This window comes from Canis lupus, chromosome 30 (assembly GCF_011100685.1).
Source record: "Canis lupus familiaris isolate Mischka breed German Shepherd chromosome 30, alternate assembly UU_Cfam_GSD_1.0, whole genome shotgun sequence".
Taxonomy (NCBI): domain Eukaryota; kingdom Metazoa; phylum Chordata; class Mammalia; order Carnivora; family Canidae; genus Canis; species Canis lupus.
The window spans coordinates 37,450,099-37,519,619 of record NC_049251.1 but is presented as its reverse complement, the minus strand read 5'-3'; the positions used below and the strand labels follow the sequence as shown (position 1 = coordinate 37,519,619).

General features: G+C 57.0%; 1 protein-coding gene and 1 long non-coding RNA gene across 3 annotated transcripts; one reads left to right on the top strand and one right to left on the bottom strand.

Moving 5' to 3' along the window:
• Positions 1–40,943: 40,943 nt before the first annotated feature.
• On the bottom strand, positions 40,944–55,270 carry LOC111093330. 2 transcript variants are annotated; one of them, XR_005381863.1, is made up of 2 exons: positions 55,046–55,270; positions 40,944–42,032 (listed from the first exon to the last, which is right to left on the bottom strand). It is a non-coding gene; the product is annotated as an uncharacterized LOC111093330 (long non-coding RNA). The 2 variants fall into 2 exon arrangements; XR_005381862.1 differs by having other exon boundaries at positions 40,944–42,027.
• A 1,053-nt stretch (positions 55,271–56,323) lies between these two features.
• Positions 56,324–67,871, top strand: INSYN1 (inhibitory synaptic factor 1). The gene is made up of 3 exons (XM_038580929.1): positions 56,324–56,675; positions 57,061–57,794; positions 67,051–67,871. Exons 2-3 carry the CDS (start codon positions 57,639–57,641, stop codon positions 67,756–67,758), a joined length of 864 nt encoding a protein of 287 aa, XP_038436857.1. The 5' UTR covers positions 56,324–56,675; positions 57,061–57,638; the 3' UTR covers positions 67,759–67,871.
• The last annotated feature ends 1,650 nt before the right edge of the window (positions 67,872–69,521 follow it).

Here is a 69,521-nt window from a genome sequence, read left to right as displayed (position 1 = left end):
GGGAATGAGGGGTTCTAAAAGGCCCGTAGCCCAGGGGGCTCTCCCCAAACCCCCACAGGACCCCCAGCAGCTTCCCCAGGTGGGGGTAAGATGACTCTTGGCTCTCAGGGCAGCGCTTGCCCCTCTTTCCCATTCTAGATACCCCTTCTCCCACTGGCAGCCTGGCTTCCACCTCCAGGACCGGCAGGGACCCATAGGTCCAGCTCAAAGATGCGTCCTTTCCAGGGCGCCTGGCTGGCTCTGTCAGTGGAGGCCATGTGACTCTTGATCTTGGGGCCATGAGTTCAAGTCCATGTTGGGTATAGAGTTTACTTTAAAAAAAAAAAAAGACATGTCTTTCCCATTTAACAGAGAATTAAAACAAGACTAAAAGGAAAGGGTGTGGGAAAGGAGAGTTTAAGATGCCCTCCGCTAGGAAGGGCCGCCATCCTTCAATGCTGGGTGTTGGGAGTCTGGGCACGCACACGGGGCCTCCTGAGCGCTGCTCCCGGAGGAGAGGGTCTCGGGCCCGGGTGCGAGCTACCCCCAGAGAGCCCTGCTGAGGACCCTCACGCAGGCCAGCTTCCCCTTCCCTGTCCTCCCAGGCCCACAGCCCTGGGCTCCCCATTTTGGCCTCTGCTCTCATTACCCGGCTCCTTACTCTGCAGCCCAGGGCCGTGGAAGGATCCGTTTGCTGAGGTCAGGAGACCAGCCCTGTACGTCTCCGGAGAGGCTGAAGGCAGACCGCTCCGTCTTGAGCTCAGGCATCCTTCCCGGCGGAGGTGGGCATGTGAACGTGCCGGCCACGAGGAGCCTGGGGTTATTAATGGGGCCCTGTTTTCTCTCCTTGTCTGCTCTGTGTGCATCTGGACACACTTCATGTGCCTGCCTGCTCTGAACTTCTGAGGGAGGCACCCCCCCACCCCCAGCCCCTGAGCGGAGGCCACCTCTTAGATCCCTCTTTACTGGGCACAGCCTCACGACCCTCAGGGTACATCTCCGCTCGAGAAGTGATAAATCCTAGGTTGGAGAAGTGAAATCACGTGCCAGAGCAAACTCAGCTGGCAAATGACAGAGCCAGGGTGTGAGCCCCGATGTGTCCCACACAGACTCCCCACCTCCCACTGAGGTCACTCCTACGGGCCACGGCGAGGCTGCAGGCAGGGATGCGTGGGCAAAGTGGGGAGCAAAGTGATCTGTTGCGGTAGGCTCCTAATTGGGACCGACAGGCCCAGGGGTTCTACCGGCTTATCTGGAATGTTCAAGAAGTGGCCATCTTCCCATGGTGGGAGTGGGCAGTGGGCATAAGCTGGGTCTGCCCCCGTTCCTGGGCCACCAAAGAGCACAGAGGCACAGAGTTCCAGGTGGTCAGAAGGCCTGGGACCATGGCCTCTCTGGCCAATCCGCCCGCCTGGCCCATGCCACACGCAACAAGGAGCCAGTGGCATCTGGGGCCCTGTAATGGGGGTCCTCGATAAGTCAAAGACCTTCATAGACGGTATTGCACCCACAGGGGCACCTCGGGACTCCGTGCCTGGGATCGAGTTGTCTAGTGGAGAGGCGTCGCCCTCCTTGCTCGTGCTTTGCTCTGGTTGAAATGAAATTACCCGTGTTTCTTTCAGCACACGGCAGTTAGAACTGCAGGGATAGGCCCGGTGGGACCCTTGCAGGTCCTTTTGTCCGCTATTTCTCAACCCTGTTATTTTTATTTATTTTTATTTTTTAAAGATTTTATTGGACATACAGAGAGAGGCAGAGACACAGGCAGAGGGAGCAGCAGGCTCCATGCAGGGAGCCCGATGTGGGACTGGATCCCAGGACCCCCAGGTGCCAACCTGAGCTGAAGGCAGACGCTCAACCACTGAGCCTCCCAGCCGTCCCTCTCAACCCTGTAAACTCCTGCCTCCCTTTGATAAATATAAGGACCTCACACTCGCCTTTAGTGATGGTGACATTTCTAAATGGAATCAGTGCAGTGCAGTGGCCCCCAAATAATCCCCAGGACCGGCCAGTGTTATCTTATTTGGGGAAAGGGTCTTTGTGGATGTGATTAAGTTAGGTTAGAGGAGAGATACCCGGGATTATCTGGGTGGCCCCTAAATGTCATCACGTGTAAGGATCCAGGAGGAAGATGTTCCACGCCCAGAGGGAAGGCCCTGTGGCTGGGGAAGCAGAGGTAAGAGTGCTGTGGCCACAAGCCACGGAGTGCTAGTCCCCGCGACACTTCGACACTTCGGCAGAGGCAAGGAGTGGATTGTCTCCTAGAGCCTCCGGAGGGAGCGCGCCTCTGCCGAAATCCTCGGTCTCAGCCCGGGACTACTGACCCCCGGCTCCTGGCCTTCAGAACTATGAGGAACTGTGAGGGAATAAATTTCTGTTGTTTTGAGCCTCACAGCCCGCGCTAATCTGTTATGGCAGGAAACTCAGACAATGATTTAAAACGAGTCAGAGCCACAGGGAAATAAGCTCTTTGTAAACCGCAAGAGCCACCCTTGGAGGTTCTCACTATCCCTCAGGCTGAGCGTTTGATGTCATCCAATGCGCCCAGTTTACAGAGAAGAAGACTGAGGTCCAGAGAAGGTCCCGAGGACCTTCAGCAAGACAGCGAGGGAGGACTCTCAGTCCTCCCAGGGCCCCAGGCTGCCTTCTTCTACCCTTGATTCTCCTATCTGTGGAGGGAGAAGGGTCTAGAAAGGTCTGGTGAATCAGGAAAGTGAGCTTTGGGGCCAGGCTGGGAAAAGCCTGGAGCAGCACCCCCCAATGTTAGAAGCTCATCTAAGAGATAAGGCGCAGATGTTCTAATATTTTTCTTACTAAAGAGCATCTTCCAGAGACGGCGAGAGGCATCAAATCTGGTTTATGAGGCCTTAGGGACAAGACTGCGTTTGTAAATGGTATTTGTTATGACCTGTGGGGGAAATCACAGCTCAGCGCTGGTCGATCCAGAGAGATGTCTGGTGGAGAAACAGTGCGGGAGGGCAGGGCAGTGGGGTGGGCCGGGGAGGGGGCGTGCAGAGCCGAGGCCAGGGCCCGCGAACGGAGCGGGGGGCCGGCCTCAGAATCCTCAAACTCTTCAGCTTTGCTGAAGACCAGCCCTTGCCACGAGCAGGTGTGGGTAAATGCAGCCAAACTGCAGCCCGTACACACGCTGTGTGCACACGTGTGCTCAGAAGTACCCACTGGCCTCAGGCGTGCACGCACACAACATATGCACACGTGCACGTGCACACACAGCCTCGAGGGCTGGAGCCGAGCCTGGGCAGCCAGGGAGAGCTTTTCATAATTCGCCAGTTGCCCTTTGGGTTACGCTTTAAGTCCAAAAGCCAAATGGAGCGTGTTGCCACGATTTGTTCTCCTGGCATAACAGCCCTTGGACGAGCCCGGGTCCCCAGCGAGAGATGCCGTGTGGCCCGACTTCTACGGTTTCTTCTCTTATGTCTGCTGCTGCACCTACCAAGGCCACCCCCCCCCCCCGACCCTGACTCCCACTCCCCTCCCTTACTTCATTCTGCTGGAGCCCCAGCACCAGAAGCAGCAGGCTCAAATCCCCACGGACAGTCATAGGCTCAGTTGCTCCAGGATTTAGGAAACATTTTTTTTCTAACTATTTTGAAGGGGAGAGAGACATTTCCAGTAAGAGGGGGAAGAGAGGGCCTGGCGTAGCAGCTGACCGGGGAAGCGGAGCTGCCCAGGCCCAGGCCTCCTGTCATGTCCCTTCAGCATCCGTCTCAGAAAGCCCACCGTCTGGGGAGCAGGAGACATAAATCCAAGGACACCAGCCAGACAACCGGCACCAGAATGGCACATACAGAAGGTGAAGACAAACCCGGACACCCGGCCGCCGAGGCAGCGTAGCCATCTGGGATGCAGGGACCAGCGGGCAGCTTATTGGACAGATGAGAAACCCTAGGAGCCTTCTGGGACTCTGGGAGGAAGGACCAGCACCAGGGAGAGGAGTGATGGTCACAGTGACTCTGTGTTGAGGTTTAGTTGTGCTCTTGCTACTTTTCAAGAACCTAAGTGGTCTGGAGGCAGGCGCTGCTGCTGGGCTGGTGGCCAGGGCTGGTGGTCAAGACCAAGGGAAGAGCAGGACGCAGTGTCTGCTGGCACAGTAGGCACAGACGCGGGGCCAGCAGGCCAGGCCAGGCCAGGGGATGCCGGGCCTCTGCGACTCGTCTTACCCTCCTTCCTTAGCTCGGAGGTCAGAGCACAGGGCTTGGTTCTGGCTCCCATTTTGGGGGTGACACCTCTGCACAGTCCAGTCTCCATTCTGCTGTGTCCAGATCTGGACAGAGAACATGCCCAGTGAGCCCCCATCTTGGGAGATGGGAGGGGGTGCCCAACAGGGCCCCCAGAGTCCTATGTGGAGACTTCCCTAGAAGCTCCCCATGGTCCCTTCTCTTCCAGAGTCTATGAGGTACCACCCTTTGAGGCTGTGTTGCTGACAAACAATGGAAACTCAATTTAGCCAATTAGGCGCAAAGGGGATATTACTGAGTCACGTAACCAAATGTTGGGGGTGGGGGGCCGGGGAGCAGCAAGCCCCAAGGAGGCTAGGCGTGAGACCCCTACGCCACAGGCCTCCCTCGCAGCCTCTCCTCCCTGCTGGCCGAGGCCAGAACCTTGTACCCAGGCTCCAGGGTTCCCTCTGCCAAGAGCTCTCTGCAGAGAAGAAGGGGCCCTCTTTCTTGGGTTCTAAATGTTCAGATCCCAAGGAAAGAGGCTGATCGGCCAGACTTGGGTCATGGACCTGTCCCTTCGGGTGGGGATGAGAGTGGGGGTGAGCAGGTCCCGGGAGGCAGGGACAGGGGCGGGGCAGCAAAGCAGTGGGGGATCTCAGATAATCTAGAGCATCTCCTCGTCGTCATGGGAGCTGGCAGGGGCAGGGCAAGGGGGTAGTTCACGTAGGGGAGGGGTCCCGGGGACATAGAGGGGCTGTCACTCCTCCTACTGTCCTGTCACAAACAGGCTGTCAGCTTGGTGCCTTTTGACTTTAAATCCCTTTACAGCTCCTCCCCCACATCCTTATGGCTCCAACTCCTGCCCCAAACGCTCCTTTCACACAGGCAACTTCACGCAAAGAAGAGCAGAGCGGCTACAGGTGTGGGCTCTGGCGCTGGATTGCCTTGGTTCAGCCTTGCTACCTCCTAGCTGTGTGACCTTGGGCGAGTTACTTGACATCTCTGTGCCTCCACCATTATAAGGGTGAACTAAGCTTAGCCACACAGATCACCTGGACCTATGCGTGGCACACATAGAGGTCAGTGTTATCCTGGCTTCTGAGACTTGATTGACACCGACCTCCACCTAGGATGCCCCTACTGTTGTCCAAACCACACCATCCTACAGCTCCCCTGACCACTGTGCCACGATGGACAAGCCTCCTTTCAGAATCCCTGTGGCATGCAGGGTCGGGCATCTTGGGGAGTGACTCATCCTCCTACGTGGTCCAGGCTCCCTTCTCTTGGTGCCTTCCGTCCCCAGAGCACTGTGGCAGGTCTAGGCACACAGGGGTATCAGGAAATGCTTGGGCACCCCCGGCAGCCCTTCCAGGACAGGCAAGCGCTGGGAGAAGGAGCTGATCATCACCCTGGAGCCCAGCACTGACGGGGCTGCGAGGACTGAGTAAGCGTGGCCCCTTCTCCCAGGAGCAGGAAGGCCCTGTACCTGTGACATCACACCTTCACCCACAAAAATAACCAGCACATCTCAGCAGCCCGAGTGCAGCCTGCTTCGTGAGGTGACAGGGCATGGGTGCGAGTCGGCCCCTGCTGGACGAGTGACACCCCTTGCTTCTGACCCTGGAGCAGGGGAGAGGTGCACCCACTGGCAGAGATCTCTGAGACAAGGAGAGACACGGAGAGACAGCCATATGCAGAGTCCAGATTTTCCAGAATTTAATTCTGGGAACTGGAGCCCGTCTGGGTTCGTGTGTCTGATGTGGAGTCTTGCTCTGGCTCTGGCGGTGGGTCTCTGCCCCTTTTCCCGCCTTCATTCCTCCCTCTCCCAAGTCTGGGCTAGGGGAGTGCCCAGGGCTGTCGGTGGCGTGACAGGGGCTTGAGGAAGATAAACACAGATTAGTCAAGGGCTGTCAGACCCGATTACATCTCCACGGAGCCTGCCAGCCACATTATTTGTCTTTGGGCCCCTCCAAACCAGACACACCGGGCTCCACTGTCTACCATTGGGCCTCCCCTGGGTTCTGGTCATGGAAGGTACCTGGCCGTCCCACCCAGCTCTCTGAGTGAGCCTAGGATCAGAGTGGGTCCCACCAACCCCTCTGGGCTCAGAGAATTGCCCGGGATGGGTGGGGACATGTGCATGCCCTCCCAACCTGGGGCGATGTGCAGTGACCACTAGCAGGCCGGGGTCACTCTCGGATCCAAGGTCCCCCAATCTTCCCATTCCCCGGCAGTAGCGGCCTGCAGGAGCACCCAAAGCAGGCCCACGTGTGTACGTGTGTGCAAAAGCAATGCTATGTGGCCTTCGTTTGGGAATCTGCCTTTGCTCGGAGGTGTGTGTGTGGCGGAGCCTGGCGCGAGTGCTCAGAGATGAATGCACAATAGCGGGCGACAGTACTTACTAGGAGGGCGTCTGGGTGACCACGAAAGCTGGGGAGGCTTCCTGGGGGCAGCTCCCCGTACACTTACCTGGGCCAATCCCCTTCATCTTCCTACCCTCCTATCCTCCTGTCCTTCTGTCATTCCTGGCAAAGAGCGGGACTGGAGAATTCCAAACACCGAGTCTATTTAACTTGGGGCCTCATTACCGAATTATTTTTTCCATCAGAAAATTTGCTGAAGCAAAATGGTGTTTGGCTTCAGCAAATATTAAGCCAGTTTGCTTTCCCAGAGCTCACGCAGAGGGAGGGCGGTGAGGAGGCCCGGGAGGGGGTGGAAGCCGGCTGAAGACCCTTAATGGGTAGGGAGAACCCTCTGGAGGCTGCCCAGGGAGCAGCCTCGGGTCCAGGAGCTCTCTCTGCCTTGCCTGCACCTGAGAGTGCTCCCCTCCTCCTCCCCTTGCCCCCCTGCCCAGCTGCAGGGTTAGTGCCCCTGCTGAGTCCTTCCCCTCGACACACACCCACACACACAGATCTTGCACTGACTTGTCCTGATTCCTGATCTGGGGAGTCTGTATTCCCCCACCAAGCTGGGGTCTCTTTGTAACAAAGGGTTTCTGTTTGTTCTCTGAGCCCAAGGTCTCAGGCACAGGAGGGGATTTAAAAGCGGGGGCATGCTGGCCACCTACTGTGTGCCGAGAGGCCTCTGGCCCTCCCAACAGCCTACTCGGCTCCCCTCCAGCATTCTCCTGTTATGGAGGCTTTGACACTCATCCCGACCAGGAAAGGAGGCAGGCACCCAAGCGTGGCTTTGTGGCATTGGGGCCCAAGGTCCTCCCTGCCCTGTTATCCCACCTCCCGGGGAGACGGCAGCTGTGGACTCCAGGCCCCAGGCCCGAGGTCTTGCTGGCCGGGCCACCTAGCTCTTCCCGCCCAGGCCTTGACGTCTCCCGCCATGAAATGCAAAGGCGGGTGCTCCCAGCTTTAAAGGTCTATGCCAACAGCAGGAGAGGCGGTAACTGTGCCTTTGAGTCGACACCTTGTTTTTGAGGTTCTTGTCTCTGTTGGTTTCCTTACGGCCTCCTGGGGCCTCTGGAAGGCTGGTGAAGCAGGGGGGTGGGGCACACTGCCTCCTGGCCTTTGGAGTAGGGTCTCAGACATCGGGTTAGTGGCCACTCCGCCGGGGGCCGTCCTGCGTGGCCGGCACTACCCACCCCTGGCCTGGTGTCGGAGGCCAACAGGAGCCAGCGGAGCCGGATCGGAGGTGCAGGGGGCCTCCGGGACTGCAGACAGCCCTCCCCCGCTCCCCCCATTCAGAGGGGCCTGTCATTCTGAGTGTCCCTAAACTGCACAGACGCTCCCCAGCCCCTCCAGGGGAGCCAGAAACCCAAGTGCCCAGCTGGGCAGCAGGACTGTGGGAGGGTAGTGCCCAGGGCACTGGCCGCCTGAGCGCCCAGCTGTGCCCACCACCCCTGGGCACTGCCAGACCAGCCTGCCCACACCCCCGGGGCCCTGGACAAAGGAGCCCTGGAAGAAAGGAAATCAATGGGCCATCTGAATGCTTCCCACTGGGGGCGCCTCCCTCTCCCCCCCCACCCTCCCTCTCCAGGCTCCTGTTGGGTCCCCTTGCTCCCTCTCCCCTCCCCTCCTCTCCCTTACTTCCTCTTTTCCTTTCCTGTCTCCCGGGGCTGCCTCTAAGAACTCCAGACGATACTTCAAGGCCACAGGGTCACAAGATGCTGTTTGTTCTCCATTAGAGAAAATTCCCACTGGAGACAATCAGCCCTACTCAGGGTATCTGAACCTCGGCCTGCAGGGACCGTGACTGCTCACTGGCCTTTAATCTCCGATTAAAGTCTCAAACGTAGCTGGGAGTGTGTCGAGTTGTTAAGTCACTCAGTACACACACACGCACACATGTGAGCTCACATACACGTGCACACACACACGCACGCACCACACCCTGCCTGATTAGACCAGAGACCCAAGAGATGGACGGCCGGATGTTCCAGAGATGGAAAGGTAGGTGCTACCATGGGCGGGCTAACGAGGAAAATGGAGCGATGCTGGATGGCAGGCTGGGGGTGAATGGGGAACAGTTGGCGAACACAAAGATAACAAGTGTCTGCGTCGTTAGCACATCGAGGCGCTGGTGCACCTGCTGGGGGCTGTGTGGGTAACATTCCCGCAGCGTGATGGCGTGCCAGTGTGCGTGCAGACTGAGAAATCACCTGAGAATTTGTTACCAGTCCACTTGGGCAGCTTCCACGGTCCAGATGATCTCTGAACACCCTCATCAACGGAGCTGGAGGGTGACAAGTAATTCGGTGAAGAGATAAAGGGCACAGGAGAAAGAGGACTGGCCAAAAACAGAAGTCCCCCAACTTTTCTGTAAAGGGCCGGATAGTAGGTGGGCTTTGCAGGTGCATGGTCTCTGCTCAACCTCTCAGCTCTGTGCTAATGAGGCAGAGGCTGCCCCAGATAACAGGAAGTGAACGGATGGGCTCTGTGCCATTACGACGTTAGTCGGGTGCTGAAATTTGAATTTCATACAATTTTCACATGTCACAGAATATTATTCTCCTTTTGCTTCTGTCTCAATCATTTAGAAATGTAAAAACCATTCTTAGCTTGCAGGCTGTACAAACACTGTCCGTGGGCTGGTTTAGGCTCGCGGGCCAAAGTCTGCTGCTCCCCGGGGGTAGAGGGTGCCTGGCACAGATCAGATCCCAGGGTGGGGCATGTGCATCAGGCCAGTCTCCCCCACCTGCCCCAGCTCTAATTCAGATTCACCAAGGGGTCTTCCTCTTCTTTTTTTTTTTTTAAGATTTTATTTTATTTATTCATGAGAGACAGAGAGAGAGAGAGAGAGAGAGAGAGAGACACAGGCAGAGGGAGAAGCAGGCTCCATGCAGGGAGCCTGAGGCAGGACTCAATCCCGGGACCCCAGGATCACGCCCCGGGCTGAAGGCAGGTGCTAAACCACTGGGCCACCCGGGGTTGCCCACTGAGGGGTCTTCTGATGACAATCTTCTCGTGTCACTTGCTCTTAGCAAGAGAAGACAGATGGGGAGTATGCAAGTACCCAGACCCCTCAGAAGCTCTGTGTCTCATTGTGAATTACTAACCCAGCACTTTTTATAATAATTGGACTTCCCGTGTAGCTCGCCTACTGGGAGAGATTCCGCTCTGCCAAGGCAAACATCCGCTCCACTTGAGTAGCATTTCTTATTATAAATTAATAAATTGGCATCAGGGTGTGTATATAAATATCAGTCCCTGTGAGCTTGGTAAATGTGAGTCTACAGATCGATAAATCTCCTTGAACCCAGCTTACCGAAGCAGATTCCTGCCTCGGCCCCAAGACTGGTCGCCGGATCCTTCGTACCTTCACAAGGTAATGCCACCAGGCTGCCAGACAGGTTGCTGGCGAGGAGCCCCTGTGCTGTGCCCCGCCGGCTGCCTTTCTGCTGGCTGAGTGCGGGGTTGGGTGCGGGAGGAGGGTGGACGGATGGTGGTTAAGAGTGTGGGTAGATGGATGTGTGGTTGAGCGAAGAGGTGAGTGATGGATGGGACACTGGGGGGCGGGAGGATGGGTGGCTGGGAGGATGCCATCAAGCACGAGTGGCCCTGGTGGGCACAGGGCACAGGAGGTAGCCAAGAACTAAACTGTGTGGGGGGCACCTCCTACCAGCAGCACTGAGCATAGGGCTGGCTCCCCCTCCCCTTGGCCCCTGTCTCTTCTCCCTGCCTGCTTGACCTTGACCTCTGTGGGCCTTACTCAGGCCCTTCCTGCTTCCATTACTAATTAAGAGACAATTCCCTTCTGTTACAGGGGCTTTCTGCAGCAGCGGTCTCCTCCTGCACCCTCTCATCAGCTCCAGCCCTGGTTTATTTGCAGTAAAGACAAACAAACGTTTGTCTCTCAAACTTTACTTGCTGGCGCAGAGTCCATCTCAAGCAAGATTATGCAAAAATTTAGGCTTCCAAAACAGGTCCCCGGCCCACTCACCGACCCTCTCTTCTATTCGTAGCAGCTCTGCCTCCGTTTCTACCTTTGGCCTATTATGGGTCAGAGTCAGACTACGGCCTCCCATTCTGAGATCCAAACGGACTTTCTTCCAGGAAGCCCTCCCTGATTGCTCCCAAGTGAGTCCAATCTCCTACAGGGCGTTGCAGCTCTGCACCTAAACGTCATTTCACACAGAGTGATGTCGCAGGCTGTGGTTTCCGTGTGTGTGAGTGTGTATGTGTGTGAGTGTGTGTGTTGGGAGGCAAGCCCTCAGGCTTCCCCACCTCCTCTCCCCTTGGAGCGGAGCTGGGATGAGCCCCCATAGGTGCTGAGCAGCCACCAGCACCGGCTAATTGCTCCAACTTAAATAAGGAGCCATTTAATTTTCCCAGCACAGCCTCCCTCGGTGGACGCGCTAAGGGAGCGCGGTGGGCCCACGGAGGAGGGAACGGCCAGAAAATAAACACTGAGCCTGGCTATTATTACTTTTTGTTGCTGTTAATTTGTCCCCTGCTTGGCTTCTGATAGGCTCCGAGATGACTAAATCAACCCAGGAATTGACTCCCCGCTCCCCAAAACTGGATCCTCAGCAACGGAGAGAGCTCAGGCTGTGGCATAAATTAGCAGAAGCTCGAGTGTAAAAATATGATTCTGTGAACAAACAAAAGCATCCAGTCATGAGACCAGCAGCGGCTGAGCTGTTCCCGCTGCTGTCAGCTCTGTTTCCAAGCAATTAAAAAGCAGAGAAGAGACAGCACACCCCAAGTGGGGGGCCCTGCGGGGAGGCTGACAGCAGGTACAGCCCCCCACGGCCCGTCCACAGCACCCAAGACCCATCCCCCCCCCCCGCCCGAGCTGGTGCCTGGCTGACCCGGCCAGTCCCAGGCTGCCAGGGGACCTCATGGGGTGCTTTTTGTCTCTTGGCTTCAGTTACTTCATCTTTAAAACGAGCATCAGAGCTCCTGGTAGCTTCTCCCAACTCTGCAGCGAGGGTCACGCAAATACAAGGCGAGAAAGGGTGTAAGGAAAGGTAGAGGTACCCCCAAGGGGCTGCCAGGAGGACGTGGCTTCCGAGTCACAATCGCCACCCATGCCCATTCTACAGACGTCATACGTAAGGCCCAACAGGGTTGGGTCTGGCCGACGGCCACTTTCCAGAAATCAAGCTATGTCTGCCGGGTGCGGAAGCCAGTAGCCCCCCTGGTCCACTTCATAGGCAGAGCATTGTTTGGCCAGCTGGAACCAGGCAGCTCAGTGGAGCCCCCAGTGAGTTGCAGGGTGAGCTGGTGTGCGAGTGTGCGGGCGACCAGGGCCTGGTCCCCCAGGACCGATCTCCTGAGGAGACGGGCTGGGGAGCTCACAGCACAGCACCTGCCAGGACGGTTTCCATTGAGAACCACCCTCGTGAGAGACTAAGGCATCAATTCTCTGGCCTCCTGCAGTAGGATTGTGGCCACCTCAGATCCCAAGGAGGCCCGTTATGAACCAGGGCACTGGGGACCCTGGGATGGCAAGACATGGTCTCTGTCCTCAGAGGGCTCCCAGACTCAAGGGCAGCCTTCATGGTAGGATGTGACACAGTGGTGAGTGCTATGGAGAAAAATAAAGCAGGATAGTTGGGGGGCGGGGTATGGTTTTAAATCATGTGGTCTCAAAATCAATCATCAATCAATCAGTCAATCAGGTGGTCTCATTTAATCCTTATAATACACCTCATTTGACAGTTGAAGAAACTGAGACTCTGAAAGGCTAAGTAACCTGCCCAAGGTCAGACAGCGAGGAAAGGAGGAGCTAGGATCTGAACCAGAATGTTCTGATGGGGGAGTTCTGATCCAAACTACCGGGCCACCATGACTGCAAATGATCCCACAGCAGACGCAGACAGAAAGCCATCTGGGCAGAGGTTCCAGCAGGGAAACTAAGCGATCGAAGGGTTCTGTTTATCCTGCGCAATCAGGAAGGCTTCATGTAGGAGGTGACAGCAGCTTCCGTGTCTGGCTGACAGGGGAGAGGTCCCTGCTGCCCCCAATAGCAGTTGCACTGGGTCCGGTGGAGGCTGCCTCTGTTTCCCTGCGGGCCAACCTTCCCTCTGCCTGGAGGACTGCCCTATGGTGTCAGCCAACCCCTGCCTTCTGGAGCCGACTTGGCTTGAGAGGCGAGGGCCCTTCCTGTGCCAGTCTATGCCAGGCCCACCGCCAGCTTCAGGCTGTGGCTCCTCCTGGTTGCCTGCACACCGCAGAGGAACCTCCAGCCCTGAGCTCTGGGCATCGTCTATCGGCCCAGCCAAAAGGCTGCCGGGGGGAAGTTTGGCGGAAAAAAATGAAGAGGGAGAGAATTGTTTTTGTTTTTGTTTTTGTTTCCAGCTACAGATTCAGAAGCATAAACTAGAAGATACGTCTCTTCCTCCATGGGAGACCATCAAAACCACAGTACAAGTTTAGGGGGGGAATGTGTCTTTCTGACACGGGATAGTTTCCCCCAACCCCTCGGCAGGTGAAACCACTTCATTCCAAAGATAAATGGAAGAGGGGGGTGGGGGAGGGAGGGAGAAGCCCGAGTCAGGAAGGGGAGGCTCTCCCTTCATTTCTTGCTCCCCTGAAGACCCAGTGCCATCTGGGATGAGCCCGGGGACCCACAGTCCACCCCTGGCGTCCAAGAGCGTAGGCTGGGGCGCCAGCACTCACGAACGTTGCGGGGCAGCTTCCCTAGGCAGCAGCTCGGTGCCGGGCCCGTGTGGACGCCCAGGACGGGCGGGCTGGGAGCGCTGCTGGGCCCTGAGCAGCCAGTCGGCAGGACCAGGACGCGAGGACCTTCAGGCGCCTCACGCTGACCATAGCGAAGTGAATTGGGAGCACGCAGGTGTCCTTTCTTCCCTCCTGCTCTCTCCAGGCACGCAGGGCACCCGGCTAGGCACCTGCCCAGAGCTGCTCAACAAGGCTGGCCCCCTGGGTTGTCGAGCCAGGGCCTGGTGTGGCAGCAGCGGTGCCCAGAATCTGGTTGCTCAGAACCCAGTGCCCACATTCCCCTGTAGCCCAAGCCAGGTCTGGCTCAGGCCCGCTGAGGGGCGGATAGTTCTCTGCAAACTCAGCATCCACCTCAAGCACCTGCTGCCAGGCTCCACCCCCCCCCCCCTTTTCTTCTGATGCTCCTGGTACCCATGGGGCTTGTGATCCGGGAGGGCAGGGGGGTGAACACCCTGCCAGGTCAGCCCCCGACCAATGGGGGATGGGAGCCAGTGGATAACCGGTCCAGCCTTGCACCTCACAGACAAGTGGTTCCAGAGGACCTGGGAAAATAAGAGCCCGCCTGCCCACGGCCCCCCATCTTGGCTTCTCTGCTAATGCTCCTTTACACTCCTCTCGCACCCACCCTACTCCCTCCTGCTTCTAGACTCATCCTAAATCCACTACCATCACTCAAGCCCTGGTCTCACTATGCTTTCAAGGGAACCCAGACTAAGAAAGCCTCCCCACCTCCTGCTTCCATACTCCCCAACATACTCAGTCTCTGGCCCCCCGAGCACCTGGAGCATTGCTCATGACTACACACCCTCAAGGCCAAGGAGCAGAGCCCAGGGCCAGCGGTGGGCAGAGGACATGGCCCTGCCTCCTCGAAAACTTGGTTACACATAGCGAGGTTTGGGGTCCAGTGGCCTTGGGGTGGGCTCAGCCCCCCCCACCATGTGACCTTGGACAAACCACATGACCTCTGAGATCCTCATGTTTCTGGATGCAGAGTGAGAACACCGCCTCGCTGAAGCAGTGCGAGAGCTAAATGAGGGCGTGTGTGGAAGCAGAAGCACGATCCAGGCTGAAAACGTGAACCACTGTTTATATGAATCTCGTCTCCCTAAACAGACTGCCGATTCCTTGAAGGCGAGGGCCTTCTTTATTTTTTCCTGTCTCCCCACAGCACCAGCGTGGAGCTCCCACTGAACATTTCCTGGGCGGGGGGACCTGGGCCCTGGGCCCCGGGCTCCTCTCAGGCCAGTGACGCTGAGGGGCCGGATGATGGGCGCGGACTCAGCCTGCCCTGGGCGGCCCCTGCCCGGTGCCAGCAGGACAAGTGGCCTTTGCACGCTAGGAAGGGAGGGTGGGCCAGACCCCCGGAGAAGTGAGGGTGCAGCCAACCCCGTCCTCCTGAGAAATCCAGGATGACTCTGTTGGGGGCTTTCATCAGCCCCGAGCTCTCTTTGAGTAAAGGGAAAAAAATTGGCTTCCACTCTGAGCCCAACTGCATCCGACATCTGGCAGCGCAAAGTGAAGTGACTCATGCAATCCTTAGATACAAGGAAGTGGGGGGAGAGGGAGAAGGAGGAGAAGAAACTCCACACAGAGGGAGGGAGGGCGGGCGGGCGAAGCGGCCCCAGACGGAAGGGCCAGAGCAAGTGCTGTCCCCGGCCCAGGCGGCTTACCACGGGTTGCGCAGCCTCTGTGCGGCTCACCCAGCTTCAGGCCTGGCGTCAGGACCTCGGCAACTAGGCGCTGCTGGCTAAAAAAAAGAGACACAAATTCGGACCAGGCCAGGCAGGCTATAAAGTGATGCTGCAGAGAGTAAGCAGCCTGTGAGTGCGTCAGACGCCCTGGCCTAGTCACTGCAGAGGCTCGTCTGACCCTGAGAGGTGACCCTGAGATGGTCCCGTAAGGGCTTGGGAGGGGGCTGCCCTTGGGGGTGGGGGTGGGGGTGGGGAATGAAGTCATGGAGGTGAAGAGGCACCTAATCTCATACCTAAAGCCTGGTCATCTGACTCCAAGGGCAGAAGTCATCTCTCTGTCCATACAGGTGACAAGGACAGGCAGGATGGGGGTGGGGGCCCTGCTGTGGCTTCCCCTGTAGACTAGGGCTTGGTGGCCTCCTCTTCTCCAGCCCGATTGCTCTGGGACAAGGCTCAGCCCCCTGGGGGACACGGAGCATGGCAGGCGAGGAGCAGTGGGCCTATGGAAGCTTGGAGGGCGAAACCCCGCTTTCCTACGATCCCATTAAGTTCATCAGGACCCACAGGCCAAGAGCCATTTCAAGAAATGAGAGGTCAGCAGGTGCAGCTGACTTCGAGAGAATTCTTGGAAGAAGTCGAGCCTGGAGCTGCTTCCTCCTAGATGCTGGAAACATTCGACAAGTTTTCTTGCCTGCCACTCCCCTGGGAGGGAGGTGGGGAGACCAGGAGCTGCCCTCCCCTCCCCGGACCTCCCATCTCCTACCTGTCCAGGGCAGATTGGACCACCTGATCTGTGAAGGCCCTTCTAGCCCAATTCTCAGACTCACAGGCGAAAGTCAGGCCAACGCAGAGGTCGCCTTGCGGCCAATTTAGCAGCTTAAAGAGCCAGCCTCTCCCCTCTGCCTCAGCCAGACCAGTTTGATGAGACACCGGGGTGGCGGGGGTGGGGGGGTCCTCTCAGGGAAGGGCCTGCCCGTAGCCCTCACCTCGGGCCTACACTCATGCGGTCCTCCCCTGAGCGTACCCTTGCTCTAAATTTCCGAGCAAACCACAAGGTCCTTCCCACACTATGCCTTCACTCCATCTCCCGCAGGAGCAGAGGCCTTGGGGAGCTCATTGCCCTGCTCTGCCCTACGTGCCTCTCAGAAGGGCACAGTGTGGGCCTTGGGAGCGCAGGCTCAGGGGTGAGACCCGGGTTTATGTGCCAGCTTCCTGCCCACAGCCGGATGATCAGGGGCAGGTTAAGGGACCTCCCCACACTCCGTGTCCCCATCTGTAAAATGGGAACACGATGGTATCTGCTCCCTAGCATTCTTATGAGCAGTAAATGAGTAAGTGCTATGTGCCCCAGACATCATAGGGGTTCAATGGTACTCAGGTTTAATGTTCAAATGGCCCTCTGGTGGGGTCACAGGCCCTTCTCTCTCCTTGCCCCCAGGCTCGTCAAGGGCAGGGCTTTGGAGGCGCCAAAGGTACAGAATGTGTATGGAGGATCATGTCATGAATGTACATTTGCTTGTTCCATGCATGAATCTCCGGAGCCCATGGACTCCCAAGGGCAGCCTGGAGGGAAGGGAGCCAGACAGGTAAGTTTTGATGAAATGGCATGTGGAGCTTGAGGTATCCCAGAGAGGTTCCTGGGTACTTGGGTGCCTGGTAAGCCCGGGGGTAGGGGCTCCTGCAGACAGAGGAGCTGCTCTGGCCATATCAGGACTCGATCAGGACCAAGGAGATTGAGGGAATGACTTCAAGGCGTAAGCAGGCCCTGTCTTTCTCCTCAGGCTCCAAAGCCCCTAGGTTCCCTGGGCTGGGTCAGGCCCCCAGGCTGCTCCACCTGCCCTGCTGCGGATCTGGGCTGGAGAAGAAGTTGGGGGTGCTTCTGGGGAGGGGGCCTGGCCAAGGGGGTCTGGGAACCATGCTACAGGGGGGACTTTTGTTTGGAGCGCCTTGGGTCTGAGATCCCATTCCTGACCCCCACCCCCCCCACCCCCTGTGACCAGAATGGGGACTGTAGGTGGTGGCTGTTCAGGAGGCCTCTGTTGAATGAATGAGTGAGTGAGCGAGCGAGCGAATGGGAGCCAGATGTGGGTCACCAAGCAGAACTTGCCCGAGGGACCCTCCCCGAACTTCCCAGAAAAACCTGTATTCTGAGAATCCTCCAGCCCTTCACGTCCCTGCCCCGCTGCCGCCAGTCTCGGCCCCCACCCGGCTCCCACCCCTGTGGGCAGCCCCGAGCATCCCTCAGCAGGCTTGCATGCAAGCCCAGAGAGGGAAGCCTACTGGCCAACTTGTGGCTCTCTGCTGTCATTAGCTGTCAGGTGTCAGGTGATGGCTCCCGTGGAGAACCAGCTGCCTTCCCTGAAGAGCTTGCAAATGCAGCCTGGGAGGCGCAGTGGACCTCTGCTTGCGAGGCTACCCCCATAACAGGTGGGTGAGCCTCTCCCACCTTCTGAGGCCTCCTGCAGGACAGGCTGCCAGAGGCCCTGTCCATTCTGGCCCCTCTAGCCGCACCCCGACCTGGCCCAGGCTGCTCCTAGGCAGGGAGGAAGGCAGATGGGGAAACTGAGGCTTGGGCCAGGCATATGCCTTATGCCAGAACAGATATCCAGCGGCCTTATGTCTGTCTCACCTACCATGTGGGTAAAGTTTAGTTGGCCGGGGGGGATGCACCAGTGTGTCTAGCAAAGGATAGAGTGGCACCAACAGACCCTGTAGGTCACAGTGATGGCCCCTAAAAGTCAAGGGCTGGAGGTGGCAGGAGATGAGACAGCCCCTCACTCCTGTAGTTAGGAGGCCCCACCACCCAGGAGGAGCCTGAGGGTGGCCATTCATTCTCCCAAGTTAGTTGTGTCAAAGTGGCTAATTGCTTCCAACCAGGGTGACCACCCCACCCCCTCCATTTGCCAGAGACTGTCCTGGTTTTAGCACCCACAATCCCACACACCAGGAAACTCATCGGTCTCAGACAGACTGGGACAGCTGGTCCTCCCACTCCCAACTTGCCCTGCCTCCAACCCCTCAAGTGACTACAGCCTGGGCTCCAACCTCCAGGGCTTCTGTGCAGGGTGGGGGGCCTCCCTGGGAAGGGCCCTGGTGTCCTTTGAGAAACCCCGGAGGCCTGCCGCCACAGGAAGCTCCCTCCACTGCCAGGCCCTGCTCCAGGGGAGGCTTCTAACAGCCGCGCTATCCTGCCGGACCGTCTGTGACCATAATGAGACACTGACAAATCTCAGGCCGCCCTCCCCAAGGCCAGGCCCCAGTGCCAGTCCGCTGCCGTCGCCCAGGGGGCAGGCCCAAGACCTGTGGTGCGATCGATCGCCTTGTCCTGGCTTGGGGTGATTGGTCAGAGTGCCCCCTCCTGTGCTGGCTTGGTGCCCGGTCCGGCAGGGGCCAGCGTCTCTAACTGGGTCACCCCCACCTCCACCCATCATCACCCTTCTACCCGTAATAGCGTTCCAGCTGCAATTAAGAATTTCAGGTTGCAATTAAAAATTAATTGGAAACCATGGGTTGTTTATGTCTCTCTGACCTCTGTCATCCAGGGGCTGGAGGGGTGGGGTGTGGAGGAGGGAAGGCAGGTGAGGGGAGGAGGACTTTCCAGAGCAGTTAGCCATGGGAGGAGGGGCCCTGTGAGCTGGCCTAGGCTGCCCTGGGGCAGACTTCTCCTGGAGGCCCAAAGGAATGAGTCAACAAGCTGGCCTTGAATGCCACTCCCAGGATGCTTGGGGAGCTCCGGGGCAGCGGGGTCTGTGAGTGGAAGATACGTGTGTAAGGGTACCGGGGGCAGAGCCAGGCCCGGAGGTAAAGGTCAGGGTGGCCGGGCTCATGGTTGCTTCTTCGGGGCTCCAGCTGCCCCTCCCCAGAGGACTTGGTGATGGTGGGTCCTGGGTTCTCTTCTATTTGATGATGCTGAAATTTTGACCTCATACCACTAGAAGCAAAAAGGCTGTCAATAATGCAGATTCTAGATGCCAAACGTACCCCCAAGGCCCCAGAAACACTGAACCGCAGTAAAATCTGAGGTGGTAAACCAAGGAGATGTTTGAACTCCTTACTTAGAGAACATCGGTGATCGCTTCTTTCCCACAGAAACTGTGTGCAAAATCATACGGAATGTCCGTGCCTGCTTGCAGGCGTATGGGCCTATGGAACCGGGTACCATCTTTTGTCACATTCTCAAAGGGGTCAGTGCATGAGTTAGAATTTACACTCAGCTGCTGGGAAACAACGGCTTAAACAAATTAGACACTTATTCTCTCTCAATGGAGAAGATTGGATTTAAGCAGATCAAGTTGGTGTAGCAGCTTCATGGTTATCAGGAATCTGGGCTCCCATATTTTGGCCCACCACCCTCAGCATACAGCATTAATCCTCAGGGGCCCCAAATGGCTGCTGGCACTCCAACCATCATGCCCATATTCTAGGCAAGAGGCAGAAACTAGGGAAATCGGGTAAAAAGGAGTATTCTTGAAAGTCCATGCTACAATTTCTGTTTTTATATCACTGGTGACCTCTAGCTGCAAGGGAGGCCAGGAAGTCTTTTAGCTGGGCATCTTGCTACCCCAATAAAACTGAAGTTCTATTATTAAGAAAAAAGGGGAGAAAGGCTGCAGCAAGCCAAATAAGCCCCCAAACCCCGCTTCGGCTGGTCTGGGTCAAGATGCTATCTCTTCCAGGAAGGACAGGGGCTCCACACAGTCCGAGGCCCACCCTTGAGCCAAGACCTCTCTGCCCACAGATGCTGGAGGCCAAAGGTCACATGAGCAGCGCCTGCGGAGCTGCCTCTTAGCAGGAGTTTACAGCTACGCTGGGAGTTGGTGGGAGGAGGAGCGGCCAGGTGAGGCCGGCGCCCAAGATGGGGAGACAGATGAGGGACTTCATTATTTCATCCTTCCGTTGCTGTCTCATCCTGTGTCTAAATTACCAGCCTCTAAATAACTCATTTAGGAGGTGGTGGTCACTGTGACCAGCCCCCTTCCCCAGCTCTTTTCTAATGAAACACCTTTGCCTGCCTCTAGCTCCCACCAGGAGAGGAACAGGATGCTACCCAGAGCCTACAATCCACCCTGCTGTTTTAATTAGGAAAGAGGCATCTTCAGAGGATGTCCACAGCGAGGCTGGTAATTAGGAGCAAACTAACTGCCTGCTCCTTCAAAACTGATTTGGATACCTTGGAAGGGGTTGCCTCGGCCAGTGCTGTTTGGAGCCTCATTAACAAACTTGTTCTGAGCACTTGGGATGTAGCAGGCGGGGGCTGGGTGATGGGGAAGACAGACGCCCCCCACCGGGCACACACAAGTCATTTGCAATGTGATCAGAGTTGCAAAGAGGAGGCCAGACGGACCGGAGGGAGCCGGCTGTTAACTTGATGACTTGACCAGTGGGAGAGATGGAGGAGGAGCCCTTAGCCCCTCTCCTGGGGGTCTAGGCCACAGAGAGACAGGGCTCAGCCTCACAGGACAGTGAGGGAGACACATTCATTCAGCGAATGTTTCCTGGGCACCTGCCATGTGTTGGGCTCAGCTCTAGGCCTGCAGATTCCTTGGTGAACAAAGCAAAATCCCACTCTCGTGGAGCTTATGATGTAGCTGGCAGAGATGGATGGTTAACGAGAGAGCAATTGGGTACCAGTGGTATGGAAAAAAAAAATTAAAAAAATAAAGCAGGCTAAGCAAATAGGGAGTGAAGGGGCTTAGGGAGGGGGCTATTTTCTCCTGGCTGGAGAAGAAAGGTACCATTCGAGATGAGAGTGAAAAGCAGTCATAGAGCATTGTCCCGGCCCAAGGGCTGTAACAAGCAGAAGGAGCAGCAAGGCCAAAGGTGCAGAGGTGAGGGTGTGCCCAGCATTCGCCGAGAAGCGGCAAGGAGGCAGGTGTGACTGGAACAGAATGAGGGAAGGGGAGAGGGACGAGAGGGGAGGCCAGGTTGGTGAGGGAAGAGAGGTCTTCGAGGGCCCATTCAGCTAAGCGTCTGCCCTAGGCTCAGGTCATGACGCCGGGGTCCTGGGATCGAGCCCCGCTTTGGGCTCCCTGCTCAGCCGGGAGTCTGCCTCTCCCTCTCCCTCTCCCTCTGGACCTTCCTCCCTGCCCCTGCTCATGTCCTCTCTCTCTCTCTCTCTCTCTCTCTAATAAATAAATAAAATCTTTAAAAATAAATAAAACAACCCCCCCCCCCGAAACTTAGAAAGGCATGGAAAAGGAATTTACTGGCTCATATAAAGGGATGTTTCAGGTAGAGCTGAAGTCAGGGTTCACCTGAGGTCACCAGGAATGCGTATGCTTTCCTCTGTACCGCCTCCCTTGAGGTGGCAAGCCGACCTCCGACCTCCGCAGCTCGCAGCTCCCAGTTTACATTCCATCAGCTGAGCTATAGAAGGGGAGGGCTCCTCTTTAGGAACAGCTCCAGAGAACGTCCCAGAGCAGGATCCCATTGGCCCGGGACAGGCCACGTGACCACCCCTGTGACTCTGATTGGCTAGGCCTGGCTGGTGTGTCCCTTCTGAGAACCGGGGTGGGGGTGGGGGTGGAGGGCGAGGCCCACCCGCCCAGATCGCATATCCTGAAAGAAGGGAAGTTTCAGAAAAGGAAAAAAGATGATGTGGTTTCCAGAAGAAAGGGGAGCTGATGCCGGGAGAACAAAACCGAGTATGATTTGCCTGGCAAACCCAGAAGGGAACCAGGCTGGGCGCACAGCCGTTATCCGAGGACAGAAACAGAGGGAGGAAGAGAGGGAAGGAGGGAGGAAGAGTCGAACGCGAGCACTTGGGGACAGGTGCCCTTGGGCGGGGAAGGGGCACCGGAGCCATCGCCCTGTGCATTAGCTGCAGCAAGAAGACAGTGAGGAGCGAGGGCGAGACTGCACGCGCCTCCCCATGCCCTTGCAGTGTGTCCCGCGACGGCCTCCCTGGCCACCTTTCTATTTGTGAAACAGTCATCGAGTCCCGTGTTAGACACGGCTGCTGTTCCAAATGGATTATTGCAAATGATTTAATCACCCCCATTAGCACTCCCTGGCTCCCACGCGGGGCCCGGAGCTTCTCCTCTCATGTGGGCTTGGCACAAGCTTTGCTGAAGGGGCTGCTGCCCGAACGGCTACAATTTCTGCACCAAGTGGTCTCCCAGCTACCGTGCCCGGCCCCGGGTGGGAGCACGATCGAAGCCATCGGCCTGTTGGCAAGAAAGTATCAGAGCTCCCATTTACATTCGGTTTTCTGACGCATCCTCTTAAAATGTTTTATAACGTAGAGTCTATCAGCACAGAGACAGACGCATATAATCTACAAATGAATTAATGTCGCTGTGTATAGAGGGGTCCCTAAATTTTTTCCTGATAGGAGTGAGCTGTCAAAAGTGTCCGGAGTCTACTATGTGCATAGGAATAGCTGACGATGATGCAGAACTTGCCATGGTCTAGGTCCCGGTGCTCATTTATTCCTCACAACAGCCCACTTTAGAGAAAAGGAAACTAGAGCACAGGGAGGTTGAGTCACTTGCCGAAGGCCACTCAGCCTGCAAGGTACAGGGGGCCAGGGAGGGCTGCTCCCTTGTGGGCTGGATTGGAATCCATGATGCTTCCCTGATAAGACTGGGGTCTTGGGGGCCCGGGCAGCTCATCGGTTATGCCTCTGCCTTCGGCTCAGGTCATGATCCCAGGGCCCTGAGATCAAGTCCCACATCAGGCTCCCTGCTAAGTGGGGAGCCTGCTTATCCCTCCGCTCTTTCCCCACCTCTCTCTCTCTCTCAAAAATAAATAAAGAAAATCTTTAAGAAAATAAAGACTGGGGTCCCAGGACAGGAAGTGGAGGGATCCGAGGTTACTGAGTTTGTCCTTCGTTTCTGGCAGGATGGCTCCTTTCCAGCCAGAGATAAGTGGCCAGGGTCCCAAAGGACCACCCTGCCTGTCCCTGGCCAACCCATCTTTCTCCTCCTTATCTCCTCATTGCCATTCAGCCCACTTTTCTCCTTTTTCTGCTCTTGGAAAAATGGAGAACAGTTGATTGGCGTTGTTGGATGGGGCAGAGAAGGCTGCCTGGTGATTGGAATTTTGTCCTCTTAGAAGACATCCGAATGGAGGAGAGGGGAGGAAAGAGGAAGCCAAGGGGAATGAAAGGATCCCGGGGCGTTATGATGGAGAGTCTGAGGAGTGCTGCAGAGCTGAGCTGACCCCAGAGGACACAGGCAGCAGCCACGCAGAGTGCCAGAGACCTCTGAGAAAAGTCACAGGTTACCAAAGGGATGAGACTCCTGTTCCCAAACCTTTTCAACCCAAAGCCCTCCTGCCTCCAGCTAAGTTCTCCAGGACCCAATGGCTCTCTTGGCCATGAAGGAGCAGAGAGGCTGGTCCCTTTGGCTCTCTGAGCCTCCTCTGAATCAGGGGGGAGTGTTGGGGCCAGCTGCAAAGCCGTGAGCCCCAGAGCCTGCAGAACCCCGATGACAGGCCTGGGCAGAGGCTCATGTTTCCTGACACTCAGTGTGTGTCAGCCCCAGAGCTCCGTCTCATTCAGCCTTCCCAACCCACTAGGCACAGGGCCCCAACTCCCTGACAGAGCCACAGAATGTTTCGGGGCTAAGGACGTTCCCCAAGGTGAGAACTGGCCAGAGGTGAGCCAGGACCTGCACCCAGCCTGGGACTGAGCTGCACCCCGGATCTGGACGCTGCAGCCCCTTCTCTTAAGGATGACCTTCCACTGCTCCCAGCGGGCTGTCCCTGTGCCCCTGGAACCTTGCTTCAAGGAAAAGTCAGTTCCTGGGAACGTTCATGCCTGACAGCAGCCCCAGGCTGAACTCTGAACATGGTCACACAACGAGCCCTGACGCTGGTTACAGATGCCCCCCGCTCCCCAGACCTGGTCGCACACTAGGGCCCTGATGGAAGTCTCCATTCAAAACACTGACCGGCACGGCCATTTGTTGAGGAGATCGCCGACGCTGGACTCCTGGGAGCTACTCAGACCACAGTCTCCTCAGTAAGGATTTGGCACATTTAGGTCATGTGAGATGCTGACAAGGGGATGGAGGCTTGGCTGGAGGCTTGGGATCCAGAAGGGGCTCTTCCAGGGGCAAGCTCCAGATCTTGGGAGACAGGCCTTGGCAGGCACACCACGCAGGCATCCAGTCGGTAGGACGGCCAGGTTGGGGCCAAGCTGCCCAAGGCAGGCTTCTGTGACGGCAGTGGCTGGCCTTCCATGGGCATGGTGGGGAGGGCCACGTCTGTCTGACTAATTCACCAGCCCTGCCAACTGGGGGCCTGGCCCACTTGACTTCTGGTCCCAAGAGCTCCTCTCCAGGAGCCCGGGCAGGTCTAGCAGAGAGAGGCACCCTCCTGCGCCCCCCCCAGACGGTGACTTCTTCCTCTCTGGCTTCCTGCTAGCCTGATCCCTTCCCAGAGAGGATCTTAATCGCCTTTCCGCCCACCATCAGACATTCCCACCCTACAGCTCCAGCTCCCGGGTCCTCACTGCTAGAAGGAGGGGGCAGAGGGTTACCACTAACCGTTTTCCAGAGGGTCCGGAGAGGGAAAGTAGCCCATCACGATCCCTCCTTACTTCCTCCAGGAAGCCTGCCTCATGCCTCTGATCCCCTTGGAGGTCTCTAGCCTCTGCCCACGGGCATCAGGCCAAGGGCTTCTCCAACATGACTTCTCATCCCTCACCACGGGTCTGGCCTCCATTCTCTTGCCCTTCGCTGTAGAAATCAGGCGTCCCCCCCAGCTGGAGTGGATGGGGTTGTGTGACCTTGGGCAAGTTACTTGCCTCTCCGTGCAGTTGTCTCGTGGGAAATTAGAATAGCAATAGCGTTCACCTCCCGGGCTTGCTGCAGGAGTTACATCTGGTGGTGCATGTAAAGCAGCTTATGAGTGAGTGAGCTCCAGCGAGGCACCTGGTACGATGCCTGGCCTCAGTGGAAGGTCAAGTCAGCACAGGTCCAGTCCCTACCCTCCCTCTACTACCTCCTTTACACTCCAGTTGGTAAGAGGTGCGATGGGGTGTCCTTGCCTGGCCAAGGAGTCCCTAAACCCCAACCCCCTCTGCCCCCTGAATCCTCAGACCCGCCCCCTCCCCCGCCAGCTCATTCCAGCCATTTTCCCACTCTACCTCCTCCCACCCCCTGCCTTTGCTCCTGTAGTTGTTGGTTTAATGTGCACAATACAATTAAGGCAAAATGGCTTTCCCATCAAACCCCAGCAACTTCCCACCCCACCCCAGCATCGCTGGGCCCCATCCGCTCTTTCCCTCAGGGACCGTGGAGTTTAATTTCGGGAAATAATCCCTGAATAACTCTCCTCTACGGAGCCTCGCACACACCCCAGAGATCCCTTAGAAGCTAAGATGGGGTTTTGTTGGACAGGCAGCCCCAGGAATCAGGGTCAGAGCCAGCAAGAGAAGGAGTCTTCAGTCAAGAAGTTTCTTCTGTGTAGCTCACCGTCTTGATAAAGGTTTTCTCCAAAATTGGAACCGAAGACCAGGACTTGAGAGCAGAAAGCTTGATGGTACAGGACAGCAGGCAGGGAAAGGGGATCAGCCCACATATGGGGCGTCCTCGAGGTTCCTGTGCCTTGACCTCTGAGAGGCGCACGGATCATCTCCAGAACTGTCCACCTGAAGGCCAGAGGCTGGAGCAGCTGCCTGCAGGCTCCCTTCCCCCCCTGGCTGGGGGTTGTTATGGGGTGTTGGCTCCCCTGTGCTTTAAGCCTGCATTTGCTGATGGGCCACGCAGGCTTCCCTGGCCCTGGGCAAGGCCTTGAGCCAGAGAGTAAACTGTCTCAGGGGTGCGCTCGAGGAGGGACCCTTCCAAGACAAGGAGAAGCCAAGCTCACCCGGAACTGTGCACCGAGGCTCTGGTGGAAACCAGCAACCAGCAGGCACGAGGTCGTGCTGGGCGCATGGAGATCTCCCGCACTCGCTGCCGCCTGCCTGCCTAGGTTTCAAGCATGCAGGTGACAGGCTTTCTCAGTCGGACCACCCTGCACAATCACTCATTCATTCCGTAAACACCTCTGAAGGCGCACGAGTGCCAGGCCCCGTGCTGTGCACCGGAGTCACGGAGGTGAATCAGGCACGGATCCTTCTGCAGGAGCTTTGCAGGCTGGGGGAGGAGGGAGGCCTAAGGAGGGAGGCTTGGGAAGGGGGAGCATGGGGGAGGGAGTCAGCTTGGAGGAGTCGGGGAGGGCCTCACAGTGGGGGGGTATTTTAATTGGGCCTTGAAGGATGAGTAGGAGTTCGGCAAGCTGAAAAGTAGGCAGAGGTTTCTAGGTCTGGGGCCTGCCCACCGCGTCCCCCGTGAGCAGTCAGCTGACCACTTTACTAAAATCCCTGTCAGCTCCTTTAAGAATTCCCATCCAACTCTGGTTGCTCCCCCACCCCAGTGTGGCCTGGGCTGGGAACTCAGATTCAGCACTGAAGGACGCTGCCTCTTGGACCTGAGCCACCATCCCTGGGTCCTTTTCAGGCACCTGGGTCCTGGCTATGCCTACATCAAACGCCACCCTCCCTCAGCTACCAGGCTTCCCGGCTGCTACCTTGTGTCCCATGAATCTCTAATGCCACCAGCTCCATGAACCCAGGACGGAGCCAAAAGGCCTAGGAGCTGGAGTCCTGGGGTGCACACACCTGGATTTGGATCCTGGCATCACAGCGCCAAGGTCTGGGGCAAAGTGCCACCCCGATGAGCCTCATTTCCATGGTGAGGGTTCTGGGAGGAGCAAACCCAGGTACGTGAAGCACCTTCGTCGTGGGAGGGGTGAGGTAAGGCAGGTGTTGTTGTCAAGTGGATTCTTGTTTGCATGGGGAGAGGAGGAAGGCAGTTGTCCAGCTCTATGGGCAATTGGAACTGTGCGACCTACCCAGCCTGCCCGGGGACTTACCAGGACTGCTGGGTGTGGGGCTGGAACCAGTGCTGGGTCCTGGGAGGCCAGTCTGGAACGGACTCCGGGGACCCGTCCCTGTCCCCAGGGCCCGTTCTTGGGGGCCCTACGGAGGCACATTCTTCTCCCATAATCTCTCCATTGGCATGAGAATGGGACTTCTGCTGGCATCAGAAGGCATTACTGTGGAGCTGGGAGGCTGGGCTGGAACCCAGAGGCCCCTGAGGGGAAGGGGAAAGAGGTGCTTACTAGAAGGGAGCTGCCCCAGGCTCGGGGCCCCCTGCCACCTCGGCTCCCAGGCCCCTGCCAGGCCCGCCTCTCTCTGGTTGGCCTGAGAGCCGCACAAAACCCAGCCCAAACTATTCTTACCCCCAGCTCCCCACAGTGAGCCTCAGTTGTGTGTGTGTGTGTGTGCGCGGGGGGGGGGGGGGGGGGTGCTCCTATTTGAAAAAGCATATTCCATCTAATAAGCACTCTGATTTGGTTTTGGCCTCAAACTTTTATTTCTTTGACATTTTAATCCTGTACCATTAAAGGGAGGAGTTTGAGGCCTGTATGTCTATCACAAGGGAGCCTGGAGTTCTTTAAAGTCGAGAAACACCACCCAAGGGGATTAATAATAATAACCGTAATAAGAACTGACAGTTGGGAGTGTTTGCCCCACGCCAGGCGTTATGCTAAGCGCCTTACGTATGTTTTTTTTTTTTTTTAAACCTCGTAACAAGCCTACCCTGTTACAGTCCCCGCCTCACAGAGGAGACCGCTAAAGGTTTAGACGAGGGAAGGGACTTGCTGAGGAGCATAGAACTAGTCCGTGGCAGGAGGGACCCCAGCTCCCGGGCCACGCCCCCACCCCTCAGGCTGCCTCTCTGGAAAGGAGTCGCGCTAAGTGGGAGCCGGGGGCTCAGGCACCAGAGTGGGGGTGCGCACGATGCCGGAGAGGCATCCAGCGGTCTGGCGTCGGCCCAATGGGTGTGCTCCGAGCCTTGTGTGCAGAACTAGGGTTCCAGCCCTTAGGGTGGGTCTCCACGCCGGGCTGAGCTTGATGACACTTCGGGGGGAAGGGCAAAGGAGTGCCCCCCACTAAAAGTGCAGTGTCCAGTGTCACCCACAAGGAAGAGTCCTGGGTGTGGCTCCGCCCTGTGAGGATATTCTCTGTCTGTCTGCCCGGCTTCCAATCTCTCTCTCCCCTCTCTCTTGACGCCTCCTCCCCCTCCTCCTGATGCCCTCCTCTCCCTCCTCCTCCCGATGCCCTCCTCTCCCTCCTCCTCCCCCTCCTCCTCCCCCTCCTCCTCCCCCTCCTCCTCCCCCTCCTCCTCCCCCTCCTCCTCCCCCCCTCCCCCTCCTCCCGATGCCCTCCTCCCTGCCCACTGAGGGCCCAGGGCACACGAGCACTGGCTCCTGCCCACGGGCAAAAGAAGGCACAGGCCCCTGCCAGACTCTCCGGGAGGCAGGGCCATGACCCCGCAGCTGACTGTCCTCTGGGAAGCCGTGCTCTGCCTCCTTCCATCGGGGATCCGTCACACACACCAGAAGCCCTATGTCTGGCCTCATCTCTTCCTCATCGGAGGGGTCCCAGGATCCCCGTGTGGTCTAGGGGATCCTGGCCCCTCCTTCCATATCGGATAGAAGCACTTGGGGTGACCCCAGCGGGAAGTGCCAATAGGGGGTTTCAGGCACGGGGTCGTCCCTGTGGTCTGTGCATCCCACGAGGGCCATGGCTGCCTGGGTCCCACGGTGGACCGGGGTGCAAAGCCTGAGGTGGGGGTGGGGGCAGTCGGGTGCTGGCAGGGAGGGGGCCCCGGGCAGGAGCGGCTTTGTCAGGCTTTTCCTCGGCTCTTCATGATCCTCTCCCTCTGCCGGAGAAGGTAATTAAGTCTTCCTCCCCTCAAAGGCTAAGGGCTGGCTCCACCCTAAGGCCTAGCTCACAGGGAAGGGTGATAATGAGGGCCCTCCAAAGCCCATGGAGGGGGGGGGGCTCCCAGTCCAGGCTGTGCCCCCACCCCCATCACACATAGTCAGGAGGCCAGTGGGAAGGTCCCCTGTTAGTGCTCAGCTGGAGGGGAAAGCTCAGCTCTCGGGGGGTATCCTGATGGCCAAAAGTGGGAGCTGACTTGTCCTGGGCCCCGAAGAGGGTAGACATAGGGGAGGTGACAGCAGGTTCTGAAGGTGATGGGGAGCCACTGAATACTGAGGGGCAGACAATGGCGGGAACGGTGTCGAGGGGTGGCAGGGGGCAGTGCATAGCAATGCCGGGAGCCTGGCCTGGGCCCGGACCCCCGAAGCCCACATTCCTGGTTCTGATCCAACAGGGGAGGTGGTTCCTGGAGCCCAGCTTGAGGGCGCCTGGCCAGGGATGAGGCCCGTGTGCCCCACCTCCGCCTATGCCACCTTCTAGGCCACCTGCCCTCCGGCAGCAAGCTGCCCCAGGACACGGTACAGCGGGAATCGGCCCCATCTCTCTGAGCCTTGGCCTCCTCGTCTGTGAAGTGGAATAGAGATGATGCGCACCTCGTGGGCTGGGGAGGAGTAAGGGACACCGTGTGTGTCGGGACAGACCTGCTCAAGGGTGAGCCCCTTCCATCGGCCCTGGGGAAAGCCTGGAGGGGCTGCCTGCCTTTTGAGGGACTCTCAAATCCCGGGGAGAGCAGACTGAATGTGAGGGTGTCAGGCCAACCTCTAACTTCCAAGTAGTAAGCGCCTTGCCCAGAGCAGTCACTCGATTACCCTTAATCTTCTTGATGCTATGGAGCTGGGCCAGACATTGCAGAGCCCCAAACCAAGTCCCCGAAACCCTGTCTCCTGGCTACCCAGCCCCGGGCCCCCTTCCTGTACTCCCCAGGTGGCCGGGCGGGGCCATGGCTAGCTCAGGCCAGCTTCTCCCTCCGGCCCAGACCTGCCTCCTTGCGCCCGTGGGTCGGCCTGGCAGGCTGGAAGAGAAAATGTTTTGGGCCACGGAGACCTGGTTTGAAATTCCACCATTAGCGCTTGGCTCTGGGCCTGGAAGGCCCTTCTCAACCTGTCAGTCCCCTCTGGGCACCCTGATTAGTCAGGAGCAGCTGCCTCTCGGAGCCGTTTTATTAGATCCCTTCTAACCAGCACATCTCCGGGTAGGAACAGGTCGGGATGCTGGGGATCAGAGCAGAGGGGCTCGGCTTCATGGGTCAGGAAGGGAAGCCGAGAACATGGACCACCGACAACCATCCTGCCATTGCAGGGGCTCCAGGAGGAAGTTCCCGGGGTGCATGGCAACGCACCCACACTCACACACATGCGCACACCAAGCAGGGAACCCTTCCTGGCTACTTCTGGGTGAAACCCTGCACCTATCGGAGAAGGGACAGAGAATGGGAGGCTGAGGCTGGCAACCCAGGTAGTAACCTCGCTCGGCTGTGGACTCACTTGCTCTTTCTGGAAAATGGGGAGATTTGTCTGCCTTCCTGTGATCGGCACATGGCCCTCCCATCCTGCTCCCAAGTGCCACGCAGGACAGAGCGCTGACACCTGCCACTCCAGACTAGAGGACTGAGGTGGGACTGCTGCCCTGTGGAGGCCAGCTCGCTTAGTGTGGCTAAGTCATGTGACGACAGATGGGGGACTGGGAAGGGCCGGATCAGAGGTTCTGGAAGCCTGCCCTTCTGCTCTGAGGGGAGACAGGCCTGGGGGTGGCAAAAGGGACACAGGGGCAGGAGGTTTTTCTCTTTTTCACCCAAGTACTGTGGTTTCAAGCAGATGCTGCCACAAGGTGTCACTAAAGGCCCAGAGAGGTTGACTGACTCGCCCAAGGTCACACAGGCCTTCTGATGCCCAGCCCTGGGCATTGCTCACCAGACCCAGAATGGATCTGGGTTGGGATGGGGCCACCAAGAGGATCTGAAGGACCTTTCTCTGCTACAATATCACAAGTTGCTTCCTGGGCTCGGGGCTATGAAGGGTCAGGAGTTGTCAGATAACCTCAAGGGGAGAGGAGATCCTGGTGGGGGTGATGGGCCCTCTGACGTGGTGGGAGGCTGACACGGCTGGACGAGCAGTGACCCCCTCCTGTCACTCCCAACTCGTGGAATAACTCTGCTACCCCCACTTGTCTGCGTGCTTTCTCCAACCTCCAAGGGAAACTACTTCGTAAGTGGCCAAAGAGGCCAGATTCTCTCTACTGGGATTTTGACACTAACCTCCTATAAACTTTTATTCAAAGGCAAGAAAGGTTTTTTACGGGCAGCCCGGGTGGCTCAGCATTTTAGCGCCGCCTTCGGCCCAGGGCGTGATCCTGGAGACCCCGGATCAAGTCCCGCGTCGGGCTCCCTGCATGGAGCCTGCTTCTCCCTCTGCCTGTGTCTCTGCCTCTCTCTCTCTCTGTCTCTCATGAATAAATAAAATCTTTAAAAACAAAACCTTCCAATACACCGTGAGTCCAGGATCCTCTCCAAGCAGGATATGCCCTGGAAATAAGGCTGAATATTGAACATCAGTAACTTCACTAATAGCCCTGAGATCAGAACTCTCACTTCCCTGTGCCAAGCGTGTTTCTTCTTCCCTGCTGTCTCTCTCAGCAATACCAGCCTCCCAGCCGACTCTTATTTATCCTTCGAGACTCAGCCCCTGCCACCTCTGTCAAGAAATCATTGCTGCCGTCTTCCCTGCAATCCTCCAGTATGGATTAGACATTCCTCCTCTGTGCCCCTACAGCACCCTGGACCACTTTTAGCACTGTGTTTAGCACCCAAAGGTATGTTGTTGCATGTGTGTGTCAGCCTCTCACCAGACAACGCATTTTACCTTAATGTGCTGCTACGTGCAATACACATTCAGTCGTTCAGCGAGCCATCGTTCATTTGCTCCTTCCTTTGTTCCAAGGATATTGAGCTCTCTGAAAGATCCCAATGCTATGTGGAGCAGCTCTGCTGTGTCAAGCTGCCGCATGGCCTAGAACATCCTTGCATAAGGGATCCCAGGGAGCAGTCCCCAAAGGCTGAACTCAGGGACAAGTATTTCCAGCACAGGCCTAGCTCCTTCTAGCTTCACAGAACAGGGAAGAGATACAAGCATGGAACCAAAACAGCAAAGTACATTCTCATTCTTGTCATTGTGCCCCCACCCCCATTCAGCCCTGCTATTCAATGGGGAAGGAGAGTTAAAGCTAAAGTGTAGAGGCGAGTATGATACAGACCCCACATTGCCCAGCCTCTGGAGCTGGAGGACTGGTTGTGGGGGTACCTTGCAGTGCCTGTGATTATAATCACCCCTCCAGGACTCAGATCTGGAAGCTGGGGATCCTAGAGGAGATAGGGGTAGGGAACATCACCTCTGGTTGCACCCATCTAGCCCCTGCCCCCATTCCCTTGTTCCCATTCTCTCCCTCCATAAGCGTTACCCAAGTACCAGTTGGGCACTCAACATTTCAAAACCAGGGCTTCTGGGTAGTTTTGTGTGGAGGTCCTGAGTGCCTTGCTTCCACTGACCCTCTAGGTTGTCTCGGCCTTGGATGGCCCCTCTGGTATCGTGTGCCAACCTTTTAGGGCCTTCCTGCCCTGACCCAAGTCTTTCTAGCATGAGAAAAACTCAGGCCCCAAATCCAATGGGGGAGGCATGGCTCCTATCCTGGCCCATCTGCTTTGATGGAGAGCAGGGGGCACATTAGGATGCCGAAATCCTATGCAATGTCAGGAGGCCCAGTGTGCTCCAGGCTTAGAGTGGGTTTGCTGCTCTAACACATAAGTAAGTAAGCTCTGTCACTCTGCCGAATAACCCTGCCTGGCAGGAATTCCATTATCCTTTTATGTTTACAGCTGCAAAGTTACCAAAACTGACACAAGAAGAAATAGAGAGTACAGATGCTTCTGAAACTTTCAACAAACTTGAATTTGGGTTTTTAAAAGATTATTTATTTGAGAGAGAGAGAGAGAGCAAGAGCAGAAGGAGGGGCAGAGGGAGAGAGAGAATCTCAGGCAGGCTCCTCACTGAGTGAGGAGCTGGACTCAGGGTCCATCCCATGACCCTGAAATCATGACTTAAGCCAAAACCAAGAGTCAGATGCTTAACTTTTTTTTTTTTTAATTTATTTATTTATGATAGTCACCACAGAGAGAGAGGCAGAGACACAGGCAGAGGGAGAAGCAGGCTCCATGCACCGGGAGCCCGACGTGGGATTCGATCCTGAGTCTCCAGGATCACGCCCTGGGCCAAAGGCAGGCGCTAAACCGCTGCGCCACCCAGGGATCCCTCAGATGCTTAACTGACTGAGACACCCAGGTGTCCCTCAAAGAATTTGAATTTGTAATCAAACTTCTCATGAAACTCCAGGCCCAGAGGATTTTCCTGGCGAATTCTACCTAATAGTTAAGAAAAATAAATATACCTTATTACACAAAGTCTTCCTAATGATGGAAAATGGTGATTGTCCTAAGTTATTTCTACCAGGTCAGAATAACCTTGACATGTCAATTCCCACTTCTGTCAAGTGAGGATAATAACAGGTAGCCCCTATCTCGGACATGGGAGCAGAATTAGGATTAAGTGAGTTGTACAGATAGCTCTTGGCATAATCACTGGTACCTAGAATGTGCTCAATGTGTGGTAAGGCCTTCTCTAAGGCCATGCCAAGACTGAAGACATAGCCTCTGTCTTACTTGCACAGTCTGAGTCCAGAACAGCATCCCTTAGATGAAGAAAGGGGAAGAGCACTGGGCAACTACCATGAAGAGGGCCATTGTCAAACCTGATCTCATTCAACCCTCACAAAAATGCTTCAAGGTAGATGTATCGATGCCATTTTACAGGCAGGAAAGCTGAGGCTCAGAAAATCTATGGCATTGTGTAAAGTCAAAGCCAGGCCCATGTGAAGATAAAGCTCATGATTCTCTGAGCCTTGCTAATTAAGCAGGTGTACTCATCAACCAAACATTAGGGCTCTCTGACCTTGGGCTAAGCTGTCTATGGATTTAAGGGTCCCCATCTAGAAAAATGGGTGGACGAGCTGCTCTCTTGGTTGTTAAAAGATAGATGAAGCTCATAGATTTTCCTGGCAAACTCCTGCCATGTCTGACTAAAAAGTTCCTGTGAATCAGGCCACCTGGGTCATTAAACTCACCCTCTCCAACCAGCACCATTCCCCGCTCCAAGTCACTGCCTGCCCTACTCATGACAGGGGGAGATGGGTCATCGCTCATGACATGGGGGAGTTGGTCATCCTTCCCGGTACAATGGTTTTATCACACAAGTAAGACATGAATACTTTCTCCTTGTGACAAAGTTAACCAATTCAGAAATACGTCGAATCATAAGGGAAGATGCCCTCCACCCCACCTCCACTCTACTCTTCTACTCAGAGATGAACAAACAATGTTCTCAGACATTGTCTGAACTCAGAGATGTTCAAACAATGGGGAAGAGCCCCTTCCAGATTTACTTTCAGACTGCGCTTACGCTCCTCTGCATTCTACATATACAGACATATCAACTCCAGGTTGTTTTTTACATGACTGCAATCATCCTGTATATGTTGTTCAGCAACTTGGTTTTTTCACTTCACAATCCCACATGCTATTTATAACTCCTCTACTTCCCAAAGGATTTGAGGAGGTTTACCAGAGCTCCAGAGGGTGGGGTGCAGAGCGGTGGAGAGACTGTGGGCGGTAGGGTGATGCTGACCTGGATTGATACCTCGGCTCCGCCACCTGCATCTGGGTGACCTCAGGCCAGTCCTTAAATTCTCTAATTATACTAGTTACCTCGAAGGGTCAGCGTGACTTTGCTAGGAGCCAACAAAGAGGGTGTTCAATCATTTCTGCTCCCCAGCCTCCCTGGAGCTTTGAGAACAAGGATCTGGAGGCCAGAGGTGGCCTGAATGGTCCTTAGAGCTCATATTCCAGGACTGGACATCCTCCCTGCCTCTCCAGCCATAGCAGACGTTCTGAGGGTGAGGCCAGGTCTCCTGCTCCTCTGTATCCCAAGCAGGAGGAGAAGCGAGCTGAGCTTAATAAATGACTGCTCATGTTCTTTGAATAATTCCATGATCTATTCCTTCACTTCTGAAGCCTCCTGGAACTTTCCTCTTCCCATTTGGAAAATGGGGAAACTGAGGACAGGGAGAGTCAGGGTGTTTGGCCCTCTAGATATTATCTGGCCCAGCTTCCTCATTTGACATAGGGCAACAGGCCCCGAAAGGAAGAAAATAACTGCCATGTAGATGGTTGTGGCATATAGTTAGCACAATAAAAGTCTGCTACAGTTAGGGCCAGATACTTGCGTTAATTCTCACCGGGCCCCATGAGGGACGTACTGTGGTTTCCTATTTCATAGGGCAGAAAGCTTAGTTCACTTTCTCATGGGAATACCACTAATAGGAGCGAGAGTTAGAGTTCTGTGTGAGTCTCACCAGCTCCCCAGGGCTACCATGCTGCCTCCTAGCATCTTCTGTACCCTGCCTCATCCTCTGGCATGTTCTATGACCTGTAGCTCCCCGAGGAAGCTGCTCTGCCCACCCTGCTGTGGCCCACTGCTCAATCCTGACCTGATGTTGAGTCTGTTTGCTCCTCTTAGACCATAGTCCTCAAGGAGGAGGGTCTGATTCCAATTCTTCCCTGCACTCCCATTCCCAACACAGGGCCTGGCACGGAGTCAGCAGATGCAAGTGTTTACAGAAGGCAAGGAGGGAGCGAGGACTTCCAGAGCTCATGCTCTTTCATCCAACTCACAGGTTCTTTTGACAGAGTCAAGGTCAGGAGACAGGGTTTTGTACCAAACATAATCTCCCTCTCCCTCTCATAGCCGCTGCCCTGTTGTCTACTCTGTCTCCCAATGGCTGGTGTCCCCCACAGCCAAGGGCATCCGGCCCTCCCTGCCTCCCTTGCCATATGACCCACAGCTCTCAGGAACTGCCCTGCCAACCTCACCCCCATGAGAGCCCTCAGGAAGGGCTCCCTCATTGGGCCACTTCTCTTGAACAGGTGGCAAAGCCTTGACCACAGATCAGTGTGGGGGGAGGAGGAGGGGTTGGAGACTGGACATTCAAAGCAACAGAGAAAGTGCCACGTCCTCCATTGTGCCACCCTCTTGCTCACTGGGAGCCCACACTCCCTCTCCAAAGTGGGTAGGGGGCTGGGGAGACTCCCATGTTTGTCAGCCGGAGTACTGTAGTTGGGGAGGATTGCGTTTCCATGGATACAAGCCATGGGAGCTGCTGGGAGATGGGGCCATGGTGTACACAGACACAGATCCACACGGATCTGTAAGAAAAATAGCAACAGATTTGCTGAGTCATTGGCTCCACATATTTATAGTCTCTGGCAAAGGCAGACCTGCCTATCAGAGGCTAATAATACTGCAGCAGCGTGTTAATTGCAAAGAGGGAGTCTTCAAGCATCCATTCAGACACCCGAGACCGCTCCTTGAATAAAGAGTGGGGCCCTCACAATGAAAGCCGGCATGTGTGTGAGTGTGCATGTTTAGGAGTGTGTGTGTGTGTGTGTGTGTGTGTGTGTGTGTGCAGGTATGTGGAGCTCGACTCTGGCAGACTAAGAAAGCTCAAGTATCACATCAGCCGGTCTGAATCCACCCCATGGCAGTGTTACAGAGCAGTCTTCAATCGCCGAAAGATGTCTAGGACTCAGCCCATGGGAGAGGTGGACAGGAGAGGAGAGGAGGCTGCTGGCTATCTCTCGGGGAAGGAGAACAGATGCTGCCGTGCTGCCCGGGACCTTCATCCCACAGCCTGGGAGGTCAACCATGGTCGTCCAGCTCTAGGTACTTGGGTAGCTGGGTAGTTAAAAGAAAGGGAAAGCATGACCCCTGCCCTCTGGGACGTGTGCCCAGTGGGCCACTTAACTCACCCGAGGTCACACAGGGGCCCTAATATAGGCAGCAGAGTCAAGGACAGTGGGTGCCCAGGAGTCTGGGTGCCATCTTGAATAAGCGCCAAAGGGCCGAGGCACCTGTGTGGCTCAGTCGGTTAGGCGTCTGACTCTTGGTTTCGGCTCATGTCATGATTTCAGGGTCCTGAGATTGAGCCCTTCGCTGGGCTGTGCACTGAGTGTGAAGCTTGCTTGAGATTCTCTCTCTCTCTCTCTCTCAATCTCTCAAAAATAAACAAACAAGCAAACCAACCCCAAAGGGCCAAACTCAACTCCAGAGGAGAGTCCTTGAGCTCTTGCCTCTGGGAGCCAGGACACCCGTCTAGCTCCAAATCAGGCAAATTGACTGTCTCCTACGACTCCCATCAGGACCACACAGCTTTACCCCAAAGTGCTCCCTGCCCAGCTTCAGTCATGCTCCTGCCCACTGTCTCTGCCACCCTGAGAGCCCCACAGAGACTGGGCCACACACTCCCAGCCCCTGGCAGAGGAGCCCTCAGTGAAGACGGATGGTGGAGAAAACAAACCCCTCTAGTTCCTTGAAGGCAGTTCTCAGGTCCCCCTGGGCCTTCTGGACTCCAAGCCGCAAACTCTCTGGCACGGGTTCCGGTCTCCTCCCTGGCTCTGCTCCTCTCTGCATGGGCTCCTTCTGACACTGCACCCACACTGGATGCAGAGGGCAAAACACGGGCCCCCGAGGGATCCCGGCTTCACTGATTCCTCGCCCCTACCTATGGTCCCTATGGCTCCCATCAGTGCTAAGGCAGCAAGGATTGCTGAGCCCACATTTCCCTTTGCTTCAGCTGGAGGCCCCTGGCCCTGCCCTCAGCTCAGCCTAAAGACAGAAGCCACACTGTCCTTCCAGGGGTCCTGCCAGCAGAGGGGTGGTGGCCGCCGTGGACCCACAGAAGAATAGCAGAGCACAGCTGGACAGGGAGGAAGGAGAGGGGTTCACTGCTGGGCCTCACTTCCTCCCACGCCAACCTGCCCCACAATGCAAACATTCGAGACTGTGTTCCTAGTATTCTAAGGAGGGGAGGCAGGAGAGGAGAGAGGGACATCCTTTCAGTTCCCGCTTCCCTTCAAGAGCAGGTGGACTCAAGAGCTATTATTAATAGTAAATTAAATACCGTGGTTATTCTGAATAATAAAAAGCTCCCTTGTTCCAAGTTTTCACTGTCCTCTCTCCAGGGAAATACCTGCTGTGGCCTGAGACGTGGCATCCAGTGACGGGCATTTGTAGGGCGAAGCTCATGTTCCCATTAGGCCAGCCTCAGGCTCAAGTTCCACAAGATTGCCTCCTCCACCCCAGCTTTGAAGGTGGGGCAAGACAGGCTTCGGATGCCCCAGGTACCCTCATGACCCTCCCCTCTCCCCCAGCCTGGGCTGGGCTCCCCTGAGGATGGGAAACCGGCTGCTGGTGTGTCTCTGCTGGCCGAGGGTGGCCCTCCCACCCGCTGGCTGGACGGCCTCGGGCAAGGGTGAGCTGCTCCGTTCCCTCCTCCGTACAATGGGGGTAACGATAGTAAAAAGTTAGTATACACAAAAGGCATCTAACTCCACTGGGCACTTAGTGAGCACCGTGCAAAGGTTTGTTAAATTAATGAGGCTGCCAAGATGTTTGTAGGGCAGAGCCCAAGACCCAAGACTGCGGGCGTCAAGGCCTTTGTGACGGGAGCAGTGGCTCCTCGCAGAGGTCTCCTCCACAGACACAAGCCGAGGCCGAGGAGGAGCTGTAGGAGCCTGCTGTCCTGTGCCTCTCTGGGCCTCAGTTTCCCTACCCCTGATGGCAGACGAGGCTGTGTGAAGCGACCGCCGTGCCCAGCCTGCTGCGCCCTGTGATGTGTAACATCGGCTGACGTGAGCTGAGCTCCGACCGTGTGTCAGACGAGTGCTGAGCGCCTTGCGGTCCGTCAGTCGCTTCAGTTCATCCCCACGACGGCTCCGCGGGCGGGCACTGCTCCACGGGTAAAGAAATCGAGGCTCAGAGAGGTTAAGCCGTGTGCCCAAGATGACACAGCAAGCCAGACGGGAAGCTGGAACTTGAACCCAGCTCCGCCTGACTCCACGACCTGACGCCAGTGCCCTCGGGGCCACGACACCTGATCTCATTAGATTCTTATCCAGGATTGCCCGGGCGAGTAGATGGGGGCAGAAGAGAGGGGCAAGGTGAGCTACCCCCACCCCGCCCCAGGCTTAGCGGCCCTCCATTTGCCATCAGCTTGCTGTTATCAGAGGTGACAACTCTAACTGGCCGCCTGGTGGCCGGGAGAAGGCAGAGTTGAAAATGGATCCTCTCTGGGTGGGCTGAGGACACCTCCGTGGGGACCAGGTGTGAGCCTGAGGCCCAGTGGGGAGAAAGAGGCAGAGCTGTTGCCGAGGCCCAGATCAGATGCCAGAGCTGGGGCCGTGCAGGAAACCGGGGGCTGCAGCCCGTCCAAGCCCCCTTTGCCTGCTGCCTCCCATCTATGCCCAGTCACCCGGTCCCTCCTGGGCCCACTTGGCCTCCCCTTCCCGCGTCTCCTTTGCTTGGGGGAACACTCTCCCGTGGGACCCAACATTGTGCTAAGTCGTTGTTTACGAGGAGGAAACAAGCCTGACTGCATTTTAAAAAGAGGCTCCAGGGAGCTGCAGCCACCTGTGAGCCTCTCCACACACACAGGACCGTTGGAGGGGGGGCAGTGAGCCCTGGAGGGCACAGATGGGGTGGGCTCAAACAGGGTGCGTTCATGAGTCTGGACAGCTGACTGTGCTCACGGCTGTCTTCAGAGGGTGTTTGACCCAGGCTTGGCAGACCAACACTTGTCGTAGGGCAAGCCCTGGGCTGGGAGGAGGACCCTTGCTTGGCCTCCTGGAGCTACTGGAGACAACCGTTCACATAGAACTACCTTCTGCCTGGAAAGCACCAAAGAGGTAGTGAACTCATAGACTGTGGCACCTGGGGAGGGGCTCCTGACTCGGCAGGTGGGGTCAGGAAGGCTCCCCGGAGAGACCGATGAGCCCTCCCTGGGGGAGAACATTCCACATGAGACAACAGCTTGTGAAAGGGCCCAGAGGCACAGACCTTGACACCCCACTGCCACCTGCCAAAATTTCCACGTGGTTAGAGGGGAGAAGATGGGGAGATGGCGGGCCGGGGGATGGTGTTGGGCAAAGGCCAGTTGTAAGAGGCCAGGACCATGCGGCTAGAAGCTTGGATTTTCTGCTGAAGGCGATGGGGAGCCAGTGAAGGGAGTCATCTATCTGACCGACCTTTAGAAGATCACTCTGGGGGATGCCTGGGTGGCTCAGCGGTTGAGCATCTGCCTTTGGCTCAGGTCATGCTCCCAGAGTCCCAGGATCGAGTCCCACATCGGGCTCCCTGCAGGGAGCCTGCTTCTCCCTCTTCCTGTGTCCCTGCCTCTCTGTCTGCATCTCTCAGGAATAAATAAATAAATAAATAAATAAATAAATAAATAAATAAATAAAAGATCACTCTGGGACCAGCCAGCACCCCGTCCACATCTCCAGAACCGCAGCTCAAGCCCCTAGGCATCACAGGATTACATCCTGGAGTAGACGGTGGGGGTGGGGCAAAGCGTGCTCAGGGCCATGGGATTCAGAGCACAGGGTAGAGCTGCTACTCAACCAGACTTCTCTTGGGCAACAGATCTCCTCCCCACTTCACAGGTGGCTGTGTTAGAAGTGCAGCGGGGTGAGGGTGACTACACGTGAGAAAATCGGCCCATATGATTAATCACATCAATTACCAGAGAGGGAAAAGTTCGTTGACAATCTTAACAAAAACCAAAAATGCGTTTGATAGAACTGAACATCCATTCTGATGAAAACTCCTAGTGAAATAAAAATAAAAGAACATTTTCTCAACATCATAAAAAAAAAAAAATACCTGTCCGCGACCAACAGTCAACAACAACATTCTTGGCGAGGAGAGGTGCTCATATTTAAGGCAGAGTGGGATGGGATTGCCTGCTATTACCACAATTAGTCTGCATTGTTCTGGAAGTTCTAGCTAATGCAATAGTACATTAAAAATGCAAATAAAAAGAAGCATAACATTCAGGAAGAAGGAGAAATCGCTATCGTTATTTGTTCATGATATGATTGTTTATCCAGAACACTCCAGAGAATAAACTGAAAAACAAGAAAGAGACTATGGAGGAGGTCAGCAAGATGGCGGGAATCAAGAAATACACTAGCAAAATCCAGTTAGGAAATGTAAAAGAGAAAAGAAGAAAAAATCCCCAATGTGAATTTTTTTTTTTAATTCCAGTGTAGGTAACAGACAGTGGTATAGTTGTTTCAGGTGTACAATGTAGCAGTTCAACACTTTCATATATTACTCAGTGCTCACCCAGACAAGTGTACTCTTAATTCCCTTCGCCTATTCCCCTACACCCAACATGAATTCTCTTCAGTGATTCTGCACATCCTGAGCAAATGGAGTGAAGAAGCAGCCCAAGGGCACTCAAAGTTCAAGAATAAGGTCCAAGCCTTGGGTGGGGGTGGGGGGGGAATGGGACACAGGATGGAGCTGGAGAGAGCAGAGACAGGAGGAGGAGGAGGGTGTCTGGTAGAGCTCCCAGGATTGGCAACTGTTAGGCTTGGGCTGGAAGCTGCCCTGTTAGCAGAAGACCCAGGCCAGTGGGCCCGATTCCCGGTCGTCCCAGAAGACAGCAGCTCAGGACCGTGAGACCCAGATGCCTCCCAAGGATGCGGTGGGCCTGGACCCATTGAGAGGTGGGATTTGCCCACTGGGAGATCCAGGCTGCCTCGGACATGGGGTAGAGGACTGCAGATGCTGACGGAGAATCCATAGCCACTACAGGCCACAGACTCCCAGCAAGTGAGATTCTAGGTGAAAAAGTGTTTCTGAATATCTGATGGGCCGATTACAAATCGTTCTTCAGGCTTCATAAAAGCTGACTTCCCCAGAGAACCTGTCAAGGCAAAGAGACATACCCAGGCGGGCTCCTTCCCCAGCTCTCTGCCCCCAGACTCCTGGCAAGTGGGTCTTGTCTTGCTTGAGGTGGCGCGATTCCCCCGGAGGCACCCAGCTGAGCTGCAGGTGCACGGAGCCACTTTATCCCACCTCCGGGACCTATTCTCCGAAAGCCAAGCTTATAGATTTCTCTGCCGTTTTCCACGGTGCAAAGTGTGGCACGATGTCCATGTCTGACTCCTCTCAGATGCTCGGTAATCTCTGGGCTTTCCATCACTCTCCCTCAGAGAAATTCCGCAGCCAAAGCCATGACCGCTGGCCAGGATTTCAGGGGAGCAAACTCTCTCGTTTGCTTTCTCTTTCTCATTCACCCTCACTCACAGGCTCCATCTGCACTAAAAAGAAAGAAAGAAAGGAAAGAAAAAAAAGAAAAGAAAAGAAAAAAGAAAAAAGAAAAAACCTGCTGTCCCCGTCTCCCAGCACTACTGCCCCTGTCCAGGGACCAAAGATGGGACGAATCACCTCCCAGGTAAGAGGGTACCATTTACAGGGAGGTTGGGTGCAAAGCCGTGGGGCTTCTGTGGTGGAATTTCCAGCAGTAGGACCACGGATGGGGCATTTCAATCGCTGTGCTATGTAAAGATTGAATTATTCAGTGCCTGAAGGCAAGAAATTCGGGGTGGGGGGCAAGGTGGCACTTCAAACCCCTCAGGAAGCTGCAGTGGTCCATGGTGCAGACGATCGAAAGGGCAGGAGGGAGAAAACAGGAATGTATAAGCACTCGCTAGGTGCCTTGACTGCGATGTTCGGGAGATGCGCAGCCATAGGACGTGGGTGTCACTCACACCTGGGTCACTTGGACTCCACCGCCTGTGTCCTTGGGCCCTGGGCCCTGGCTGCTCCCTGCAAAGCCAAGCTTCAGATGGCAAGCCCCCAATTCCTCACCAGGTGCTAATCTCCTCGCGGCCCCTGCGCTGTGCCCTTTCCACCCCCCTCAGTCGCCTCGTCTGCCCTGGTGCCTAGAATGACCTTCCCTCTGCTGCTGGCTGATGATCTAGAGTCCACTCCCGAAGCCCAGCACCAGGAAGAAGGTCCTGGGGGGTGGGTGTGTTTGGCCTAATTCACCAAGGGCCCCCTGACTGACTCCTTGGTCTTGTCACCATGGAAACCTTGTGAGGTCACTGAGATCGTTAAAATGGGAGAAAAAGTATGTTTCGCGCTCTTGCCTAGAGATCACCCACCGGCTCCGGGGGCTTCTGTGTAGGAGTGAGGAGGACAGCAGGCCGCGGGAGAGGAGACCAGCCCCAGCCCCAGGGAGGGAGTAACCCCTCATCCCCAGGATGCGGCTGCTCAGATACCAGCGCTCTGCCTCCCTGAGATTTTCCAGGTGTCCTTGCCCTGAAAGAAAGAATCCTGCAGCTTTGTGCACACGTCAAAGCAGGCTTCGTGCTACATCCAGAGAAGCAGGAGAGGCCTCTTCCCAGGCAGCGCTACGAGTAAATGCCTATCAGACTCAGGGTGGGTGCTGGGAGCTGCTGCGGGAGAGGTGGGGGCGGCCGGAACCACTGGTCTAGACCTTTCTCCCGCTCCATCAAAGGTGAGAGTGGGGTTTGCTGGCTGGGGCTGGCACAGGAGTGGCCGGGGTCAGGGGCCCTTCCCCCCCTGTGGGTCGGACCCGGTGCCGTGGACCCTTCCCCCTTTTCCTGCGGGCTGCTGGCGGCCCCTGGATGCTCACAGGCACCCTGGAGGGTCTAGTCCACCTGCCGCTCCCCTTTGAGTTCTGCAGCGTGGCTGGCAGCTCAGCTCCTCAGATTCTCCTCCTTTGTCCTACAGGGAACTCGTCTCCCGTCCACCTTCACCCCAGGATCCAAAACATCTCTCCACTGCCCTGCTGGAGTCCAAATTTCTCTTGCCCCTTTCCAGACCCTCCCCAGCACCAACCACCATGAAACTTCTCCTCGACCACCTTGCTGGCCAGTGGATCTCCTCGCTTTTCTTGGCACTAGTCTCACGCTGCTTCTTTTGTTCACACTGTTCCCCAGGCCTGAGACAACCTCTTCCCCGGTGGTATATCTGTGTAATCCTGTAGCATACTCTTACTGTCACTTGCACCACCTCCATCTGCACTTTTCCACAGCAGCCCCGCACCACCACAGGGACACCTCCAATTCTCCGCTACTGCTGCCCTCACGGCCTCACGGCCTCCATCACCATTGGGTTCACCTCCCTGCCACCGCGGTCCCCACTGCCGCCACTGTGATGGCCTTCCTGTGGGCGGTGCTGCCCCCACCGGCTCCATGACAACGCTGCACTCCCCATCACCTCCACCCTTACCTGCCACTCACCGCATGGCCACCCATCATTACACTGCACTGGTGACCATCACCATCACTGGAAGGGACATAGTATCTTCCTTCATAAAATCAATGGTTCAATCAATCAATCAATTTCAAATCCCTCCACGGAGGCCATCAAAGGATCTATAGGAGGGGCAGGTGGGTCACATGGCCCCCATTCTTGTTCCTGAGTCTCTTCATCCTTCAAGGAGTCACTCACTGGTTGCCGTGTGTCACCAGAGCGGCCATGGGGGTCCTCCTGTGGCACCTCGGAGCGTAACTGAGACAAAGCTAGAACTAATAGTAAGGGGGCAATAACACAATCTGCTGCCGGGAATACAAATCAGCATGAACTTTCTGAAGAGAAGTGCAATTAAAAAAGAAAAAAAGAGTAGTTCAATGATATGACAATAGCCTTTGGAAAGTGCCTTCTCAGAAATTTTACTTTTAAGAACCTAAGGAAATAATTAATGTGCAAGGATGATATGTGCTGTTATAATAGCAAAAACTAGAAACAGCCTAAGTGCATAGCAGAAGAGAGAGAGAGAGAGAGAGAGAGAGATTAAAAAAAAAAATCACATGGACTGGGATCCCTGGGTGGCTCAGCAGTTTAGCGCCTGCCTTTGGCCCAGGGCATGATCCTGGAGTCCCAGGATCGGGTCCTGCGTCGGGCTCCCGGCATGAAGCCTGCTTCTCCCTCTGCCTGTGTCTCTCTCTCTCTCTCTCTGTCTACCATGAATAAATAAATAAAAATTTTTAAAAATCACATGGACGAATATGCAGCCATTAAAACAGCACATATAGATTTCTCGATGGGGGGATCCCTGGGTGGCGCAGCGGTTTGGCGCCTGCCTTTGGCCCAGGGCGCGATCCTGGAGATCCGGGATCGAATCCCATGTCAGGCTCCCGGTGCATGGAGCCTGCTTCTCCCTCTGCCTGTGTCTCTGCCTCTCTCTCTCTCACTGTGTGCCTATCATGAATAAAAAAAAAAAAAAAAAAAGATTTCTCGATGGGCATACAAATATGCGGACGCTACATTGTTAATGAACAAAAGCAGGTTTGATATCAGCATTTGTAGAATAACCCTCTCTTTCTAAAAAATATGTGTTCATAAAACAAGGTAAAGATAGTTTATCTTCACAGTTGGCACCAGAAATTGTTCTCAGATGGGAAACTGTCTTTGTTTAGAAAAAAAAAAAAACCCTCGGTCAACTGTTTAGTGAGATGATGGTTGCAAACCATTCAGCATGAGATAAGAAGTCATTTGGCTCCTGAGCAGGATGCAGAGAGAGGCACCAGGATCAGAGAAATAGGAGGAAGGGAGGCAGGGAGGTTGGCCTGGAGGAGAGGCCGAGACGGGACACGGAGGCTGGGAACACTGTGGGGCAGTGTGGGGGGTGGAGGGGATCCTACGGGAGCTGTGGTCCCCGGCCCTTGCTTGCACAGCTACAGCATGGGCCATCTCCCCTCCTCTTCCACAGCCAACGTGGAGACAAGTCTTCCAAGCGATGAGAGTTCCTGAATGAACAGCTTTCCATTCATTCAACCACTTTGGGTTGTTTCTGGCAGGACGTATACATATTTTTTAGTTCTGTTTATTTGTATGTTCCTGATTTTCTAAAATAAACATTAAAGAGAAAAGTTAAGTTTCGAGAACCGCACATGGGGAATACACCAGAGAGTCAGGGACTAAATTATCTGAGTTAAAAAGTATGACCCCCCCATCCCGCCACAGACGCCAAAGGGCCCGCATGTGGCAGGCATGGTCTGGACGCACCCCCTGCCCCCAGGATCACCCATCCACATGCTCAGCACCTTGGAACGTGGTCTTGAGAGTAACGCTCTGGGGAGACACTGGGAATTCCTGCTCCAGTCTGGAGTCTGCTCAGAGGACTCGAGTCTTCCTGCGTAGTGAACGACTGCAATGATCTCCTTTTACAGGGGGGTGTCCTGCACCTCACAAGGACTTAGGCATTCACCAGATAGTATCTTAAGATAACACCACAACAATTTTAATAATCATGCAAAAGATGTACACTCGCGCCCGCAGGGTGGTTGTGTTTCGGCGCACCCGCCCCCCCGCACCATCTTCGCCACCATCACCACCATAACCTCCAGCCTCCTTTTGATCCAAGCAGTGTGCCCCGTCCAATTCCACCTGCATTTGGGGTTAGCTTGAGGTGGGCCCGAAGGGACACAAAGAAGAGGGACCGGAGGAAGGGCTGTCTGGTCCCCATCTCCCGACGTATCCCTAATCCGCACAAAATCCTGCGCAGTTCATTCACTTGGTATTCAATGGAATAATATAGCTGGTAATGAATTTGTTTTGCATTCAGTTGGATAAAAGTGTTAGTTATGAATTTATAATTTGCAGAGGGATAAGGCTTTTTTTTCTTCAAGGCGTCAGAGAAGCTGTTGCTTACAAACTTGTAATTCGCCACTGCAAATCCATCTGTAAATGACACTATTGCAAGCTGAAAATCTCTCAGGCACGAGGGATACAGCCTCAGAATTAAGTTGTGTGCCTGACAAGAACCTGCTGTTCCGTCCTGCCCCCTGCTCCGCGGGCCCTCCCCTCCCCCCAGCCCCCCCTTCCAGCTCAGCTGTACCCATTTGCCTCCATGCACTTGGGCCCCCTCCCCTCCATTCTTACCCCCTATCGGTCCAGGGCCAGCCCCTGCAGGGGCAGGGGCTACACAGACCAGCTCAGCCAGCACGGGTATGATCTGGGTCTGGGGCTGAACACCGAAGCCCACTCTCCACTCCTCTGTCTGGGCCTCTGTTTCCCCATCCCTGGAGATCCCAGTCCCCTTAGAGGTGCCGCCCACAGATTTGTCAGCCAGTGAGAGTGCCCAGGGAGGCGCCCCCCTAGCCAGGACTGAGCCCAGAGTACGGGACAAGGGTGGAAGTCCTGGCCCAAGGGCCAAAGGGGCAGTGATCCCCAAGAGACCTCATGGAGCCCAGCCTCTTGGCCTCAACCATCTCTAGGCTCTTGTGTTTTATAGTCTGGGTCTTTTTTTTTTTTTTTAAAGATTTTATTTATTTATTCATTCATGAGGGACACAAAGAGAGAGGGAGAGAGAGGCAGAGATGGAGAAGAGGGAGAGACAGGCAGAGGGAGAAGCAGGCTCCACGCAAGGAGCCCGACGTGGGACTCGATCCCGGGCCTCCAGGATCCCGCCCTGGGCCACAGGCGCTAAACCACTGAGCCCCCGGGGCTGCCCCTATAGCCTGGGTCTTATTTCCTTCTGCGCTTCTGTCGATTATTACTCGCCAAGTAATTATTATTGCTTTTCTCTTTGTAGTCAAAGTTTCCGTGAAGAGTTAGCTTAGGATGGAAAGGGAAAGAAGGCTCAGCGCCAGCTGCGCTGCAGAGTGATGGTGCTGCGGGGAGGGCGGCGCGGGCCACTCTCCGAAGGCCCGTCCCGGGGACTCCGCGTCCTCGCCTGGCCAGATGCCAGGCCCGGGGCACAGGGACGCTCGGGACGGCGCAGCCTCTGCCCTGGATCCTCTGGGCTCGGCCACCGAACAGGCAGCTCGGAGGAGGCGCGCCCCCTGGTTTGGTAAAGGAGTCTGCGTGTTGTGGGGCCGGCGGCACAGGCGCCAAGACGTCCAAAAGGGGCTAAGAGGCGGCCTGCCGTAGGCCACAGGATCCGAAACCTAGCAAGGACTGGGTGTCGGGGGGTGGGGTGCATAGGCCTTTCCCCGAGAAGTGACCTTTCAGCCAGGACCTCAAGGATGAACGGACATTAGCTGCATGAAGGTGGGGGAGAGTGCCCCGGGCAGAGGGGACAGCAGGTGCCCGGCCTAGAGGACTGTGTGCATCCCAGGCGCTGAAAGGTCAGCAGGGCTGATGGGTGGGAGTCCGGGGAGGTGAGGACAGAGGGCGGGGAGGTGGGGGGGAGCTGCAGGGGCCACACCAGCCAGGGGCTCCTGTGCATTGGGGATTTTAGGAAAATGTGAGACACGTAATGTTTCTAAGCAGGGGAATGATACGTCTGACTCAGAGTTTTCTGAGATCCCTGTGGCTGCCACGGGGCTACAGCCTTGAAAGGCCCAGCGAGCACGTGGTAGGGGGTGGATTTCACTGCCTGGGGGAGAGATGACGGTGTCTCAGACACGGCGGTGGCAGCAGAGAAGGGAGACTGGGAGACACGCGGGAGGCAGAACGAGCAGAGGTGGATTTGATGTTGGGGTGGGGGGGTGAGGAGAGGAAGGTATAAAAGAAGCTTCCCAGAGTCTCTGTAAGCTGCTGAGATAGAGGAGCTGAGGGCTTGCTTCAGAGATATCCCGAGTTCAGTTTTGAATCCCAGCTCCCCAGGAGGCAGAGGATCCCATGAGTCTGGAACCTGGAGAGAGTCTGGGCTGGAGATGCCATGTGGGGATGAGGGGCCACGAGCTGGGCGGGGGTGGGGGCAGGACAGAGGGGGACGAGACAGGGGTGAGGATGAACGGGACGTAGAGCTGAGCCTGGAGCACTGCTGCGTTCTGACGGGGGCAGGGTGGAAAGACATAGGGAGCTTGGGGCCCGTGGTGGATACACCCCCCACGCCCCCCACAGAAATCCGGGAAGGCTTGGTGCCCCCCGAAGCTGAGGAGAAAGAGGCGGCCGACAAAAGAGGTGGTTAACTACCAAATGTAGTGGGAAGACAGGTCAGGTCAGGACTTGAGGGTGGGGCTTCTTAGAGGTCACAGGTGACCTCAGCATTTAACATTTGGCTAGAGGAGTGGTACAGGCGGGTGCCAGATTGCCAAGGAAGAGGAGTGAGTGGGAGCTGGGGAAGAAGAGGCCGGGCATGGGGACAACTCTTGGGGTAAGTCTGGCTGTGGAGAGAGGAAAGATGAGCCAGTTCTTGGAGAGGGAAGTGAGATCTTACTTTTCAGATGGAAGAGTTAGAAAGCAGGTGTAAATGCTGATGGAAAGGGCCCAGGAGAAAGAGGCGGGGGTGTGTGTGCAGGGGGTAGGATTTTTTTTTTTTTTGTATGGGGGTATGATTTAACTGACAGGAGGGCAGAGAGTGAGGGGTCATGGACAGCATACGATTCTCCGGAAGGCAGGAGGGGTTGATAACAACACACTTTGCCCATACTGTGGGCAGACTGATGCTGTTGGCAGGGTCTGAGCATCAGAGGTTCATGGGTGGGAAGGCTCAGGATGTGGTTGGGAAAACCCCTGAGCTATGTGCCCTGCTCTTTCCGTCCAGCTTTTTCCACCTTAAGGATATTTTGTTTAATGAAGATGTGAGACAACAGGTATTTTAGAGATTCAATATTCAAAAAAAATATAGCTGGAGAATTGACTACAGCAGACTCTGCTGGACGTGGAGGACCTGGAGGTGTCTGCTCTCCGGCAGCTCATTGTGAGGGTCAGACTCACAATGACAATGCAACATGGCAAGCGCTTGCGGAGGACCAGGCATCTGTGGTGGCGCAGAGGAGAGACGTCACACGCTGGGGGAATGTTTCAGGTAGTTCTGGCGGTTGGTGTCAAGGAAAAGGGTGAAGCAGGGGAGCATTCCAGGCAAAGAGGAGAGCAAGTATAAAGGGAGCGGTGCATGAGGAGCTCCCGGCAGAAGCCAAGGGAGCAAGAGGCTACAGAGAGGAGGCTGCAGAGACTAACAAGGGCAAACTCCTGAAAAGAGGTGAACACCAAACTAAGGAGGCTGGATTTGCCTTGTAGGGATGGGAAGCCATGGAGTGTCGTAAACAGGGAGATCAGAAAACTGATACCAGTCACAGTGGACTCCACAGAATAAGTCTGAAGGTTGGCAGACCCATTAGTTGGCCATCAGCTAATGGGGGCCAGGGGGTTCAAGACAGGGCCTGGCCATCAGCAGAGAGAACATACCTGTCTACGCAGTGTTAAGAGGGTAGAATGAACAGGACTTAGCTCCCCAAGGGATGCGGGAAAGTGAGAGTCTAGGATGATCACAGGTTTCCAGCTTGCATGGTGGGCTGCAGGGTGGCGCCAGCCTCTGAGATGGGGGGTGATAAAAGGGGCTACATTTGGTGGGGGATAGGGGGAAGACAATGGGTTCTGATGTGGGTACACTGAGTTCAAGGTGCCTGCATGATATCGTCGTGGAAATGTCCAGCAGGCAGGTAGCAATACGATCTGAAGTTTTGGAACAGTTTCTTCTGGAAATAGCAAACTGGAGGTCGGAAACCTTTAGGGAATGTGGAAGACTTCCCTTGGGGAAGGCGTATGGAGTGAGAAGAAAGTCCAAGTGAGAACCCCCAAGGATCACCAACATTCCAGGGACCAGAAGAAGTAGGATCCTCTTTTAAAAAAGAGATTTTACTTATTCACTCATGAGACACACACACACACAGAGAGGCAGAGACACAGGCAGAGGGAGAAGCAGGCTCCATGCAGGGAGCCCAACGTGGGACTCGATCCCGGGACCCCAGGATCACGCCCTGGGCTGAAGGCGGGCGCTCAACCGCTGAGCCACCCAGGCGCCCCAGAAGAAGAATGCTAAAGGCCAACTGAGAAGCAGTGCTCAGAGGGCTGGGAAGAGAATCAGTTGAAAATGAGCTATAATGTCATAGAACAGAGAGTGGACCAGCTTCTCAGGGTCGGGGCCACAAAGTGGTCACCTTAGACAGGGGAGAAAAAGTGTCTGCTGGTCTTAGCAAGAACAAGATCTTGCTCAGTGATGGTGATTCCAACAATGCAATGGCAGCTGAAACCAGGTGATAAAGCTTGAGAACTAATCAGAAGTGAGGAAGAAGAGGCAGCCAGTGTAGAAAAATCTTTTGAAAACCTTGTCTTGGGGGATCCCTGGGTGGCTCAGCAGTTTAGAGCCTGCCTTTGGCCCAGGGCACGATCCTGGAGTCCTGGGATTGAGTCCCGCATCAGGCTCCCAGCATGGAGCCTGCTTCTCTCTCTGCCTGTGTCTCTGCCCCACCCCCTTCTGTGTGTGTGTCTATCATAAATAAATAAATAAATAAATAAATAAATAAATAAATAAATAAATAAATAAATAAATCTTTAAAAGAAAACCTTGTCTTAGCTGGGGAGATCACAGGGAGCAAGAAGGTGACAGGAATGCTCCCAGACATGGCTTCCCCGATATGAGCCCTACCACCGTCCAGCTACAGAAAAACACATGTCCTCCCACCTCATTCCGAAATGGCCTTTCCTGGGAGATTCAGATACAGACGCTCCTTTACTTGGGGATTTTCTCATGGAAAGTTCGCCTGTAACATTATCCACTGATCCTACCTTTGTGCTCAGAAATTTCCCTAGGCCGCAAACATCGATAACAATCATATTTATGGAACACCTACTGAGCCCTGTGCTGAACATGCTACGTGGATTTAGCCTTCAAGATATCCATCAAGAAAGTGTTGACAAAGAGGAAACTGAAAAAAAAAAAAAAAAAAAAAAAAGAGGAAACTGAGGCTTGGGAAGATTTAGCGAGTCACGTGGTTAGTGGAAAGCCAGGCCCCACTCCTTCTGAGCATTCAGCTTGCAGATTGAATCGTGGTTCCCTTGTGACCTGCGTCCCAACCTCAGTCCTATGCTATCAGTGGCAAGGGATTGAGAGCTAAGAAAAACAGCTACCATTTTTCTAGCTCTTGTCTCCTGTGCCCCCACCTAGGGCACAGTGCTTGGTGCTTCGTCACTTATTTCATTCCATCCTCAGGGCAACCCTATGCAGTCTCTATTCCTTTGACCATTTTGCAGATAAGGAACCTGAGGTTCAGAGACGGTAAGGAACTTGACCAAGATCACACAGCTAATAAATGGCAGAGTTGGAACTGGAATCCAAGTCTGCCTGATATAATAACCCACCAAATACCCACTCTCACTTCTACGGCCACAGGGCAGCAGCCCCCAACCCTTGGGTTTCAGGATCTTTGACATCCCACCCTCTCCAGAATCTGATCATTTAGCCAGTCACCTGTTTGCTAATATTCCCTGAATGTGTCAGGTTCTTATTGGTTGTATGAGACAGAAACCCAACCAAACAAGTTGGAGCAATAAAAGGAATTTATTGGCTCTTCGAGATGGGCAGGATGCTGTTGCAGCTCCCAGGGCTGAAAGAAAGACTGCCAGGCCGTAAAAGCCAAGATTGGGACTCAGTGCCCCTAGCATGCTCTCTAAACTCCTCCCCACTCTGTTACCCTAGACTCCTGGCTGTCAGCAGCCTTTGCGGCCCAGTAAGAAGGCTTCCCTCCCCTAGCACCCACATATCAATCCTGGGGAAAGAGTCTGATTAGCTCTGCTTGGGTAGTGTTGCCTACCTCTTGGGCCGATCCCTGACCCCTGACGCTAGAGGGTGAGGTTCTATAATATGCGCAGTCTGGGTCACATGCCCACCTGCTGACCATGGGGTAGGATAAGTGGGAGCAGTGGGCAGCCCACTAGGTCTCGGTGACAACGGGGAGGTTCCCAAAGGAAAGGGATGCCAGAAGTAGGGTGATGGGAAACAGGCTAAAGAGGTAAAAGTCACTAACTGTTACAGTCCACGACACTGGTCCATGCGAGAGACGGGGGCAGACACGAAACAGACACCATCTTGGGGAGTCAGAGCCTCACAGAGAAATAAGGCTTTCAGACACAAAGCCGTTAATAAGAGCTGAGAGCAGCTACCATCCACGGAGCACCTACCAGGTGCCAGGCATCGGGCCAAGTACTTCTACACGCGTTATTTTATTCCAAGCTCACAATGACCCTGGAAAGTAGGGACTGTTATCATCCCTATTTTTCCTAGTCAAAGAGACATTAGAAAAACAGCTCCCCCTCCCCTTTTGGCAAGGCAGCCAATAGAGGGAAAAATAAAATGTTCATGGGCTCCTTATCCTCGCTCAGAGAGGTTAAGTGACTTGCCCAAGGTCGCACAGCTAGCACATTAAATGAACATCCTCGGAAACATTCGGTTAAGGGCCAAAAAAAATGCTTCTGTTTCTCTCTGCCAACTAAGGACTAGGCAAGGCTGTCCTGAGGTGGCAGGGGGAGGGAGTATGGATCTAAGCAGAATTCTGAAGGATGGGACATCTGGGCAGGTGCCCAGGGAGGTTGAAAGGAAGAGAGAATGGGCCAAACTCCAAACGCTGAGGAAGGCAGGCCTGAGCATCACCCAGAGCCTAGTTATTGTCTCTCGCCTGTGGTCGCCCTTTGGAGATTTATAATCAGACATCTTCTGACGATCCTCTCCTCTGCTCTGCTCTGACCAGCCTACCCCTTCTTCACAGGACATATACACCAGTCCCTCTGCTTCTCCGTCTGGCTGCCCTCCTGGGGATCCCCCCACCGCATGGGGGTCCTCGACATTCGATCCACCCAGGCAGCAGAAGAAATGTCATCTCCCTTTTCCCAAATAACACACTTCCACTAATGAGACCCAGAATCAAGTAGGTATTAAGCACTTCCATCTCATCCTCTGAAACCAAGCTCACTGTCTCCTAATAACTCCCAGTTCGAATACGACTCCCCCCATCCCGGACGTGCACAGATGGTCCTGTGGACCTAAGCTAGAAACTCCTCTATTTTCTCAGGCTCAGCCCATTTTTGATGTTGGCTATCCTTAGCATCATAGCTTCTATGAAAATGGTTGGTGGGACTATAGGATTCCACTTCTGTGAAGTGCCAAGAGTAGTTACATTCACGGACACAGAAAATAGAAGAAGGGTGGTTGCCAGAGTCTGGGGGATGAAGAATGGGCAGCCAAGTGTCACTTAGACTCACTTCTGTTCCTCACGAACCATTCAGCACCCAATGCCCAATGATAGGGCTCCTGCCACCTTCCTTTTCTTTCTTACCCCCCCAAAAACCTGCCCCTGCCACACCACCGGTGGCCTCCTGAGTCCCAAGGCCAGTGGGCACTTTCCATTCCTTCTCCCAGCAGCTCTCTGCAGCTTTTGACACGGCTGAGCATGCATTCCTCCGAACCCCGTCCTCCCTGGCCTGCAAGATGCCCTATCCTCTCTATTCTCCTAACTCCCTGACTGTTCCTGCTCCATCTCACTCGGGGGCTCTTTTCCAAAGTTCCAGCCTACACTTACTGCTTTTGGTACTAGTCTACACAATCGTCCTGCTTAACCTCGTCGCCTCCAATGATGATTCAATTGAAAACAAACCAACCTCTCCAGGCCGGGCATAACAGGTCCATACAGTCGACTGTCCTCGGGGTATCGCCACGTGTCCCAAATTGGACTGCTCATTTTCACCCCAGACCCGTTCTTCCCCACTGCTCTCTCGTGAAAGTGGCGGCACAGCCGTCCACCCAGTCTCCCAAGCTGTAAGCCGTCAGCTGTAAGAGGCATCCTGGACTCTCCCTCCCTCTCAAAGTTCAGCCAGTCCCTAAGTCCCGTCCAATTCTCCTAAATGCTTTCTCAAAGCATCCCATCCTCTCCATCTCTGCTCCCACCCCCACCCCCCGCCCAGCTGAATTCTTGCAACGGCCTCCTAACTGGTCTCCTCCTTGTGGCCTGGCCCTCAGCGTTCCCGTCCACAACACCACGGGAGGGATCTCCTGAGAAGGTGAGCAGGAACAGACTCGTCCCGGACATCATCACTCCCCTCTGCCCCTGGGAGGAAATCCTAGCGCCTGACTGTGGCCTCCAAGTCTCTCCAGGATCTGGTCTTCCTCCAATCCACTCCCCCCACCCCACCCCCTCCAGCTGTCAAATAGGCATCTCCAAAGGACACAGTTGGCTCAAACTCCCCTCCCCTCCCCTGTGCCTCCGAGCCTCCCCCCTAACTCTCCTCCCTGCCAGGAGCGCTCATCCCCACCTCCCCCACACTGACAGTCACCTGGGTAACTCCTACTTCTCCTTCCAGATGCAGCTCAAGGGTTGCCTCCAGGGAGAGCCTGCCAGCCCCTGACCCGGGTTGCTCCCCGCCCTCCCCAATCCCTTACCATTTATTCCAGAACTTGCCTTTGTCCTGCACTGACCCCCCCTCTACTCCCCCAGGGGCTGTAAGCCGTAAGCAATGCTGCTCTCCTTCCCGAAGCCCCCGAGTCCAGCGTGGGGCCTACCGGGAAGGCGCCGAATACGTGGAACAAATGTCGAGCCAATGCACAGAGCAACCGAAGAAATGAGCTGTGTCCCGGGCATACCTGTCGCCAGGGCCTCCAAGTCCCCGCGGGGCCTTGCGCAGAGCTCGGCGCGCAGTAGGCGCTCCGTAGAGCTGTCTGTGTTCTGAGGTTTCTGAGATTCCTGAAATTCTCTGCTTCCAGGCGAGGCCTGGGGTGGGTCGGGGTGTGGGAAGGGGCAGAGGGAAAGGGCTGGGCGCGGAAGGCTCAGGCCCAAGAGGCGCTCGGGCGCCCCGCGGAGGGGGCGGGGTCACGGGGCGGGGGGCGGGTCCCGCGGGGTCGCTCCGGGCGAGGGCGCCTAGGCCCGGGGCGCGGGGCCCCAGCGTCACTCGGAGCCGAGCCCCCGGCGGGCGCGCTCGGCGCTGGGCGGCGTGTGTGTCGCTTTAAAAGCTCCCTCCCGGCGCGCGGGGCCGCCCTTCTCCGCCAGCGCCGGGCCGGGCCGGGCGAGCGGGCGCCGCTGCGGGAGGCGGCGGGGGGCGGCCGGGCCGGCGGGGGCGGCGGGGCCGAGGGGCCGAGGGCGGGAGGGGCGGCGGGGCGGAGGGGCCGCGGGGCGGAGGGGCCGAGGGGCCGAGGGGCCGAGGGGCCGAGGGCGAGGGGCCGAGGGGCCGAGGCGCGGGCCAGGCCGGCGGGGCCCCGCGGGGCCGGGCAGCGCAGGGCCGGGCGAGGCGGCGGAGGGAGGCCCCCGGCCCCGCGCCGCTCTGCCCCCCGCTCCCCGCAGCCTCACCCGCGCCCGGGGGCTGGCGACGCGGCGAGCCGGGAGGAGCGCAGCGCGGCGGAGGCTGCGAGCCCCGGGCGCCCGGGCCCGGCCCGCCGCGCGCCCCCCCTGCGCTCGCCTCCCCTCCCCCTCCGCGCCCCCTGCGCCCCCTGCGCTCGCCTCCCCTCCCCCTCCCCCCCTGCGCTCCCCTCCCCTCCCCCTCCGCGCCCCCTGCGCCCCCCTGCGCTCCCCTCCCCCTCCGCGCCCCCCTGCGCTCCCCTCCCCTCCCCCTCCGCGCCCCCTGCGCCCCCCTGCGCTCGCCTCCCCTCCCCCTCCGCGCCCCCTGCGCTCCCCTCCCCTCCCCCTCCGCGCCCCCCTGCGCTCCCCTCCCCTCCCCCTCCGCGCCCCCCTGCGCTCCCCTCCCCTCCCCCTCCGTGCCCCTCTGCGCTCCCCTCCCCTCCCCGCCCCCCTGCGCTCCCCTCCGGGCCCCCTGCGCTCTCCTCCCCTCCGCGCCCCCCTGCGCTCCCCTCCGGGCCCCCTGCGCTCTCCTCCCCTCCGCGCCCCCCTGCGCTCCCCTCCCCTCCCCCCTCCCGCGCCCCCCGCGCCCCGGCCCCGCCCGCCCCCGCGGACCTGCCCGCACCGAGCCGAGCCCGGGGACGCCCGCGTGGGCTGGGGGATCCCCGCGCCCTCCGCGCCCTCCGACGCCGGCCCACGCGCGGGCACCTGTGGCCTCGGGCCCCCGCGCGTCCTGCGGGAGGCCGGTCCTGCCCGCGTCCCGGGAGCGCAGAGGCCCCGCCCCCACCGCCCCGATGTCTCCCGCGGCGCCCCTGGGGACCCCCCCGCGGCCAGGGGCCGACTCCAGACACAGAAGCCCGCCCTAGGGAGCCTGGGGGGCCCCCCGACCTCCCCTGGGGCTTGGCCCCCGACGCTGCTCGGAAGGAAGGCCGGCGCCCCCCGCAGGTGAGTCCGGGGCCGCGGAGCGGGGCTCGGGAGGGAAGGCGGGGCCGCGGGAGGGAGGGTCGGCCCGGGGGCACCGGCGGGGAGGGCGGCTCGCAGACCCGCGAAGCAGGCCCGGCTGCTGGGGGGGGGGGGGGGGGCAGGGGCAGGGCAGGGCACCCCCCGGCAGGCTGAAGACTTCTGCCTTGAAAGCAGGGGCTCCTTCATTTCCTTCCAGGGGAGGGGCTAGGCCGCGGACGGTGCCTCCACCAGCCCTCCCCACAAAGGGGGAAAAAAAAACCCCATTGCCGCGACGAAGGGTGCAGGCCGGCGGGAGGAGGGAGGCAGCGGCAGTGCCGGCTGGTGCTGCAGCCTGGGAGGGCTGACGCCAGGCTTGCTCTCTCTGCAGGGGGCTGCCCTTCTCCCGTGCGTCCGGCTCGGTTCGCGGAGCTGCCCGGCCTGGACCCCCTCCACATCCACATCTGGAAGACCCACCCCAGCCACGGCCCTCTGCAGGTGTCAGCCGCTCGCGGAGACCTCTGCCTTTGCAACTGCCCAGGAGTTGTGAGGGATTACGGCCGCCTTCCCCCATCCCAAGGGCATCTCTTACCCCGAGTCCCTGCAGAGTCATCCCCCTGTCTCTGTGTCTGGGCTCAGCCAGAGATCAGCTCGGCGTCGTCTCGTCGTCGCTTCAAGTCCTGGAGACCACTCCTGAGACCCAAGGCCCTCCCCCTGTTCTCCTGTGTCCTCACCTCGGTCCCCTCTGTCATCCTCTGTCATCCTCGGGGTGTCCCATTCCCCGCCCAGAGGCAGAGGAGGCGGCGGGGCAGGGGGCAGAGGCTGGGTGAGGGCCACCCAGGGCCAGGGTGGGCTGGCGGGCCGTTAAGATGTGGAGCTGTGCCTGGCCGAGGGGGGCTCTGTGGAGGCAGACGCAGCGAGTGCCCGGCTGGGGGGAATATGGGCAGGCCTGCAGCGACGTGGTAAAGGATGAACATTCGGGGCACCCCGGACCTCGGGCAGCCCAGTGACGACCCCAGCAGTGGTGGCCAGCGGGAGCGGATTCGACAGCGCATGAAGATGGTCATCGGGCAGCTCGAGGGCATTCTGCAGGAACTCAAGGAGGTGGCCAAGGAGCTCAGGGAGGTGAGTGAGGGGCCAGACCGACCCCAGACCAGTTTTCCTGAGCCTGGCACAAAAACAGACTCACATATGTGTTCCGGTGTGTGTGTGTGTGTGTGTGTGTGTGTACTCAAAGCTGTGTGCACATGTGTCGCTTTGCTGGATGCTTCCTTCTCCTTGTTCTCCTTTCCCCAGATCTGCTTTGCTAGAAATCTCCGCATACTCCAGGACTAGAGGGGCCCTGGTGTTGTAGAGTCGGCTTGGGCAGCGTGTTGTGGGACCACATTTCTGTGGTTAGCACTCAGGGCTGCCAAGGTGACAAATATAGACTAAATCCCACCATAGCCTCTTAGTGGGAGACACTCTCCTGGGGCCCAAGCTGGCTTCTGACCCCGCCATCTGCCTCCTAGACTCTGAGCTGCTCAGAAGGGGCTCTGCGGGGATGCCGATGGCCCTACTAAGGAGGTCCAGCTAGGAGCTTTCTCCAGAAATCACACAGCCACTCAGAACCCTTGATCCTGGAGAAGTTAAAGCCAGCTCTGCCCTCCCTGTCCTGAGATGGGAATGAGTCCAGGGGGCTGCTAGTGGAAACCAGAGTTCCTGTGGACGTCGGTGGGGGGCAGGAGTCTCGTCTAAAGGCATGCGTCCCTGGCCACAGTTCTGAATGTTTATGCCAAGGCTTGAAAAGTCACTGAGAGATCCTGGGATGTGTGTCCCTTTCTGTCTCTCTAAGCGGAGCTTGGTTTAATTACTGCTTCCCACATCGCTGGGGTAATGAGGTACACATGTCCTCAGCCCTGCCCCCTGGGCTGTGTTCAAGCCCAAAATGCATGACCAGCGTTCTGAGCCGCTGGCCTGAATTTGCCCACTGGGTGCCATTATGCCAGCCAGGTGGGCTTTAGGCAAATTTCAACTCCCTGTAACCAGGGCCCCTGCAGAGAGAGCAGAGAGAGTGATTTAACGGGAGTTATGGGTTCATGCTTTCCCCAGCCAGCTGTGCAAGAGCGGGGGGTCTCCAGGAGGACCGAGGAGAGGAGATGATGGTGGGTGCCAACTCCAGCCTGGCCTGAGAGCCAAGGAGCAGGAGATGTTTGAACGGAGCTGTATCCGGAGCAGAGGGCTTGTGGAGAGGCTGGGACAGAACTGAGGTGGGGCAGGGCAGCCACTCAGCCCAGAATCAGCCTTGTGGTCAAAGGCCAGAGGCCTCTGAGCCACCCCTCCTCCCCCAACCCCATTGGTCCAAAGGCCAGATGCCTCAGAGTAACCCCTCCTCCCCCAGGCCCCCTCATCTTTCCCCACCCCATCTTTTTCTAGATGCTCTGTGGGTCTCTCAGGGTCGTGGGAGCCATCCGGAGTCTCAGCCTTGGGCAGGGGCATGGGACCTATGCCAAGAAAGGAGCCCACCCAGAAAAGAGCCAGGATTGACTCTAAGCCTGGAAATCATACAGCCCAGAACCTACTCCCAATCGAGCATCTTCCAAGGAGCATCTCCCAAGATCCACCTCCCCTGTTGCGCCCCCCCCCACCCCCCCCACCCCCCCCCCGCCCCGGGCATAGTCATCCAGAACTTAAAGACATCTCACAGGTCATCCGTACCAGCCCTATCCATTTTCTGTTTGAAGGAACTGAGGCCCAGAGAGGGCTAGGAGCTTATTCAAGGTGGCACAGCCTACTAGTGGCAGAACTAACTAGAACTTAGGTTCCTGTAGCCTATTCTGAGGCTGGAGCAGGTGGGCAGGCAGGTGACCTTTTGGCATTTTGGCAGAGGCCTTCTGGAGATGATAGCTTACTCTCTTGCTATGATGCTCTGAGGGGTTGCCCTTCTGGGGATGAGGCAGGGGGATCAGAAGCACTAGGATTTATTTGCAGATCTTTTAGATGTTCCCTCTCGCCCTCCTCAGCACAAACACTCATACCCCGTGTCCCGAACAGTAGAACTTCAGGTTCACAGGCTGCCCAAAGGCCTGAGCCCGGACAGAGAGAGATGAGCTCCCTCCCCCTATACACCCTGTAGGCCATGTGCCTCCACCCAAGACTTTGGCAGGTTGCTATGGCAACCAGCATCTACCCCGTATGCCACCGCCTGCCCGCTGCCAATGGCACCCAGCTGGGAGGGGGGCAGGCCTCAGAACTCTCCCACCCCCCAGGCGAGGTCTGGACTCGGGGTGGTGGATAGAAGTGAGTGTCAGGGAAGGCAGGTGAGGCTCTGGGAGGCCCCGGGCAGAAGAGGAGACCCCATAGCTGACTTCCTGTGGGATGGGATTTGTCAGGGACGTGGGCTACCCAGTGGGAGGGCCAGGCCTTGGTTTGGGGTGAGGGGCTGCCGACCTCTGTTCCCTGGAACCTGTGATTCTGGCTCTTGATCCTCCAAGGGGGCTTCTAAAGCTGGGTCTAGCTGGTTCTTCTCAGTCCCTTTGTGTGGCAATTTTCCACTGGGCCTAAGTAGACCCAAGGTCGAGAGGGTGGCAGGCTCATCTTCACTCATCATACCCCCTTCCGCAGACACCACCAGCTCAGGGCTCACTGAGCTGGGTTCCCTCTCAGGAGAGCAAAGCGCTTAGATGTGAAGACAAGATGCACATGTGAGGCTGCCAGGGAGCAGCCCAGGATGCTCGCTTGAAGGAGCAAGGCCAGCTTTCCGCCCCTCGGCCATCCTCTTCCTCCTCCTGCTGCTCACTTCCCTGGCCCCAGATACCACTGACCCTGGCAGACTCCCATGATCCTTTTGAGCATACAGCCCTAAAATTCATAGAAAGATGAGAGACACTAAAGCCCTTCCTCCCAAACCCCTAAGCCTCAGTCTGCTCATCTCTGAAACGGGGATGCTGATCATTCCCATCTCAGAGTGCTCTTCAAGGGTTTATCTAGGGCTTGTGGCAAGGGGGTCTAGCACACAGCCCTAAAGGTTTTGGGGTTCCCTCTCCCAAACCTCCCCCACCCTCCCAAACCCCTGCTGCCTCTCTCACCGGGCTCCCCACGGGATAGGGGCAGGTTCTGTACCATGGGTGGAAAAAGTATCTTAATGGACTAAGTGAGGTGAGGAATGTAAAAGTGCTTTGAAAGCGAAAGAAACGGCTGCAGAGGGATGTCACAGTCAATCATTAATTAGCCCTCATTCTCCTAGGTTCCCCAGCACTCCAGGATGCCAGGCCAATCCCAGCAGGCTCTCAAAGCTCCGCAAAATTCTGTGCATCTTCACTTAGGTAGAGATGCAATACAGCCCAGAGGCTAAGAGCGTGGGCTCTTGCGGCCAGAGACCTCTGGTGCAAATCCGCGTCCACCCCGCTCCTAGCTGTGTGAACTTGGTAAAGTTACCTCACCTGTCTGGGCTTCCGTTTTCGGGCAAATGAGGATACTGAATTTTATGCCTCCACAACCAACCCCACGTTTGCTCTAGGAATGAAATGTGATGCTGTGTATAAAGTACTTAGCACAGGGATGGACACAAAACTAGCCCCACATCTTTCAGGTATTATTAATGAGACATTCTTGCACTGGCCTGCCCCCTACTCTGGGTACAACCTTGTTGTTTTGGAGGGCTGTCGGCTTCTGAGCCATGATCAGAGCGGGCAGAGGCAGGAGCCAGGCCTCCTGGCCAGCACCCTTTGGCCTCTCCTGCAGTAGGCAGTGCCACCCTCTCCAACTTGGAAAGGGGAGGAGAGTGACAGTGACAAGGGGATGGAATCTCCACTGAGATGCCTTTTGAACAGAGACCCAAAGGAAAAGAGGGTACGAGACAAATGGATATGTAGGAGAAGAGCCTTCCGGGCAGTGGGAGCAGCTAGTGCAAAGGTCCTGAGGAGGAAGTGTGGAAGTGTACGTGGCATGTTCGTGATCAACAAGGAAGCCAGGGCAGCTGGAGTGGAGTGAACCAGCAGGAGAGAAGCAGGAGGAAAGGTCAAAGAGAGAGCAGGGAGTCAGATGACACAGAGCCTTGAGGGCTGTGATATGAAATTCGGATTAATCCTCAGTTAGAATCCCAACATGCTCCCCAGGAACCTCCTCTTGTGATTCTGGGTGGGAATCTGCCTCTCCCCTGCTCTCCCTGTTCCCCACCAGCCGGGGAGGGGGGGTGGGGGGGTGGCCAAGGGCAGGGGTAGGGACTCTTCATCCTCACCCTCCCAGATGTTGAGCTTATCCTAAGCAGTTACCTGGCTTCCTCCTCCTCCCCAAGGTGTCAGTGTGGGAGCTTGAAAATGGTCCTCGGGCTCACCACCAGCGTCTGCTATGTCATCACTGGCTCTTGGGTGGTCACAAGCTGCTCACCTTAGCGGTGGCCTTGGAGGGTCTCCCCACCTGATATTCCCTGGGGGGCAGGCCCGCTGGCAATTGCGCAGTCCCACGGGCTGAGCGCTGTGTATGGGGTGGCCTGGGAAGCCAGGGGCCGTGCGGGCACGAGATGGATGTGGCCGGGCCAGGAAGCAGCTGGGGCAGGAGAGGCTGGGGACCACGGAGCTGTGCCAAAGTGGGTCAGCTCCATCACCCGCAGCTCAGCAAGAATTGTGCAGATTTTTTTCTTATTATTTTTTTTCCCCCTCACCTTCCTTTCCTCCCTTTTCCCTTTGCGCTCTCCTCCTTTGGACAGATTCTCAAGGCTCCCTGGCCAATTAGGCCAAATTGCAGGATGAGAGTCATGAATCACAGTCCCCTCTCTCCCCCCTGCCCAGCTCCACAGCCCCCCCCAGGAAGACAATAAATAACATAATCACAGAATTAAAAAATAATCAGTGGTCATAAATAATGCAGATCCCCAGTTATATAACCAGCTGCCTAGGGAGCTCGGAGGGAGGGGAGGAGGTAGCAGCTTGTCGAGTGAGGTGAAGGGGCCGGAGGTGAGGGAGGCACCAGGATGGAGGACCCGGGAGTCCCAGAACTCCCGGGCCCTCCGTCCTGGCTCGGGGACCTTAGGGGACACAGATGTGCTTTCCTTAAAGTGGGGCCTCAGCCAGGGCCAGGGCGGGACGGAGGGCTGGGGCAGGCGGGACAGGGCTGTGGAACTCCTCAGAAAGCAGCCCCCAGCCGGTTTTATAAGCCCCCTGTCTCAACTCACCCACTCACCCAATGGCCGTATTTGTAACGAGTGTGCCAATCTGGTGGGGGGGGTGGACAAGGCGTCCCCAGTCCCACCCCTCATGGGGCTTACTGTCTCCTGGGGAGACGTCAGTCATTTAACATATTTGCACATAAAAGTGTAGCGGTGATAAAACTGGAAAATATTTTTAGGAAAGGCACAGAATACCTTCAGGGCCTATGACAGGGCCCCTGTCCGCAATGGAAGGGCAGGGAAGACTTGCCTCTGGGAGTGAGATGGGGCGAGTAGCCGAGGAGGGAGCCTCTCGGGTGAGGCCCGGGGCGGACGTGGCCCGGTGCAGTGTGTAGCGCTGGCGAGGAGGCAGGCCTGGCGGTGGCGGCTGCCCGCTGGCGGCCAAGGTCCCGTGGCCGGCGTTGGGAGTGGCTTGTGTCTGAGAGGCTCAGGAGTCTGGGAGCAGGGGGTGCTGGAGGCCGAGGGGTCCTTCTAGGCTGATTACCAAGTGCCTCGAATGCAGCGGGAACTGGACAGGAAGCAGCCACCAGATGGGTACAGTCAGGGGAGGGAGCCACGGCTGAGAGCAGGACCGTGGTTGGGGACGCCCCTGAGATGGGGCCTGGAGCCCCCAGCAGGTCTGTCCCGGCCCTCAGCCCTGCCCCACCCCCCAAATCCAGTAATTCTTGTCCTTAAGGTCCCAGGACTCCTGACCCGGGGCCTCAGCTCTGCTCCTTCCAGTTGCTGGGCCTTGCCTTAGCCTCCCCGCCAGCAAGCACGGTGACGGGGTGAAGCCAACAGCGACTCCAGTCCCCCTGGCTCTGAGGTTCTGTGATCCTGTCATTTTTATGCTGTCATTTCTCTCTCCGTTCTCTCTCTCCCCCTTCTATTTCTTTCTGTATATATAATTATTTCCCCGCACTCCAAGACAATCCCAAATTACACGCAGGCAAAATGATTATTAAATCTCAGAGAGAAATCACAGATTTCCAGGCATCCGGAGCAGACAGGCAGGTAAGGTAGGGCCTGCCCGCCCTCTGCCCTCCCCACCGGCCCCATGCAATGAGGTACAGGGGCCCTGCGTGCAGTCCGGGGACCCTTGGCCCATCACTCCCCTTTCTGGTCCTCACTCAGGTCATTCATCATGTGGGTGTTCCTGTCCCTCACGGTCTGGGCCAGATTCGCTTCGAGCTTCATTACCGTTCGGCTTTTAGAACCTCTTCTGCTTCTGCTCTGTCTGGAGCCAGACCTACTTTAGGGAACGTAGATGTCACCCACGTGCTGGGCTTTGAAATGCCCAGTAGGTCCCATTCCTCCACCACAGGCGCTGGAACTGCCCCCCTCAGAATGTCACTCCATTGGTGAAGAGCTGATGCCCATCCGCTCTTGGGCCTGGTGCCAGGGGCCGGGTCACATATCAGCACCCACGGGCACACAGAGGGCGTTGATAGTGTGTGCTGCTCCACCTGCTTTGCATGCATCGTGCCATTAAATCCTCACAACAGCCCCATCAAGCAGGAGCTACTAGAAATCCCCCTTATGAAGACACTTGGGCACAGAGATGCTGGGTAACTTGGCTGAGGCCACAGGGCCGGTCAGCCGTGAGGCCAGGACTGGACGCTAGGGCGGACTCCAGAGGCCGGATCCTTAAGTGCCGGGCTGTGCCGACTCTGCGGTGTAAACCACATTCATATCTAGTTAGTCCCCATCACCTTGGTGAGGAGAGGAGGGTCAGCCCATTTTACAGGGGAGGAAACTGAGACTCAGAGAGGAAAATCACCTGCCTCGAGCCCCTTAGATGCGATGCGGCCTACCTGGGGTTTGACCCCAAGCCTCCCTCTGTCCCATCCGTCCACACTCCCAGGATGAAACCAGAGAAGGACGTCCTAATGGAGGAGAGGAGGGGCCTGAACGTGAAGCCTGCCTGAGCAGCCAGCCAGCAGGAACTTCTTGGGCAGACAGGAGTGTGTGCAAGCCTGACGGCCTTGGGGGTCCTGCCCTATGCACCCCGGATCTTCCTCACAGGGCATTAGGAACCCCGCTTCTGGGCCTGGCCTGGCCTCAGCCAACCCTGTGTGGTCACAGCTGGTCATCCACCCAGAGTCCTGTTAGCCTTGTCCCCGTGCTGCCACAGCCGCAGACTCAGGCTCAGCTGGATCAGGGAGTCTCATTGGAGGATGTGACTGTTCCAGAGACGCAGGGCTTCCCCTGAGGCTGGCAATGCCCTGAGGTGCTATCTCTTCACCAGCTTAAATCCCCAGGCCCCCCGGGCCAGTGGTTCTCAAAGTGTGCCCCTGAACTAGCACCTGGAAGCATGTCGGATATGCTGCTTCTCAAGCCCCGCTCGGGACCTGCTGATCAGAGACTCTGAGGAGTAGGTTGGCGCACACCCCAGTTTGAGAGCCCCCTGCCCTGGGCCAGGGCTCCCACCCCTCAAGTGGGTCTTCGGTTGAGCAAGGGCTTCTGAGGAAATGTGAGCTTCTCTGAGGTATAGGGGGAGTCACTCGTGGGTGGCGGGCATAGGGAGGGTGGCCAGATTGGAGAATGGGGCCCTGTCCCCACTGCCTGCCCAAGCCCAGAAATCACAGCAGCAGCTCATGGTGGTGTGCAGTCTTACAGGGGACCCTCGGGGGAGGGTGGGAGCCTCGGCTCCCCCTAGTTTCTGGTGACTTTGGCCCATCTTCTAGAAGCTCAGGAGATGATGATCTCTTAGGTAGAAAGCCTGACACGTAGTAGGTCCTCAGAGATGGGAGACGATGTCACTTTTATCACCAAAGCCCCACGGAGACTCTTCACTGCCCTTCTCATTGTCCCTCATGAGGCGCTGGTGAGGATGGCAGGGCTGGGGTCATCATGCTTAAATGGCTGAGGCCCAGAGAGGTTGTGTGACTTACCTGAAGACACACAGAATGATGTCTAAGCTGAATCTGGAACCCAAGTGTCTGGACTCCCCCGGTTCTGCAGGCTTCAGCCAAGTGTTCCCAGCACCCCTCGGGCCTGGGGCCATGGGGAATGGGCACCCCTAGGCAGGGACAGCCCCAAACAGCTTCCCTAGTGATCCCTATAAACACAGAGTCCTAGAATCTCAGAGATGGAAGGAACCTTGGAAGTAAACCCTTCGCACAGCCTCCCCATTTACAGATTGAGAAACTGAGGCTCAGAGGGAAAATGATGACCAGGTCACTGTTGGATGCCCCTGCCCCCGTTCCTGACCAAGTAGACGTCCCGCTGACCCCAACGCCTCCTGGCTCGTGGCTGTTGGCCTTGCTTTGGTCTTGCACTTTGGGGCACTCCCCGCCCCACTCCTCACGAGCTCCTTGCACATCCCGGACAGCAGTCATCCTCGTAAAAGTTTGTTAGACTTCTTAGTTAATTCATTAACTGGCCGCCCTGCCCCCAGGAAGAGACCCCAGCGAGGGGCCGGGAGGGGTCCTGAGCCAGTGGCTCCCTGTGTATGTCCTGTCCTTGGGTCTCCCCGTCTCTCTGCTTTGCTGTCGTCGTCGTTTTGCCATTTTTGTCTTTGCTCTGAATCATCATTCCTCCTCCTCTAACTCTGTCCCCTCCCGACGTCGCTGGTAGGGTCTCCCTTCGCCGGGTTTCTGTGCTGCAGGACCTGGCTGAGGGGGCGTCCCGAGGCAGGCCACCCGTAGGGAGGTAGGGGCGGGGGGGTACAGCGCCCTCCGCAGCCGGCTGTCCCCCGGGTGCCCGTGAGGAGCGGCTCTGGCTCTGGCCAGCTCGGCCAGGGCCGGGGTTCCTCCCTGCTCACCAAGTGATGCTGTCCTATTCCTTCCCCGCCAGCCACGCTTGATCTCCACTGTCAGGGGGCAGGGCAGGACGGAGGTGGCTCCAGGGTGTCCCCGGGGGAGAGGCGCTGCCCGGCGGCACAGGGTGGCCCAGGATGCTTTGGAAAACCTGGGGAGGGTCTTCCTTATGGGCACCCCGTATCCTCTCCTCTACGAAGGGTGTGGCCCGCTGTCCTCTCCACTGAGTGGCCTTGCTGCAGCGTCAGCCCTCTGTGGAAGGCCACCTCCCAGGCCACCTCCCAGTCAAGGGAAAACCGAGCTCTGAGCACCGGGGCTGCGCTCAGGACAGCCTGTGGCTTTGGGAGAGTGGGTGTGTGAGTGGATGGGTGCAGGCCCGGGAGGGGAGACTGAGGAAGGAGAGGACCCCCCGGTGCAGCGAGACCTCGGGGGTCGTAGGTGGGCACCTGGCGGGGTGCGGCCGGGGCCCCTCACCCCTCTCTCCTGGCCCCGCCAGGTGGTGAGCCAGATCGATAAGCTAACCTCAGACTTCGACTTCGAACTGGAGCCAGACGACTGGACCACAGCCACTGTGAGCAGCACCTCCAGCAGCGACAAGGCGGGCGTGGGCGGCCCCTTCGACCTGGGCCACCTGGACCTCGTCACGGCCGACATCCTCTCGGACAGCTGGGAGTTCTGCTCCTTCCTGGACGCGTCCACCCCGTCGGACTCTGTGGACGGCGCCGAGCCCTCGCGGCCGGGGGCTGGCCCCGACTACCGGCTCATGAACGGCGGCACGCCCGTCCCCAACGGGCCCCGGGTGGAGACCCCGGACTCCTCCAGCGAGGAGGCCTTCGGCGGCGGCCCGGCCAAGGGCCAGCCCCAGCGGACCCCAGGCACCCGCGAGAGGGTGCGCTTCAGCGACAAAGTGCTCTACCACGCCCTGTGCTGCGACGACGAGGAGGCGGACGGCGGGGCGGCGGCCGAGGCGGGCCTGTCCCCAGAGCCCCCCCGCCCCGAGGCCCCGGTGGGCGCCCCCAAGCCCCCGCCCGCCCCCTGCAAGCCCAGGCGCCCTCCGCTGACCAGCTGCCGCCCGGGCCCCGCCGCCCCCGAGCAGACCCGGAGGGTCACAAGGAACAGTAGCACCCAGACGGTGTCCGACAAAAGCACTCAGACGTTGCTGCCCTACACGGCTGCCAAACAGAAGGCCAAGGGGAAAAACTAGGGGCTTGGGAGGGGCCCGGGGGGGCAGTGGGCACATAGAGCTATAAATATATATATATATACATATATATATATTTAAACAAACGCAGTCATAATAAAATTTTAAAATGCTAAGGATCTAGCCCCAAAGGCCCCAGAGCTTTCACAGAGCTCGTCTTAGACGCAGAGATGCCTCCTCCCCCTCTAGGCACCCCCTGGGCGGCCAGAACCGCCCGCCCTTCCCTCCTTGCAGGGTTCCTGAAAGGGTTATCCAGGGGCGTGTGAATCAGGTGAGAGAGGCCTCCCCTGGGATTCCCTCCCCGGCCCCTGAGCACAGCAGCGGCCTTTGGGGCTGTCCTGGAGGGGACTGATCAACAGGTGGCAGGCTGGCAGGGAGCGATGGCCAAGGCGCTGGCGTCACCCCAGCTGGGCCCAGGATCACTGACACCAGCCACCACCACCCCCCCCACCGTGCCTTCTACTCCCAGGCAGACTTTCACCCCTGCTTCCCAAAGACAGACTTCCCTGGAAGCCCCACCCTACCCCTGCTCCATCTCAGGGTGACACAGGCGACGGACAAGGAGCAAGCTGCTCCCCTGGGCCAGGCCTCTGTGCTGCGGAGCTGGGCTTCCCCAGACCCTGGAGGAGCAGGCTGGGTTGGACAGAGCTTGGCTGGAGAGACTCAGCCACAGCCGATCCTCAGCTCCCATCCTCCAGGGGTGGAAGACTCCGGGCAGAGCCTCAGCCAACACCTGACACGGCCCGGTGCTGACCGGAGGGCCGCGAGCCCCCCTGGGCTGTCCGCCAGGGCTAAGGCAGGTTCCCCAGCTCCTCCTCCAGGCAGGCAGAGCCGGAGAGGAATCCAGCGCCTTGCTCGGGCCCTGCCTCTTCACACAAGGACCCCGAACCCACGTTAGCAGCTCTCAGATACGGTGAACGGAGACGAGGCGGGAGCCTACGGGTAACGAGGCGTCCTCTGGGGTGTGGCCTCCACAGGGACAGCATCTGGATATCCTTGGGATACTAATCCTGGTCATTGCCAGGTCTGTGCCGCTACCGTACCGAGTATGTCGTAGAAGCGCTGTCTCATTTGATCTTCGCAATAACCTGGTAAGATAGAAACGATTACTATCCCCATTTTTCAGACGAAAAGACTGAGGTTCAGAGATGTTAAGTAACTGGCCCAAAGTCACAGAGCCTGTGCCTCCCGTGAGTTTGTGGTTTCCAGGCTGCACCTGGCCTCGCTATCCAGCAGCTGTGTGACCTTGGGGGAGTCCACTTGCCTCTCTGAGCCTACCCGCCTCATCTGTAAAATGGGGCTGATCGTCTTCACCTACCTCACCGGCGGCTGTGGGGCTTCGACAAGATAGGAAAATGCAAAAGCACTTGGTAAGCGCCAAGGCACTGGGCATGACCCCCCCCTAACCTGGATTCCAGTGCTTTCCAGGAGCCATCCCCCACGCAGGAAAGAACCACTTCTGTCAACTGGGAGCCATCCCTCCATCACTGTTTTGCTTTGTCCCCTCCACGGCAGCTTGAGGCCAGGAGGTTGCTTCAGCTCGATACACGGCCCCTCCCTCAGTGCAGGGAGGTGGTGGCAGCAGCACGACAGGACACCCTGTGGGGTCCTCATGCCACACATTTCGATGAAGGCAGGCTTCCGCCCACCAGGACCCGTTGGAAGGGGGTCTCTGCCCCTGGCAGCACCAGTGCCCCCACCGGAGGGGCCCGAGCAGATGCTGTCCAGCCCCAGCAGTGGGGAGACCCAGAGAATTTGTAGGCCAG

Excerpts from the sequence above, each read along its gene's own strand:
- INSYN1 (XM_038580929.1), top strand. The coding sequence starts at position 57,639 with ATGAACATTCGGGGCACCCCGGACCTCGGGCAGCCCAGTGACGACCCC. Across the intron at positions 57,795-67,050 it reads TGGCCAAGGAGCTCAGGGAG|GTGGTGAGCCAGATCGATAA; the intron begins GTGAGTGAGGGG and ends TGGCCCCGCCAG.